A 67,632-nucleotide genomic window follows, 5' to 3' on the forward strand; every position below is an offset into this window, starting at 1 on the left:
ATGATTCAATAATAAGCCAACATTCAAAGCACTCTGGTACTTGAGAGATGCATGTTGAACGAGTCAGTATGGGATAGTGGAGGTATCTGGGGACCTGCTGTTGGATCCCATTGCTGGAAAACATCTGCCTTTGTTTTCTTTCCCTTTCCCTCTCTTTCAACACGAAGATTGAGGATGTCTGTTGTTGTTTTTTTTTTTTTTTTTTTTTTTTTTTTTTTTTTTTTCCTATCCCCAACTGGAGGAAGGGCAGCAGATGTGTAAAACAAAGTCATAAGTTTGGGAAGGCCCCATCCTATGGTTTGGCCCAGCACAGCTTAATCTCTTAACTGTTCAGCTTTTCCCACATTCCTCCATTCTAGCCGAGTTGGTTTCCTCACTACTGTTGGAATACCTGGAACACCTTCAGTTTGCAAATGCCTTTTTTTTTTTTTTTTGTCTCCCCTGTCTTTTTCTCAGGAGTTCTCTCAGATCTCCTGCTCACAGAGGAAATCTCTAAATATCCAGAGAGAGGCACACCCCCAAAGGCAGCTCTGTTTTCTAAGTGCCTATGGGAACATCATATGTGCCCCATTGTACTTCATCAAACTGTATGCCAGTCTTCTTCCCATGACCCTGGGTCCCCTAGGACAGTCACATGCTTTGGTAACTCTAGGCTACAGAAACTGTAGCTTTGCAATCCTGTAGCCCTGCAACTCTTAGGGGGAAGTGGGCCGAAGATTCAACTCATGGTGTCTCTGAACCTCAGCATGGCTAACATTTTACTGGGAGACTCTTTGTTGGCTCAACACAGGCCTTGCTGGCCCCAACTATCTCCACCCCATCATGTCCTTCATATATATATATTCATTTGTGGATATCTTTCCATGTAATCTTCCACCTTGAGGCTCTGAGGGATTGTGTGATAGAAAGCCAGGAGAAACTTCCAAAAACACAATGTTGTTAAAAGGTAAGAACTCTGAATTACATTTATGGTAAACAGCGACATTTATAAGTGACCTTATTTTAGAAAACTTATAAAAAAAAAAGTCTCATGGGATTTCGGCTATACCAGAGAAAACCTGGTGGCTGGTTACAGAGGAGCTGTACCAATAGTTCATTCACATAAAGTAAAAGATATTAATGTAGAAAGAAGGCTAGTTGTCATTGTCCTGGCTTGGCCATGTCACACACATGGATGTTTCCATATTCATTAGAGATATTACAAGCAGAATGGCATTTCTTCTCATTAGGCTGAGGCTAAATGAGGACTGTGGGAGTCAAAGCTGAGGCCAGATGGAGAAACAGCACACACTGCCACAGAGCGCTCCAAGATGCTTCCGATGTGGGACACAGTGGCTATGACTTCCCAGCAAAGTGGTAGAGACCATGGTTTTAATACCCAAAGAAGAGATATACTTCAAAAGAGAACGAGAAGGGCTTCTAAGCTGTTTTAGGTTAAAGTTGTTGCAAACTACCAAATGACTGCTCCACTTGCTCAACAGCTGTTCCCATCCAACCCGCTTCTTCTTTCAAACTGTGACATTCCCAGAGACAAACAATTACGTTTCCTCTTTTAAAATGTAACGAAGTTGCTTAAAATTGGGTGTCTTAAGAATTTACAGGGATTTAATCTACATACTTCAGGATTTTAAAAAATTAAAAATAAATTTGCCTTTGGTCTTTCAAAGTTTTATATATTATTCTATGTGTGTTGATTATAGTCATCCACATCTCTCTCCCTCTAGCTCCCCCTACTGCCTCCCTGTCTCCCTCCTAACTGTATGTCTTTTTATTGCTACTAATAACTCACTGTGTAAAATTAGCACAGGGCTGTGTGGCCACTTACTGGGCTATGAGCTACCTACCAGTAGTCAGTTCTCTAAAGGAGAGTGACTGTCTCTTCCTCAGCAGCCATTAACTGCCAATATTTCCTTCCAAAGGGGTGGGGCCTCAAGGGCTCCTTCCCATTCATGCTGGCATTTTGGCTGACTTCCTCTTGTGTGGTAACCATAGCAGTTGTGGGTTGATGTAAGCAGTAGCCATGTCACATCCAGACAGACAGACAGATTTCTTCTCTGCATTTCCATCGGCAACTGCTTTTCCTGTTCTTCATGCTAGGACTGAAGTTGCCTACTTTGCAATATGATTAACCAGTGTTGCAAGACAGCTGTGGTGTGGATAGGACCACAGCGCCTGAGACTTAGCTATTCTGCTGTGCTGAGATTTGATCTGAATGACGGCTCTCCAGAAGCTGGTGTAACCAGAAAAGGGCAGGTTCACTGTTATTATTCCTAATTCATTCATATTTATTCCTCATTATCACTCATTATCATTTGCTGAGTTGTAACAGATATTATTCTTTAAATAATCTATACATAAAAGTATACATATAAACTTCTTTAAATCTTTGATATTTTCCCCAACAAAATGGTTTAGTTTTTTAAGGGGGCAAAATGTGAATCTTAGAGGAGTGTTATCTATTTTCACAGTTACCATGGAATTCCACACCTCGGTTCCTTCCTTGTACATTATGGGGGCTGGGTTTCTGCGGGGGGAAGGCCACTTTCTGCTCTAACATTCTGCTACACGGTACACAGCAGCTTGGAGAGATGCTGAGAAGTCATCTGGCATATCTATAGGCTTCCAGGGAAATTACGGCTTAATCAAAACCAGCAAAAGAGTTTAATTTAGAAATCCTCATTTCTTATCCCCTGATTCCCATCACTTTCCCTGAAGAAATTACACAGCCTTGTTAGAGAACCAACTCGGCATGTCTCAGACTTTCCCCTCTGGACTCAAGCAGCTTACCTCCACTCTGAGGCCTCTTTTTGAGCAATGCAACATAAGAATGAGGCAACATGTTGAGGACTTTCGGGTTCCCAGCATAGGTGGCCATTGTGCCTTGCTTCCCAGGCAGGACAGGTAGGGGTGGTAAGCATGCATGTGTGCCTGTGTAGAGCAAAGTGCAGGAAGGAATGGCGGTTAATGTTTTCCTTAGCCACCCAAATTCATTGAGCTGTTACAACAGATGGGCTATCCAGTGATCTCTGAAAGGAGACCGTGCCTGTGTTATGTTGAAGGTCCTGTCATGCAGGGAAAGTAAAAGCCATATGTTCTGATGAAAATATTTTCTGATAATGTGGAACAAACATTCTGTTTCTCATCACCATCTCTCAGCACAGAGTGCACTTGAAATCAGGTTAACGAGAGCTAAATTTAATCATTGTGTGACCTGATTGGGTATCCACAGCCTGGGTTATCAAATATCCCACTTTCTGTTGCTCTCAGTTCCATCTCGCTGTTTCCTTAGGGAATGCAAAACAATGGCGGCAGAAAAATAATGAAATGTGGTAAATCTGGTCAGAGAGAAGTATGACTAAAATTCCTTCCTTTGTTTCATCCCTTCAGCCCCATGTGTAGTGTGGGTTACTTTGGTTTACAAAGTACTGAAGCCAGTTCTTAGAAGGAAAGACACAGATTATTGGCTCTACTTTATCACATATTCCTTTGTTTTTATAGATGCCTTATAAAAACAGGTCATAACAATTAATGGCCATTTGTACAGGTTTTCTGGGCTTTCCTGGAATTGCATGAGCAAGCATGTCATTGGTTCCCAGCATAAACAGAGGGCTCTTATGCATCTAACCTTTCATTCCTCACCACTGACCACACGCATGGATCTGGAGTTCAGAGAGTGGCAGAGAAATGTGTTGCTCTGGGAGACGCTGGACTCCCTGATGACGAGGCTGAGTGTCTGGCCATTCTGATGGTAACTGTGAGAAATTAACGGTTGTTTCTCATATAAGTCTCAGCATTGTAAGCTAGGAAGATTTTTTTTTTTTTTTTTTTTTTTTTTTTTAGGTATTGAACCCAAACCATCCAAGAATAATTCTCAAAAGAAAAGTGGTGAGAACCCCCTTCTACACGTCTAGATTTTAAAGAGCTTTGTCAGTCAAGTGTGTCAAGTATGTTCAATATACTGCTCTGAATCCCTCCCTTACCACTGAGTGAAACACATGTTCTTAAAAGAAGTAAGTTTATATAGCAATACTGGAAGAGAAAAAAAGACTGAAGGAAAAGGCGATTACTCTGAAGGGATGTCTCAGAAGCTGTGTGTTTGTAGACTACACACATCCTTTAAAATAACCATGTTAGTATGTCTTCTGTACACTCTTGTTATATCATGCTTTAAAGCCGAGTAGCAGGAAGAACACCAGGACAAACCTCCTTCATTCCTGTTCTAGCTTGCTTCCCTGCTGGGAGATATCATTGACCAAAACCAACTTGGAGGAGACAAGACTTATTTGGCTTACAGATTATATCATTGAGGGAAGCCAAGGCAGGAACTTTAAGGCAGGATTCTGGAGGCAAAATCTGAAGCACAGACCATGGGGAAATGCAGCTTACTAGCTCTCTCCCCTGGCCTGAGCAGTTGCCTTCCTTATACAATACTTCCAAGAGAGGGCATTGACTATGGTGGAACAGGGCCCTCAGAGAGGGGCTCCCATATCAATTACTAATCAAGGAAATGCCCACAGACTTGCTTACAGGTCAATCTAATTGAAGCAATTCCTCATAAGGTTCCTTCTTCAGGGGTGACTGTAGTTTGTGTCTAGGTGACAAAAACAGAAGTTAAAATCCAGAAGTTAAAGTAGACATATATGTAAAATTACTAGAAACACTTTCAACAAACAATGGACCCCTTTTACTCTCCTGTTAATATCATGACACAAAAAGCAGTACAATTCAGTCTTTTAAAAAATTGACACTTTAAAAGATCAAAGTCTCTTGAACTCTGCATCCTTATAAAATTAAAAACAAACATCTGGGACTCACTCAGAGTCTTCTGAGCCGCAGAGTGCTGCGTCATCCCACTTCTCTGCCTCTGCTGTTTGCAAAACCCACACAAACATCTCTGAATGCCTCAAATGTCATAAGCTATCCCCCGTTACTCTCACAGAATAACTCGCCAAGCTCTGAGCACTCAATGACTTTTCCAACCCAAAGCTCCAAAAGCCTTGCATAATCCTTCTTCAGAACAGCATAGTCAGGTGTGTCCCAGCAGTATCCCCACTCCCTGGTGCCAATGTCTGTCCTGGTTTGCTCTCTAGTGGCCTAAGCAAGCCACTTTCTTCTTACAGCCTCGGTTGTCTTCAAGGATGCATGGGCTAGTGCTACCTTACCTTTACCCACACAAGACGGGCTCTGAAGCCCAGCAGAGCTCAGAACAATTACAAAACTGAAGAGTCTTACAACAAGGTACACAAGATACAAGGTACAGGGCAGTAGGATCCCTAAAAGAACTAACAGTGGGTCTCTTGGGAAGAACACTCAACATGCACTCCCCTAATCATTAATTAATACTTAGATGGATACTCCACACAGTGTACAGATCTACTTGGGGTTTCCAGAGCTTTGTTCTCCTCTGTTGTAGAGCCCTATAATCCAAGCAAAGCAGACATCTTCATCATCAGAGGGGGTGAAAAGGTTCATTGTATCCTCACTTAATGACCCTTCAATTGCCCCTTCCTGAATCTCCCACATACAATTCTGACATAATCGCATGCAGTCTCATGGTCTTAAGAGGTAGTTGAGTATTCAATGTATGGAAAGCTAGATGAAGAGGGACTCCATCCAGCTATAAGGATGTCATCTTCCATGTCGGGATAAAATTTTCTGGTGGTGTGGCTGCTATGATCTTGTAAGTGAGCTCTTCAAAGCCCAATAACTCATTGGCTCACCAAGTAGACCATGATGGAATTCTACTTATGTCTGTTATTGATGCTCTGTGTCTTGGGGAAGCAGATGTCTCTGCAGGGAAAGGTTCACATACTGTGCTCTGCTTCGGAGGGGTGGGAAGAAGGGGGCTCAGTCAAACTGGCATACACACTTTTCTGTGTTTTATATTAATATTTTCCAGTGCTTACTGCATGGCTTTTCCCCCTACACCATGTTAGTTTTCTTGGGCTGTGACAGAATGCTTAGCATAAACAACTTAAAATGAGGAAAGTTTTGTCTAGCTCAGTTTCAGTTCATCACAGCATGGTGGGATGGCAGAACAGAACAATTCACAGAACAGGATATCCCGACCTTCCATAGCTCTTCCACCTCCTAAGTGTCTATTCAGATTTTGATCCCATTAATGGATTAAATAATTGTTTAGGTCAGATCCCTCAAGGGACTATGGAATCACATTAACAGTCACACTCCTAGACATGTTCCTTAATCTCCTAGATATTTCTCAAGCCTATCAAGTCAAGCTTAACCACCACATACAATGTGTTGCAGTATTTCTTATCCTTCAACCTCCAATACTGTGGCTGAAAACACATGTGAAAAAGATTTATCTCATATGGTTTCTGTGGGGTTGAGATTTGGAAGTGGTTTGGGTGTGAGATAGATGACCCAAACATGGCTCTTTGGGAGGCATTTAGAAGCTTCTGGTTGTGCCTATAAGGTACTGAGTGAACTGCACCTATTTCTTCTCATTTCAACACTGGCTATACACAGATGATGTTTCTCCATGAATTCTTAAATAATTTAGCCTTTAAATGCTGATCTCCTACTTCTCTGGGTAAGTTTGGGGCTTTGGGTATTTGATAAGTCAATAGATAAGCCAAGCTCTAGTTACTTCTTGAAAGCTCTTACTATAACACTTATGTTTGCATTTTAAGTTAATGGAAGAATAGTTTTTTTATTTTCTTATTCTTTATAGTTAATCATCAAAATGATATGTAGTTATTTCAGGTCAACACTGGTCATATGTATGCCTAATATGAAACTCCCTACCTCCACCTTTTATTCTTAGGCCTGTATCTTAGCATCTTCATTATGTATTAACTGAACTGGAAACAAGGGGTACAAGCTAATGCTTCATATAAGAATTCATATAAATTGACTTCTTAGGAACAAATCCCATAAAGTAAAAGTTATACAAGACAACTGTAGGCCAAGACTCCTATGGGCCAAGATTACAGTTCAATTCACTATTCATTACTTTTTCTAATGAAAATTCCTCAAATGGCCTAATGTAATTAGACCATGCTACAGTAGGTCATGTGTAAAATTTATACTCTAGTTATAGCTAGCTCAGCAATGACATTTCCTGAGAACTCTGATTATTCATAGATCTCGTGTAAAAGTGCAGTACCACCTAAGAGAAGCATTTCAAAGTCTTGCCAGTTACACAAACTGACTTTTTGTACAGGAGAAATGCCTTCTTGCCAATAGACAGAATTTCCCATAATAGTACCAGATCAGGAAGATAAATAATTTCTTCTTCTATTTCCTATATTCCAGAGAAGGAAACACATTTCATGGGATGACGCTAGATCTCTCCCCTGCAAACTGTCCTAACAAAGACCAGAGCTTAACTACAATAAGACTATCTTTCCTGGAGGAGAAGGGCTCAGCTCACCACATAGCACCTAGCCTTTCCCAGCAATCAGGAGCATGCATACTTTGTGCGCTGTACAGGGCTTGCCTGTCTTAAGAGACGAAGCACCAGAAGCAAGTTAAAATTGGATTATAAGAACTCTGAATGATGGGCTGAGGAGATAGCTCATCGGGTAAAAGTGTGTAGAATCCTTGCAGAGGACTGGAGTTTGGTGAACCAATGTGGCTCACGGCTCCAGCTCTAGAAAATCCTAGGGCCCTGCAGACACTTAGATTCACATGCTCATATACTAAAATGTACACACAATTAACTTGTAAAAAGTCTTTTCAAAAAACCCTCTTAGATTTTCCTCTTCCCGTGAGAGGAGGACAAAGAAAGCACAGGGGAAGCCACCACTGTGCAGGTGACTGGAATTAGTGTGTAGAGTCACCTGTATTTGTCACACACCAGACCAACTTCTAGGTTTTCTCAGCTCAGGGGAGGTGAATTTGCTTTCCCATAGGCATTATCCTGCATTTTAGCCTGACCCTGCCACTCAGTTTGATGTATTTGGATTGAGCAGATTTTGGAAATTCATCAGTTTTTTTTAACCTCAAACTTATCATAATTTTCACATATGAAATTTAAGTGGAAAGTGGTGACAAAGTACCTTTAATTACAAAATGTATTTAACAAACTATTACCATATGAATTTTTTCAGGGTTTGGTACAAATAACAATAATCACCAGAAAGCCTTTTAGAACTTGGAAATTAACTGTAAACACTCAAAAATTGTCTTGAATAATGATAATACAAAAATATTAGGGCCTAGAGTAGTGCCTGTAAATTGTATAAGCTATGTTTTAACTGCCTTTCTACTGCCATGATGAGATACCATGATCAAGGCAACTTATAAGAAGAACCTTTGAGACTCATGGTTCTAGAAGGTTAGAGTTCATAACCATCATGGAGAGGGGCATGGCAGCAGTCATGGTAGCTGAAAGCTTACATCTTGGGACACAACCATAATGAAGAGAGCTAACTGGGAATGTTATGGACTTTTGAAACCGCCAAGCCCACCCCCAGTGACACACTTCCTCCAACAAGGCCACGCCCCCTAATCCTTCCTAAACAGTTCTATGATGAAATATTCAAACATATGGGCCTATGGGGGTATTCTCATCCAAACCACTGTAAACTATTTCTAAACTACAACATTTTACTTAAAAAAGTCACAAACATCTGCATTTCCCTCTCTTTTTGTTAGTGTTAAAAGCAGAAGGAATTCTAGTGCATCTTAGGTGCTATACGCCTGTTAATTTGTCACTAAACTCCTTCCAGAGGTCATGAGATCCAAATTGTCAGCTCCACTCTCTGGCTGGCTCTTTGTACTCCAGCACTCTAAGCTTCTTGATGATCTTGAACCACAGGCTGTTCTTTGTGCTCACAAATTTCATCTTCCCCTGCTCTAGGACAATAGCACCACTTCCTTATAAACTTCAATAATGCTTGGCACATAGCAAATACTTTAATGAATAACTCTTCTGATTGTTTTGGGACAGGGTTTCTCCATGTAGTCCTAGCTGTTCTAGAACTTGCTCTGTACACCAGCCTGGCCTCAGAGATCTTCCTGCTTCTGCCTCCCAATTGCTGGGATTAAAGGTGTATGCCCCTACCACCCCGCTAATGAATGACTCTCAAATAAAGAAATAAAGGGGGGCTGGTGAGATGGCTCAGTGGGTAAGAGCACCCGACTGCTCTTCCGAAGGTCTGAAGTTCAAATCCCAGCAACCACATGGTGGCTCACAACCACCCGTAATGAGATCTGATGCCCTCTTCTGGTGTATCTGAAGACAACTACAGTGTACTTACATATAATAAATAAATAAATCTTTAAAAAAAAAAAAGAAATAAAGGTCTTTTGAGAGTAAAGGTCTATGATGTACTAAGGAGCTAATCTGCCTGAGGAAATGAACTACAGTGGGAAAGGAATTTGGAGGGCACCTAAGCCCTTCTATTTCTCTGTATAATTACTCTGACATCTGAAAGCTGCGTGCATTTGAAATCATATACAACATGAACATTCTAAGCATTAATACATAAGGGTCATGCATCTTTAAGTCCTCGTGTTGATTATTCATAACTACCAACAGATACTTATATATTAGCATGTCCAGCATTAAAACAAATCATACGTCATGTGAAAACAGAGAGTGAACATTGGTTAGGAAATTAGTCAAATAAAATCCAACCAGTGAGGAGCTTGAAATTTATTTGCTACATTTAGTAATAAACACAATAAAGTAAAAATAATTACAACATATAATAAAATATAAAACCAAGCACAAATATAGAAAGCAGCTAAAATACATTGAGGAATATTTTTACATAACTATAAATATGATTCTTGGCATTAATTTTGGTCTATTTCCATAAGTTTGCTTTGGTGTGGTGGTTGGTTTCTAAGCCTCTGGATATAGGCAAATATAAAATTGTTTATGGTTTAAAACTGTAATGGCCCTATAATGCAGAACTGAGAAATAAGGAATGAGTTTTTGGAAAGGGTCCATACTACAAACAAAGCATCCAAACCTAAAAAGGAAAATTTGCTTTTTTCCAATTGGCAGTGCATTTATTTTGGCTTTCAGAAATTGAAGTCTTTTAAAAATATGTATTTTATGTTTATGTGTTTTACCTGCATATATGCATGTGTATCCTGTGTGTCCCTGGTGCCTGAGAGGCCTGAAGGATGGCATTAGATCCCAGATGCACTTGGAATCCATATGACAGATGGCTTTGAGCAGCTACATGGTGCAGGGATGCAGGGAAATAAACTTGCATCCTTGACAAGAGGAGCAAGTGCTCCTGATGGCTGAGTTATCTCGACCCCAGAAATTGAAACTGTTAACATGAGCCAAGATCTTCATCGACTTCTCTGATGAATTTGAGTACAGAATTTTTCTCTCTCTGTGTGTGTATCTGTATGGAAACAGACTCCTATAGATGCGTTTTAGCATGGCAAGTCTTGCATATATGTGAACACTTATTTGTTTGCTTGTTTGTTTTTGTTAGTTTTGTTTTCAAGACAGGGTTTCTCTGTGTAGCCCTGGCTGTCCTGGAACTCACTCTGTAGACCAGGCTGGCCTCAAATTCAGAAATCTGCCTGCCTCTGCCTCCTAAGTGCTGGGATTAAAGGTGTGCGCCACCACAGTCCGGCATGAACACTTATCTTAAATGAAATGCTAGTGCTTGGAACACAGCTCTGTTGGTGGTGTGCTTGCCTCTAGGCCTCTCGGGCCTAGATTCACATACATTCATGCAGGCAAAAAAACTCAAAAACATGAAATAAAATAAATATTTTTAAAAGACTTCAATTTCTGAAAGTCAAAGTGAACAAAGCTCTGGATTCCGTTCCCGGCATGACAAACATGAGCACACTATAATCTAGCCCTCTGGAAGAAGAGGTTCAAAGTCCTTTCAGGCTACATAGTAAGTTCAAAGCCAACAGGGGATACATGATGCCCTGTCTATAAAGAAAAAGAAAGAAATAGCTGTCAGTTCTAAGTAGTTCAGATTAATAGAGGAGGAGGGATTACTAAGATTCTTTTAAGAATTGGGAAACACACTGCTTCGGCCATAGACTAGTATGATTAATTGAGCTATATGACGTGTTCACAGCCTAAGGTGTAATGATGGAACAGCCTCAGGAAGCAGCCAGGGAAGGGTTGTCCAAGAATGACCATGTGTGCCTGACTCTGCTGGTCACACATGCATATTTAAATACATCACTCTCAAAACCAAACATGTTTCTACACAAGCCAAACAATGTCCTAGTCTTTACTGTGGCCTGTTGGCTATCTGGAACATGGACATCATGAGAAAGGAGAGCTTAAAACGGTCTTTGAATTAAATGTATGTTCATCTTATGCAGATAAGTTGGGAACTAGAGGGTTCTAGAAAGCAGAGCTCATGGTAAAGGTATAAAGCAAATTATTGGTAGGCATAACTTCAGGAGTGAGAGTTACACTCTCTTCTGTTTAACTGCAGTGTTTTGATGGATTAGTAGCAACAGCAAACCATATTTAAACAATCACAGTTCAATTAAAACTTGCTTTTTGGCTTTGTGTGTGCAAATACACACACACATATATATATACATATATATATACACACATGCATATATATATGTATATATATATGTATATATATATATATATATATGGATTTTTGTAGTAGGATTTTCAATAAAGAGTTTTTACTTTTAAAATATATGCTGATCATATGTTATCAAATCTAATTAAAGCCTAAAATGTTTGGAAGTGAGGAAAACTCTCATCTGAAGAGCACTCTTTGTGCCTTCTTTTTCGTTCCTTTATATGTTGGACAACTGTTTGTGGGGGACACACAGGTGATTCTGGACACTTACTCCATCACATATATAACCCTTAGCCTGAAGTTGCTGGAGACTTGGCTCACCTTCAGGGCAAGTCCATCCATTTCAGGAGAGGACACAGAGAATGGCCCACTAGCAGGACTAATGAGACCTGTTGGGCATAGGACTCTCCACTGCAGTTAGGGCTCTAATTCTGTAGTGAAATTTATCTCATGCCTCTGGGGGCTTTCTGATAGTCATATATAAAGACAAAAGTGAAATTTGGTGACAATATCCCCTTAAATAAACAGTAAAACAATTTGCCCAAGATTGTGAAGAAACACAGTGACCATAAAGCAGAATCTCCTTTCTTGTATAACTACAAGCGATATGCTTGCTTTGGAGACAAACATAGAGGGCAATCTCAGAATGCATAGCGTAAGTATATGCTCACAGTGTAAGTATATGCTCACACATATTCTTTTCTTTAAAACATCCATTATACCTTATGTTAGAGCTACATTATGAAGCGTCCATTTACGAGATCATACAATTCCTTGAATTTGCTTTAAAATGTGTCAGTAGAAGCACCTGGCAGAACAGAGGTGACAGTGCCCAGATGTTAATCCCCAGGCGACCTGTGACAGGCACCCAGCTTCTTCACACTACTGTCTATTGTGTTTATAGTACTGTATCTGGGAAGCCCCAAACTCTGGCAAAAAACCAGAATCACTTTGAACAAACTGCAGTAATAAAATAGTAAGGGCAAAATAAAGATAGTTTCAACCATCAAAAGTGCTACATTGAGTAAGGTGGCTCATGCCTTTGGTGCCAGAACTTGGGAAGTAGAGGCAGGTGGATCTCTATGAGTTTGAGGCCAACCTGGTCTACATAGCAAGTTTCAGGTTAGCTGGGGCTACAGAATTAAAGTCTTTCTTTAAAAACAAAGTATCACATAGCACAAATTCGGTAACTTACAACATTCTGTAGAGAACAATTCACATGACTTATAATACTGAAAGGTTGTAAATGACTTATCTCATCAACCAATAGGGAGCGAGTTAAACATGGTATATCCACATCCAATGAAATACTATGCAAAAATTAAAAGGAGAATTGTTCAGTAAAACAAGAGGCCCCAGAACAGTACACACGGTTGTCTTCTTGGCCACAGACAATGTCTGGAGAAACTTCATCAGTGTTCCTAGTTATCCCTACAAAGAGCAGTTGGAGATGAGTTTTACTCTTTTAGAAACTTATTATTTTATTTTATATGTATGGCTGGTTTGCCTGCATGTATGACTGTGTACCATGTGTAAGCATGATGTCTACAGAGTCCAGAAGATGGCATTAGATCCCCTGGAACTGGAGTCATATACACTTGTGAACCACAATATTGGCCCTGAGAACTGAACCTGTGTCTGCTGGAAGAGTAGCCAGTGCTCTTACTTGCTGAGCCACCTCTCCAGTCCCCAAGTTTTAATATTTGTTTACTTAACTACTCCACATTACTCAAAAGCTTTTACAGAGGTATCTAGCTGATAACTGGGTGATAGTACTGCCCACAGATCACTATAGAAACTACGATTTTCTCATTATGTTACTCTTCCTAATAGAATGGTTTGTTAATTTTGTGTCAGACATTAAGTAATCCAAAATAAGAAAGTAATGTACTTCTAAGACAACATGGAACCTAGAGTAGATTATTTCTAAAAATACAAATTGCCATTTCTAAGGCACATACACTATTTTTCTTCACCACACGAGAACATTAGAATGAAGATGTTTAAAACTACATAAAATACCACACCATAACATAAGTAGGAATAGAATTATGTACCTTTTAGCTAATTCAAAGCATGTTGAAAATTCTACTATCTATAGGAAGAAATAGCATTTGAAAAAGAAAAAAAAATGTTTTTCTAGTTGGCTCTTAAAGAATCTGAATGTATGCCAATAGTTTTATGTGAAGAATACTTGTGGATGTTTTAGCAATGTGTTTGTTCTTAGAATAGAACAGATGGCAACAAGGAATAAAATGTTATTTCCAGATGTATAATTTTGTGAACTCAGTGCCAGGGACCCAACGTGAGAATTAAGTCTGAAGCGTAAGTGTAGCTGGCACTGTGGCATTTTGAGAGTAGACTTTAACTCGATCATCTCTGGGCTCCACTTAAGGTCTTTATTCAGGTCATGCTCAAGCATAGAGACATGTTAGTGGGATCATGTTCCTTCCATAGTCACACTGCTGCTGTGGCTGCAGTACTGGTGCTAGATTCCGAGTCTGTGAGACCCCAGAACTAAAGAGAAGAGAGCCTCTATGTGTGTGTGTGTGTGTGTGTCCTTTCTCAATGCCATTCCTCTTTGGGAATACATAATGTAAAATAGTTGCTTGTACACAGGACGTGCTGTTCCTATTTCCTTGCTAATTTCAGCTTAGCTTAAATCTCTACATAAGTAATTTAAGGAAAATAAATGCACTCACGTCACTGCAGTCGCCTGGTGGACAGTCTCCGTTCACACTGCTTCAGGAATGTTGAGGGAAGTCCTGGGTTTTGTTGTCTTGGAAACCTGTATTGAATCGAAGAACACCATTTTGTTACAAACCAACTATATTAGTAACAGTTTTGCTTCTTGAGAGAGTTGGTCTCTCTCCTTAAAATTCTTTGACAATTTCTTACACGTGTGTAATAAATTTTGGTTATTTTCATCCCGGTACTTTTTCAAATCTTCCCTCTTCCACCAAAGCCCTTTAAAACAAGTCCTGCTCCTACCTTGATAGCTTTATTTTGGTGACCAACTGAGTTTAATTTTGGTGACTTCCATGAGCATGGTGGAGAGTTATTGGCAAGTAATTACGGATGGAAAGTTTATCTGTGACTACACCACCAAAGAAAATGGCACCTTTCCTCCTAGCAACCATGACTATCTCAAATCCTCTCACACTGGGTGGGCACTCACGAGTGCTTCCTTGTCTATGCTGAAATGTCGGTGAGCTCAGACTTCTGCATGGAACCATGGCTACAGTGAGTTTGTGGGCGCAGTGGCCATGCCATGTCCAGACACACTGCTTCACAGCACTCGCACCACCCAGCTCTCACATCCTTTCTGCTCTTTTCCTGCAATGTTTGGTAAACCATGGAGGTTTAGGATGGAGCAGAGAGGGCTTTCTTAATTACCATGTCTCTATATCCACTTGGGTAAGTTATTTACATTCGTTTTTTAAAAAAATACATTTATTTGGTTTTTAAATTTTATTTTTATCTTATTTACATTTACTTTTTTTTTTTTTTTTTTTTTTTTTTTTGCCTGCATGTGTGAGGGAGTAGGATCCTCTGGAAAAGAACTTATAGATGGTTGTGAGCTGCCATGTGGGTGCTGGGAATTGAACCTGGGACCTCTGAAAGAACAGTCAGTACCCTTAACTGCTGAGCCATCTTTCCAGCCGCAGCCCCTTATTTAAGGTTGTAAAAGTCCAGCCTAGCGTGGATTTCCCCAGCTTCTTTACCTGCTTCTTAGAACTAGATTGCCTCTGGTGTGCCGCACTGGAACGACGCTTCGTAGAAGCCCTTGAAGCCTGCAGACACAATTCCTGTCTGAGGCTGTGGGCTGCTTTGCTTTCTATTGGGCTGTGCTCAGCGGCATCGGCTTCTGGAACCTGATTCGCTAATTGTTGCTGTTGGAGTTGGGAGTCTTCAGTTTCTAATTCTGATTCAAAAATGTGTGGCTGGCTTTTGAGTTTTAGAGACTCGTGGCTTTTCCCCAAAATTTGTGTGATGAATCTGCTTGTGAGATTGTCTTTTCCACCAGTGTGGATGTCAACATCGTTTTTCATCACTGCTGAACTGTTACTTGACGCCTGTGTCACGGCGCGAGTAGACAATGGTCTAGCTTCTCTAAGGTACACAGTCTGTCTCGAATCAGAAGAGGGCTGTTCCTTCTTCCGATCATAGAACTCGGTGCCTTTTTCTTGCAGAGGTTTGGAGCCCTTCTGATTTAAGTTCCCAGCAAGTACTCGAATGTTGCTATTTGGTCTTTTCCGAGAGGCTGTGGGTTTGCCCCCCTGAGTAACACTGGTTTCCTGTGCTAATACTGTAGGTTCTGTAACCCCGCTCTGTTTTCTTTTCAAGGTGCTAAGTGCCGAGATGTTTTTGTTCACTTGCTCAGATTTCCTTTTGAAAACTGGTATGAATGCAGGGGCTCTGTTACTTTGTATGCAAAGAGTTTTGCTCCCAACTTGTGTATTTTCTCTGCTGAGTTGGGACTCTTCCAAATGAAGCTGTGATGCCTCGAGAGGCCAGGAAGGCTTTCGGTCGTGGAAAGACCCAGACTGGTGGCAAGCAGCTGAGAACAAGCCCGACCTCTGCTGGCTGACAGCAGGCTCCACCTTGTGCTCCGTGGCTGTTGACTGTGGCGTGACATTTAGAGCTCTGGTGGGTTTCACCAATGTGGCTTGAGTTAGAGAAGCTCGGAAGAGTTTTTTAGTGGTCAGATTGGATGGTTTGACTTTGTTTTCCTGAAAGGACAGAGATTAGGGAAATTTAAAGATGTAATAATAATATAAGTGAAAAGAGAAAAGAAATATAAAGTATTGGAATAAGAATACAAAGTAACACTAAAACACATGGAACAGCTGAGAAAGAAAATATAACTGAGCCGTCTGGTGTAAGGTGTATATTTATCTTGGCACATCATAACCTGAAGTCAACCAACTGTAAAACTTACACACAGCTACCATCTGTGTCTACACTGTTTTCCAGATGTGCTTGGGCAAGCTCCTGGCTCCCAGTGCTCCCCTTCTTATCACTGCTCTAAGCTGTAGCCTCTCCTCTCTTTAAGTCTCATCTCCCATGAACAGGGTGAACAGGGTGCTCTGATACTTTAGTGTCCGTGTCCTCCCTTCCTGAACAGATATTGGCATCTTGGAGTGAAAGAACTATGGCTTTTTACTCTGACCTTTTCTAAAGTTACTAAGAAATACTTGCTGAAAAACCTCTAATGAAAGTGTGGATTCATTTGCATGAGATCTTTAAGTGATATTTTTGACTTCAGGCAGAGCTGTGTGTCTTAGGCCTGATTGTTTTCACTGTCTGCTACAGTCTCTGGTGCCTAGCAGTAACTCAGCAAGTTGTCTAACTGACTAGTAGGATACATCTTGCGACTGAGTATTCCATTGGCGGTCTATGACAGTATTCTTCTCTGTCCAATTATTCAAAATACATAATTTTAGTATTTTGAAATAAATCTACACTGGACTTTAGCTTTTTGGAAAGAACAGTTGTGCTAGTTAATTCGTGTCAACTTGCCACAAGTTAGAGTCATTTGGGAATAGAGGATCTTAATTGAGGAACCCCCTCCATCAGACCGGCCCATGAACCTGTGGTGGAGGTATTTTCTTGATTAATCAGTTGTGTGAGGGTCCAGGCCCTTGTGGGTGGTGCCACTGCTGGGCAGGTAGTCCCAGGCTATATAAGAGAGCAAGCTTAGCAAGCCTGGAGAACAAGCCAGTGTGTACGATTTCCACCGTCCCTGCCTCTGCTCTGACTTGAATTCCTGTTCTGAGTTTCCTCAGTGGTTGCCTATTACTCAGTGGGTCAAACATTCCTCTGCTGCCATGATGCTTTTGTTCATGGCATTTATCAACAGAAGGTAAAACGTAGACCATATATGTACCTTCTTACCCTTACAGATTAAAAATATGTCACAAGCAAAAATGTAAAAGTTATAGAAATAATATGCAAACCAGAATAGTTAATTTGTCCTTCTTCAACCGAGTTTCAGTTTTTGAAAGAGGCTGAGATAAGACCAGGAGTTTGGGGATCAAAATTATAATCAGGACCAGGAGTTTTGGGATCAGAATTATAATCAGGCACAGAATTATAAGATTGACCCAATTATCTACTCGGCATAACAAGGCACATAAAGATGAAATGGCTTAAAATTAAGAGAAAAATGGGACTTCAATATATACACTTTAGGGGAGCACAATTCTTACGCTTCTGAAGAATAAAAACGGGAGTACAGGTGTTCTTCAGAATAGACTCTGTACAAGGGAACTAACATAAAACTAAAAGTTGTCTAATAAAACCTTGCGTAGCATTTTTTGTCAAGACATCAGATGAGCAAGGACTACCACCATCATCTCAGGTCAAGAAGGAAGGGCATGGTGGACTGGTGCTAACCCTCTGTTCTACTCTACTCTTCACGTTGGTCTTCTGGAACAAGCTCTTATAAAGCCTGAAATGTCATTTTCTTATTTGCACTTAGAGTGTTGACTTTGTGATTGCCTGCCACACATAATCAACTATTTGGAGACAACACCTGTGTCTGCTTTGCTAAAAAGTTCAACTATAAACATGTTGACTGAGCTCAGCCACTACCAGGCAGAAACTGCATTATCCACTCACTAGATTTCTGGGTGTCCAGTGTAGACAGACACTATCTGCTCATCTGCTATTGGAGACTAGCAGATAACCAACCAACATACTTCCCCACAGACTGCTGTCCTTGTATTATACATGCTACGTAAGCACACAGATGCCATCATAAGAAAGATCACTCAATTTGGTTGAAATTCTACCAAATACCAAGAGATATTTGTCAAAGCTGATGGAGTTACTCTGGAGTGCAAATGTTTTTTCCTTTGCCTTGAAAGAAACATAAGAAAGAACTAAGTTGAAATTAATTATTAACAATCAAAGAACGCTTCCTTTTTAAAGATCATACAGTTTCTGAAACTGTATGATTTTTTAAAAATGCACCTTATTCATTGAGATACCCAAAGAAAACCTCTAGACAGACTTGGATAAGGACAAATTGCTTGCATTCTGAGAGAATGAGTGTCTGGCCTGCGATCTGTTACATTCATGGCAGCTCTTCCTCGCCTGTCTGAGAAGTGCGTGTCTGGTGAGAAGAGTTCCCAGGACACTGTTCTGCTCTCTAGGTTGGCAATGTATTATTTATTCATTGTTTTAATTTTTAAAATACTGTACATAGCCAAAAGGGAGGAAACTTTTAGGTTTATATTCAAAATGTATAGAAAAACAAAAGGGACATATGTGAACAACAGATGAGATCCTAAATAATTCACAGAAATCTTTTTTTTTTTTCTGGTGATAAAAGAAACTTTTTTTTAACACGTAAAATAAAGATATCAATTTAAAATCTTGGTACATTTTATAAAAACAAGAGGCAATGTTGTAATAAAACAGCAGTTAGCCTCAGCTAGCAACATACTATTTGTTAACCCTGTGCAACAAAAGACTTTTCATACTACGCTTACTCAAACATGACTAACAATTCCTACAGACATTTCAGGAGTCTTCACTGGGCTCCTACAGACTTGCTGCTAAAACCGAGACGTTTACAGTCATAATGTGCCACAATCACTTGAAAACGTCACTTCTAATAGGAAATAATGTAGTTGTCACTGGAATTTGTTTTAGGTATTCAACAGCTGAGTTACAAGGACTGAAAAGCACTCTAAAAGCCCATGTACACTGTTGTCCACACCCTTCTTCAGTACACACTGAACTGGTTTGACACACTTCTCTTCATACATGGCAAGCAACAGCACCCAATAAACGCCTGAGAAGAAATGCTGCTGAATTCACAGAACTCTTAAGTGCTCCCCACATTGCAGCTTCGTGAAGCCATGAGCTGAGTAGTAAGCATATGCTTTGCTGTACATATCATGTGTCTGGGCCATTGGAAGATGAAGCTTGGTTGACCTCTACTTTCTAGCACTGACATACAATATATAAACTGAACGTTTTACAGATATAAATGGTGGCCCACTATTAAGGAATCTGAGAAGTCTACCATTTACCTGGGCAAGGTGCTTAGATTTTTACTGAGGGAGAAAGTCCTTCTGTTGCATCCAGACATGTGATGTAGGGAAATAAGGACAGACTCTTCTTCCTTCCTGTTAACTGTTAAAATATCCATATCTATCAGCATGCCTCTCTAGATAGATTGTGGCAAAAAGAGATATGCTAAGGCTTAGCAACTCACCACACACACACACACACACACACACACACACACACCACATACACACAACACCCCACTACACACACATATACATACTCCATGTGATTGCTATACCTGGAGATAAACTAATCCAAGGTGTCACAATCTTCTTATGCTAGCAGTAACAGGCAGTGCTGCAAAACGTCTGGGGAAGACTGAAAAGCAACCAGAATGACTAACCAAAATTTCACAATTTATTTGAGTCAGGTGTATTCGTGGCACCACACTTGTCTATCTTGCTTAAGGCAGAGCCCCTGGCTTATAAGACATATGGAAACTGAAAGACTATATTAGCTTTAAATGACATAACACGCAAGGAAGCAAATGCTCAAATCCAAAATGTAGACTATGCTCCTGGGTAAGTGCCCTGTTTCTAGCAGACGGCCATAAATAATGCTGTATAATAAAACAGATTACATATATAATGACCAAATGATTTGAAATGGTCCTGTTTACATTTTAACTTAACAAAACTCTTAAAAAATAAATCTTTGTGATAAATGAGAGCCAGAGCATGACCTGTGCTTGGTGATACTAAAGAATTATCATTCATTCTGGTGGGTATAGCAATGACATTGGGACATGTAAAAACGCTTTAAAAATGATACATGTGACTGAAGTACATTCTACAAGCTCTACATAAGATGAGACTATGAAGTATGCAATAAGTAGTCCATACAAAGGCATGATGTAAGTATCTATTTAGCAACAATTCCTTAGATTGGATTTGGCAAGCAATCGAACTTTAAACAATATTATGCCAGCTGGATATGGTGGCACATGCCTTTAAGCAATCCCTGTGCTCAGGAGATAGGTAAATCTCCATGAGCTCAAGGCCAGCCTAGTCTACATCGTGAGTTCCAGGACAGCCAAATCTGCATAGTGAGACCGTGCTCAGAAGAAAAGCAACGCAACAGTTATGTAAAACCAGAGACTATAATACAGATACCAACTAAGGCATCTGTCCTCTACACTCCCTTTTCAGGAAGTGCCCTTGTCTGTAGCCACAAATGCTCAACTTGAAAACTTTTGCATTTCAGTGGGGTGGTCCTTGACCAAAAATACAGTCCACAGGCTGGCTAGTGACAGGTGATGTGAATGTGTGTGAATGTGACTAGACCTGAAAAGCCGGCCTCAGCTGGGGCTCTCTAGAGAGGTCAGTGGTTAAGAGCACCTGTTGTTCTTGCAGAAGACCCAGCTTCTGGTCCCAGCACTCACAAGCCAGCTCACATCCAACAGCAACAAGCATGTACACACACAGGTGCACAGACAGTTACGTAGGCAAAACACACGTGCACACAAAATAAAAAGAAAGCTAAAGGAAATGGCATGGGGTGTGGTGCTTGGCCACAGAGCTCAGCACAGGAAGGTCTAATCAGCAGGGCAGAGGGAGCCACAGTCAATAGAAACCAGCTCAAAGGAAAACAGCTGACCCATAGCATAGTCACAGAAAGAGAGGGTGACCCATAGCACAGTCACAGAGAGATTGTAGCCATGTGAGCTCTTGGCTCCTGGTAGGTTTCCAAATAGAGTTTCCAGTGTTGGTGTGTCCTATAGAGCACAGCAGAGTCCTCCTGGCTCTGAGCCCAGTAACAGAGAGGCGCTCTGCACAAGTACAGCATTAGATGTCAGCTATGCTCCAGTACAGAAGGCACTCAGTAGAACTCCAGGAAACTTGATGCCATACAGGAGCTTTCCCACAATATGCTCACGGACTCATGGGGTTTGAAGGGAAGACAATGCTATCCTGGTGCCAGGCTACAGCGCTCTCAGTAGAGAGCGTTGAATAAAATCCGGCAGCCCCACAGTGATTCTTATCATCTAAGCTAACAAGCTGAGCCACATATAATGTACATTGTCAACTTCAAGTCACCAGGAATATAAGCAATTCCAAATTCTCTATTTTTCTGTTGGTGGTGGTGGTGGTGGTGATGGTGGTAGTTAGTGTGTGTGTGTGTGTGTGTGTGTGTGTGTGTGTGCGCGCGTGCGCGCGTGCGCGTAGGTTCTTATAGCACCGTGAGGCATTGGGTCCCTAAAAATGTGCCCTTTTAACTACTGAGGCATCTCTTCATCCCTAAGAAAGATACTCTTAAGAAGTGAAGGGTTCAAGAGAGAAATCAATGGAAATCTGGAAATATTTTGAAATAAAAGATAAATAAAAGTTTAAGAAACCATTCATGACATTAAAACTATCAAATGCAAGATATAAATATAACATAAGTACAGAACTTTATAATATTATTAAATTTTTTTTTTTTTTTGGTTTTTTTGAGACAGGGTTTCTCTGTATAGCCCTGGCTGTCCTGGAACTCACTTTGTAGACCAGGTTGGCCTCAAACTCAGAAATCCGCCTGCCTCTGCCTCCCGAGTGCTGGGATTAAAGGTGTGCGCCACCATGCCCAGCTATTAAAATGTTTTTAAAAGTATATTTGAATGCAGAAGAGATAGTAAAGTTCATAGATAAATAAATCTCAATAATATCTGTGGTTACACCTATATACATGTATCCAAAAGTAGGCATAAGTCGACAAACTGAAATGAGATGTCTACAGAGATTTGTGGATCAGGGAGGTATTACTGTAGGATACTGGGGGAAAGAACTGTCCTTTCAGTGTCATTGGTTGGACAAACAGATATATATGTAACAAAGAAATCTAATTACCACATTACACTATATACAATATAAATTCCAACTGGGTGTTTGTGTGACATCATGGAAAAAACACAAGATTTTGGAATGCACATGCATTTTTTAAAGTGAGACAAAAGTATGGCTATCATAAAGAAATACCCTAGTAACTTAGACTATAAATTAAAACTGCTATTACAAAACACCATTAAGAGGAAGAAAGCAGGCTGGAGAGATGGTTCAGCATTTAAGAGCTCCGACTGCTCTTCTGAAGGCCGTGAGTTCAAATCCTAGCAACCACATGATGGCTCACAACCATCCATAATGCTATCTGATGCCATCTTCTGGTGTTTCTGAAGACAGCTACAGTGTACTTACATATAATTAATAAATAAATAAATAAATAAATAAATAAATAATAGAGAAAGAAAGCATTTTGCAGAATGGAGGGAGACAAAGTGTTCTACATAGTTGATAAAGAACACTATGTCAGAATACCTATAAATGAAAAATGGTAGACAAACCTTCAAAGCAGATATCCAAATAACCAATATACATAATTAACCAAATACATGAAGGTTAAAAGCACATGATAATGAGCATGTCTGCTAGAATTGCTGAGGTAGAGATTGACAATACTACATATGAACAGGGGCAAGGAGCAACAGCAAGAGGTTCACAAGACACTGCAACCACTTTGGCAGGTGCCTGTCATGTGTCCTAAACTTGGCATACAATACTGATTCTCCATCTATGGGATTCATGTCCACAGGCCTAGACGATGTGCACTGGGATGCTGACCACCACATTATTGCAGTTAGCACTCAAACAATCAAACTGTCAGAAACAACATTCTGGTGAATAAACCAACTATGGCATCATTATGCAACTACATGGGAATGAAACTGTATGACCACAGCTTAGAGGAACAGCATGGATTAGTGTCACAAACTCTATTCTAAAGCAAAGAGTCACAGAAACACAAACACAATTCTTTTATTTGCATAAAGTTCAAAACTGGGCATAACTAAAACCTAGGTTTTTTCTTTTTTTATTAGATATTTTCTTCATTTACATTTCAAATGCTATCCCCTTTCCTAGTTTCCTCTCTGAAAGTCCCCTATACCTTCCCATGCCCCACCCCTGGTCCCCAACCTACCCACTCCTGCTTCCTGACCCTGGCATTCCCTATACTGGGGCATATAATCTTTGCAAGACCTAGGGTCTCTCCTCCCATTGATGGCTGACTAGGCCATCCTCTGCTACATATGCAGCTAGAGACACGAGCTCTGGGGGTACTGGTTAGTTCATGTTGTTCCTCCTATAGGGTTGCAGACCCCTTCAGATCCTTGGATACTTTCTCTAGCTCCTTCATTGGGGGCCCAATGTTCCATCCAAAAGATGATGTGAGCATCCACTTCTGTATTTGCCAGGCACTGGCATAGCCTCACAAGAGACAGCTATATCAGGGTCGTGTCAGCAAAATCTTGTTGGCATATGCAATAGTGTCTGGGTTTGGTGGTTGTTTATGGGATGGATCAGTCTCTGGATTAAAACCTAGTTTTTAACGCTGTATGCTTAGTAAAGACCAAGAACACTTCCCAGGACATGCCATGCTAGCTTCTGAACACATTTGGGGGTTATAATAGGGAGAGTGAGAGCAGGATGCTGCATTGGATTGCATGAATAATTACGCAACATGCGGTATGTGTAGACACAAGGGGTTGTGTCTAGGCTCACTGCTTTGTTATGCCATGTTTGGTTGATAACGCTAGGAAGCCTGCTCTTCTCTGAAGGAAAACAGAAGGAGTGTGCCTGGGGATGCTTGGGCTGTATTATACAAGATCACCCCACCCCACCCCCAAAGCCAGATTCTAAAGCTCTCTTCCCCTAAGAATTTCCAGCCCTAGCAAACAAAAACTCAGAATCTGATCTCGAGTTGTGTCTTCTTCCCCATTTCCACTAAATCTAGGGTGCAGGAAAAAACAAACAAACCCAAACCCAAACAGCCATTTCTTCTTTCACTTCTCTATCTGCAGGGAGCCAGATATGCTGGTTTACTGAAGCCAGGCCAGAGGCAACCACTGTTGACTGCTTTTCCTGCTGTGGGTTTCAGAGAAGTCCTCTCCTGACTCCACCTAGTGGGTAGCAGGCGCCCAACAGCTACTGCTAAGGCCTGTACCCATAGTTCATCTGTCCAGCCGAACACTTAACAAAACTCTTTTTAACCTCCAATAGCCCCGCTCATGAGTATCTAGATATGTATGGAACATATCTGAAACTACTGTGCACTGTATGAGACACAATAATATCACATGGCAGGGCAAACAGGTAAGTAGCAGTAACAACAGACAACACCTGTGAGATGCTAGACTGAGGAGGGCTCATGAGAATTCGAGAGACCCAAAAAGGGGTGATTAGTGTGCCCCACTGGGTGAGATGAAGCTCTCCTTACCTGCAGAAGTGGTCTGGTTAGCTCCTGGGTGTAATAGCATGGCTTATTTGTCATCTTTATGGGAAATCCACATAAATGTGGCAGTTTTGATTTTAAATCTGAAAGGAAGCTTTTCAAAACACCATCCAAATCCACTCTTGGGAAGAACTGAATGGGCTGACTTCTGATGCAGCTGAGAGGGTACCTGAGCACAGTTAAAGAACAACGTGAAGTTTTCTGTCCGCAAGACACAGCAGTTCTCACTTTTAGAAAGGCAGTAATGTTGACAGGACGGATAAACACTTTCTGTTTTTATATTATAGTCTACAGATGCCAAAGCCAAAAGGCTTTCATTCTATTTTAAGTTTACTTTTATTAACAAATTCAGTGTGTGTGTGTGTGAATCATTGTGTCCTCATTACGTAAATAGAAATGTAAGTAGAGTAGATTACAATGCTCCACAAGAGATTCCTAACGAATGTGCCATCACCTGTACAGAGTATAAAGACAAAATAGCGGACAACAATCTGCTCCTGGCTTCAAAAACAAGGAAAAACTTGGCACCGTGAAGAAACATCACCAATTATTTTCAAACTTCAAAAGCAGTCCTTCAAGGACAGTGTCTTTTCCACTGAGAAATCTAACCACTTGGAATAGTGTTGGCGCCTAATGAAAGGCAATTGCTGGCTGGTGCCGACTGTAGGCTTAGTGTGGATTGTCTGGGTTAGGAAAGAGCACAGGGAGAACACGCTGGCTCTTCTGTTTCTAAATCCCAGAGTGGTGACCGCCGTGCTAAGTGGCTTAACATTTAAGGCAATGTTAAGAAAGCCATTTTCCTCAGTTAATGAAGTCTGTTTTAAGTGCAAGTCAAATCTACTGAAAGGGAAGGGTAACTTTTAATTTAACCCTTCAATAACATCCAAAGAACACTGGGGGGAGCTCTTGGCTAAGGAGAAACCCATGACTGGTTTCTTACAGCCCATTAAGAAGTAAACATGCACTTTTTTTTTTTTTAAATTATTATTCTGAATTTTCTTTCCTGGTCTAAGTTTTTTGCAATCGTCTTTATGGAAAATTCCTTATAGCCTTGAATGGTCGTAATTCCAGCACTGAGGAAGCTGAGGCAGGAGGATGGCCAGTTCAAGGATAGCATGCGTTACCTTCTCAACCCCATTCCTGACACCAGCATGGTTTCATATTAGAAACAATTAAGCTATGCTGTGTCTTTTATTGAAAGATGAGAGGGCCAGAATGCAGCTCAGCCATAGAGTGAACGCCTATCTTGCAGCAAGTCCTCGATTCAATCTTATCCTTGGCATAAACTGGACATGTGGTGTATGTCTATAATAACAGCACTTGAAAAGTACAGACAAGAACATCCAAAATTCAAGAATAGTCTGAGATATCTAACAAGTTCCCGGCCAGGCTATATGAGATCCAGGTCCAAAACAAAACAAAAACGCCCAAAAGAAACAGCACAAAAGTTCTTATTAATCATACCCTCTAAGCTAAACTAAGCACACCTGTGCAGAAAAAGTGGCTCCATTAAAGAGTGAGAGCATGATAATGACAGCATGAGCCATGGCCAAGGTCTGGCTCATCAGGCAGACAGAAAGTATCTGCTATCACTAGTGCACAAAGGATACGTGAAGGTCCTTTTGTTAATCATTTTGAAGTAGATGCTGCAGTATATTTTCATATCTCTACGGTCTTCTGGAAGTTTATAGCCATACTATAAATTAAGCACACAATGTAAATCATTTTGGAGGAGGCTATTCTTAGGTTACATGGCAAGAAAAGAGATGAAATGAAAGTTAGTGTGACACATAGTTGCTTCCTACCAGGTCATCCCAGTGCCTCTGGAAATCTTCGAAGGAATGAAGGGGACAGTCAGGGGGTGCAGTATGAAGAATATTTATTATCTGCCCCATTTTCATACTATGAAAAATGAAATTTGATATATTACATCAATGCTTAAATACAATTCAATGTTATTTGATAAGTTGTGATTTATAAAGTATTCCAAAAGACCTAGCAAATATATTACTATCCAAATATAAACAACAAACTAATCACTTTTACCTTGTTCAAAATACAATTGCATTAAACCTTTTATCTTACAATGTATATTTTAAGATATAGTTAGCATGCTTTGAAATACAAATAAGCTGTGGAATCCCATAATCAAATTAACATATACACTAGTTCACATATGTACATGTTTTGTAGTTAAAATACTTAAAATCTATTTGTAGAGATTTCCAAGAATAGTCTTTGATACTAAGTGTAAAGTGTTGTATAATGGATGTTTTTAACTTATTCCTCATGTCTGAGATTATCATTAATAAGCACTTCTTGAATCTAGTCCAAAGCTCCAGCCTACCCTTTGTAACTGTAATTATACTGTTTTTATGAGTTCAATTTGACAGATACTACATATAAGATTACATGAATTTAGTCGGGCATGGTAGCGCATGCCTTGAATCCCAGCACTTGGGAGGCAGAGGCAGGTGGATTACTGAATTCAAGGCCAGCCTGGTCTACAAAAGTGAGTTCCAGGACAGCCAGGTCTACACAGAGAAACCCTGTTTCAAAAAACCAAAAAAAAAAAAAAAAAAAAAAATGACATGAATTTGTCTGTCTAACTTAACTTATTTTACTTAATATAACTTGTTCCAGGTTTATTACCCATACTGTCACATAGGACAGGATGGCCTTCTTTGTTAAGGCTGAATCTTGCTACATTGTTATACAAACCACATCTTCTTCTGTTTCACCTATAGGGACACTTAGGTTGTATTCACATTTCAGCAACTGTGAATGGAGCCGCAAGGAATGTGAGAATGCAGAAATATCTGACATACTGATTTTATTTCCTTGGATATACATCATATATCTATTATTAGGATTAAAGATCATATGGTAATTACATTTTAAAAATTCCTTTTACCTTTGTAAGAAATTCCATAATGTTTTATCCACTATTTGTACTAATTTACATTCTCATGAACAGCATGCTGGCATCCCCTATACATATGATATCTATATCACTTACATTATTTTTTAACTTTAAGGATTTCCTAACCACATTGCATTTCTGTCCTTTCTACCCTATCTCTGCCCCTCCCTCAACTCCCTTATCCTCTCAACCCTCCCTGATCTCTTCTCTATTTGTTATATGTGTGTGTGTGTGTGTGTGTGTGTGTATTTAAAGACTATATCACCTACTGAATCCAATTAATACTGTACTTATTTGCATATGCTTACTGCTGATGCTTTAGAACTAAAAAACAAAACAAAATAAAAACCTCCAAAACTGGTTCTCCCTCCCTCCGTAGGCCTTTACCACCTACAGCCTTGCATATAGAGGTGGGACCTCGGGAAGTTTTCTTCCAGTCCACCCTGGTGTGTTGACTGGTGTGGTCCTTGCAGGCTTTGTACAGGCAACCGCAGTGTTGAGAGTTCATGGGTGCAGCGCTGATGTGCAGAAGAACTCCCAGTCCTCTGTTTCTAACAATCTTTCCACCCAAATTTCCATGACGTTCCCTGAGCCAGGAACGTGTTGTGTTACAGGTTTCCCTTTGGCGGCTGGGGATGCAAGTCCCTTATTCTCTGTGTTTTGATTGGATTATGGATCTACTGGTCTCTGATGCAGAAAGCAGCTGCAGTTATTATCTCTGGGCATCAGGATGAGTATGCAGAAGACAATTAGAAGCTTTATTACTTTAACAATGTGGGTCCCTTCCAGCTATAGGTTCTTGGGTAAATTTACAGAACCAGGCAGGAGTTTTCTGATAGCTGCAGTTCTGATTAGAGGTTGCTTGGTTGCCTTCTGGATACAAGTGCCACTATGGCATTGATGTCTTGCAAGCCCTGTGAGTACCGAGATTCTGAGGCTTTATAGTTGGGTAGGACTCTTGATAACTTTTCTCCTTAGGCATCTGGCATAGCACCTTCTAACACATGGCAACTGCTTCAGGGAGTCCTTCTGCAGCCAGGAGCAATGGACTCCCGGATCACTCAAGAGAAGTAGCTCCTGCCTGACACTGAGGTTTTTGTTAGTCTAAATCTCCTGGGGGGGGGCATTACACTGCTCTGAGGGGTAACTGCATTAGGACATATTCTCTCTATCTCTATATATCATATGTAGAACACACACACACACATATATTATTATATATATATAATAGGAGTGGCACTATTAGGAGCTGTGTGTTAGTTGGAGGAAGTGTGTCACTGTAGGGGTGGGCTTTGAGACAGTTCTTTCCTGGAAGCCATTAGATCAACATATAGAACTCTCAGCTCCTCCTGCACCATTCCTGCCTGAACACTGCCATGCTTCCTGCCTTGATGATAATGGACTGAACCTCTGGACCTGTTGGCCAGCCCAAATTAAATGTTGTCCTATATAAGAGTTGCCTTGGTCTTGGAGTCTTTTCACAGCAATGGAAACCCTAAGACAGACAGACAGACAACGTAAGCTTTTAGTTTTATAAATTCCCATTTGTCAATTGTTAGAACTAATTCCTGGGCCAATGGAGCCCTAGTAAAAACGTCATTCCCTGCACCTGCACTTTGTAGGGCACAGCCTGTTTTCTACTAGCAATTGCAAACTTTCAAGTTTCTCATTGAAGTCTTTGATTTGTGTAGAGCTAATTTTGTGCATGATCATAGAAGCGAATCTAGCATCCTTCTTCTACCTGTGTACACCCAGTTTCCTCAGCACCATTTGTGGAGAATGCTGTCTTTCCTTCAATGTGTATTTTTGGCATCTTGATCGAATATCAGGTAGCTCCCACTATGCACATTTGAGCCTGGGTCTTCTGTTCCATTCCATTGATCTTCATTTCTATTTTTGTGCCAGTACCATACTGTTTATATTACTATTGGTGTATACTATAACTTTAAATCTTGTATGGTAAGCCCTCCATTATTTTTTAAATACAGGATTGCTGTCATCATCCACAGTTTTTTGTACTTTCATATGAAATTCAGAGTTTTTGTGTCTGTATGCCATATAAAGTTTAATTGAGATTGTATGGAATCTGTAAACTGCACGTGGGATAATTATTTTAACAGAATTAATCCTACTAATCCATGAATATGGGAGGTCTTTCCATTTTCTAGTGATTTCCTCCATTTATTTATTGAGAAATTTAAAGTTTTCATTGTAGAGATCTTTCACTTTCTTGGTTAGGTTTATTCTATTCTTTCCCCATTTTGTTTGTTTGATTTGAATATACTGTCAATGGGCATGTTTCTGTTGTTATCTTTCTCAGCACATTTGCTATCGGTGTGTAGAAAGATGTTAATTTTTGCAAGTTAATTTTATATCCTGCCACTTGCTGAAAGTGTTGATCATTTTTAATTTTCTGGTGCAGTATTTAAGATCTCTTATGTATAATATTATACCATCTATAAATAGGGATACTTAACTTCTTATTTGTATCCCTTTAGTTTCCTTCTCTTGTTTTAATACTCTAGCTAGGGCTTCAAGTACTACATTAAAAAGAAACAGCAATAGAGCACATCACTCTCAATTTTCTATTTTAATGTGGCTGCTTTCAATTTTTTTCAATTTAGGATGTTGGCTAGTGGGTGTGTCATTATATAGCTGTTATTATGTTGAAGTGTGCTTTCCAAGTTCTACTCTCTTTAGGACTTTTCTCATGAAGGCATGTTGGATTTTGCCAACATCCCTTTCTATATCTGTGGATATTTTTCTTTTTAATAATACCATTTATAACAGATATGAGGTGATGTCTCGTGACTTTACTTTGGATTTCTCTGTTATTATTGCCGAAGTTTATTTTCATGCATTTATTGGCCACCTGGATTTCTTTTTTTTTTTTTTCTATTTAAGTTGGGTGTAGTGGCTCCTGCTTTTAGTTCCAGCACTCAAGAGACAAAGGGAAGGTGAAATTCAGGTCTAATAGCAAGTTCTAGAACAGCCAGGCCTGTGCAGTGAGATCCTGTCTTAAAAGAGAAGAAGAAATGTCGATTTCTTTGTTCATTTGAAAACCAAGTTGTTTCGCGTTACTGAATTGAGTTTTTCTATGTGTGCCTTGATGTAGATGGAGTGTTTGCTCAGTCTTAAATTTAATTAACACTGTAACCATTTTAAGATGTAATTAGGTTGAAAAGGTTCTGCTCACAATGAGTGTATTGATGTAATTATCTCAGGCTTGGGTTCCTTATAAAATAGTAATTTTTGCTGTTTTGTGTGTCTTTCTGATCCTCTCTTTGCCTGTTCACTGGGGAATGACGATGATGAAGAAACTCTTATACTTAATGTGCTGGCAATTGGATCTCAGACTTTCCCTCAGACTTATATGGGAAATGTTTGCATTGCTTACATTGCAGTACCTGGCATTCTATTCTAGAAGCATAAAATATTCTAAAGGAAACATGGTTTAGAACTATTTTTGCCTCCTTCATGGGTGATTCTCATTCTTTTGACTTTTCTTTGGTTTGCAAAAGCTTTTTAGCTTGATGCAGTTCTACTAATCCATTTCTACATTTGTAGTACAATGTTTTGAACAATATAAAAAAAAACTCACCCTCATATCAAAGTCACAAAGTTTTTCTGTATAGCAATATATTATTATAGTTTTGTACGAGTGAGAAATAAGGATCTAATTTAATTATTCTACTTGTAGATATACAGTTTTCCCAGCACCACTTTTGGAAAAGACAACCTTCTTTTTTTGTCTTCATGGAAGTGTTAATGAAAATTCATTGATCATAACTACATACCTACAAACATGCTGTTTTGTTCTTTAAGTCTATATGCATGTGTATATGCCAGCATCATATGGTTTTAATTACTGCAAGTTTGTAGGATAGTTCAAAATCAGAGTGTGCTGCTTCTGAGATTGCTTTAACTCCTTGGAGCCTTTTATTTCTATGTGAAATTATTTTTTCCCTAGTTTTTGAAGAATTATATGTTTTGGTTGTGATTTTTGGTGGCAAATACATAACATCTATAGATTACTTCTGGTATTGTGGACATTTTTACAATTCTAATTCTTCTAATCCACAACTGAGTTCTCATTCCAATTATTTGTATCTTTGTCAATTCCTTTTAGAAATGTTCTGCAATTTTAACTTTCACCTCTTTGGTGAGAGTCATTCTACAGTTTCCTTTGGGTAGATATGGTGAATGAGATTGTTTCCATGTTAAAGTATAGGAATGCTGCTGGGTTTTCCTACTGTTGCTGGTGTTTAGAGACACAATCTTGCTATGTAATCCAGGTTTGTCTTAAATTCACTCTCCTCCTAGCTCAACTTCCCACATCCTGGAGTTACGAGTGTGCACCACAGATACTATGGGTATTTACAAGCTGATCCTGTAGCACACATCTTTTAAAATCCACTTCCTAGTTCTAGGTTTTGATGGGGTACTTATGGTTTTCTATTTGTAGCATCAAGTTGTCGGTCAACAGAAATGGTCACCTTCTTCCTCTCCAATTGCAATGCCTTTAATCTTCTTCTCTTTCTTCCTGCACAGGCTAGGGCTTCCGATACTATGTTGAATAGAAGCTTTAAAAGTGGAATGCTTGTCTTGTTTATGATCTTAACTTCCGTTAACCTTTTACCATCAAAAATGACCTTACTGTGAGCTTGCTATGTATGATCTTTACTTGTTTTAAATCTTAATAACTGAAATGGTGAGGAAACACTGAGTTGAACTGCTGCAAACAATGTGCCAATTACAAATACACAAAAAGCCGAATTACAAAATGCTTCCACCAGTGAGAGTCTGTGAAGAAGTAAATGAGTCAGAATCATGCCCTTCCCCCTCAATAGTTTACCATGTGAAAGCTCTTAATTTTCCTGAGCAAGTTTAAATTTCTTAATGGTTTTTGTCTCAATAACAATTCACTTTTTTTCTAATGATAATACAAAAATATCTGTTTACATTTAATTATAATAAATCATTATTAGGTAGAAAATCATAAATTTTGATATTAAGACTATTATGATATTGAGAAATTTGGTAATTTTAGTATTATTAAAAGATCTAACAAAAATGTAAATGCAAAACAAATTATTTTTGTAATTCAAAGGGGGAAGAGTTATGGCTGCTGTTTCCATAACGAACCTGCTCAAGTACTTTTTACTTTTGCTCTTTATGTATATAAATGTTTTGCCTACACGCGTGTATGTGTGCCCATGTGTGGCTGCTCAGGAGGCCAGAAGACACCAGGTCCTCTGGAAGCACGTGGGTGATGAGAACTGACCTAGGGTCTCTGTAAGAGCAGCAAGTGTCCTTCATTAGTGACCTATCTCTCCAGCCTTGCTCCAGTATTTTATAGTGTTATAATTATGTTTTTAAGGTTCAAAGTAGTTTATAGTTTTGCATAAAGTGTTAAGGAAGCAAATGTAGAACATTATTAAAATTTGAATCCACTCTTGATGGTTAATCTTCATTTTTCACTCCACTGAGTTGAGAATTTCCTGGGAGATTGCTGAGGAACACTTCCTGGTATCTCTGTGAGGAAACTCTAGAAAGGATTACCTGAAGATTCGCCCTTAGTGTGGGAATCACATTCCCGTGGCCTGGAGACCCAGACAGAATAAAGGGGAAATATGAAGCCTGTCAAGCCTTGGCCTTCTCTTCGCCTTTGATGACATAAACTACGCTGTCTCATCATGACTTCCCCAACATGATACTTTGAACCAACTAAAGCCCAAAGAAACCTTCCCTCCCTTAAGTGTGTCCCTAAGATATCATGGTTACAGTGGTGAAAGGTGGCCATCATACCAGCGCCACATCACTACCTCAGATCTTACCTGGGCAAAATGTAGCACCAGTTGCTTAAAATGGAATGTCTCTCAATGACAGCATTCTGGTTGGTATGAAAATCCTCTATAATACGCTGAGAAATATCAAACTCCTGTAGCTTTTAATTGAAAAAGAAACATTAAAACAATACAAACTAACAGTGGTTTAGAAATGTTTTAGAGATTTCCTTCTTTCCTGAACCATGTATGTATCCACTTTTCATGAGGTAATCAGGGTTCCAACATATCCCACCTCTCCCCAGCACAGTACGCCAACTAGGTTAGATTATGCTTTCCTGTTCATCTTCCAAACCCTAACCTGTATCTTATGCTAGATCCAATCAATTCTGTTATGTTAACTTATAGAAGTCAAACCCATCTAAAAGATTTGTATTTCTGTGAATATGTTTATATATGTGGAGATGTGTGCATGTGTGAGAGAAGGCCAGAGGACAACTTTAGGAATGTACTTCTTTTTCTTTTTCTTTCTCTTTTTCACCAGCCAGAAAGGCCAAGAGATCTACTACTTGTCCCTGTTACTTCAGTGCTAGCACTACAAATATGCACCACAATGCCAACTTTTTAAAAAATGTGTATGTATGTAGAGAAGTTGATTGCCTAGGAAGGTCAGAAGAGGGTGTAAATGTTCTACAGCTGGAATTGTAGGTGATTGTGAACAGCCTGATATGAATCCTGAGAACCAAATTCAGTTTTCCAGAAAAGCAATAAGTTCACTTAGCTTCTGAGCCATCACATTTAGCCTGGAGAGGTGGGTACTTTGATGTGATACACTGTGCTTGAGAAGTCTGTTCCTAAGCTAAGCTATGAGAAAATAAAAGGAAGAAGGACAGTAGGAAGAAAGAAGTAGTAAATAAAGATGGCCAGGGCAGGAGTGTGCCCATACACTGTACCAGGTAGAATGGCTGGCTTGAGAGAAAACAGAATCTGAAATGCAATTCTAAAGTCAGGCAATAAAGTGAAAGGCTTAGAATGTGTGGATTCTCACATATATCTACTTACATAGCTTAAGTACATACCAACACTATTCAGAGGCTCAAGCCACACTAGTCCTTATCAACGTAGATCACTCTGAACACTAAGAAGTTCCAACGATTAACATACATCTCAGGAGAATACTAACCCTTGTATTTATCACTTCAGAAAAAGTATCCCTATGCAACTAGAGCCAAACCCCTGAGAAGATACCCATAAGTGAATGTTTCTTCTACCTTACAACAACAGCCTAAAGAATCTGGGTTTACTTTTCTAAGCAATGTTGAGATTTTACAGATAATTTGGGTTGGGGAAGCTTTGGTTTAGAAATAGGAATCTATCGATACTGTGAAGAAGCAAGACTGGGAACTAGGCCCATGTGGAGATTAGTTAAAAGGCTGAGGCAAAAGGATAGGTCCAAATCAGAAGACTGGTCACTGCAGAAACCAAGGCAGGTAACAGATTAGAGTGGAAGTGAAAAAGAGAAGTACCACAGTAACCACGAAGTCTATTGGAGGAAACCCACTGTCTTTACTTACTACTGTCCTCTGATGGCAAAACAGCAAATACAGAGGAAGAAGAGATCTGCTGAGGTTAGTGGCACACACCCCCTTTTAGGTGTCATCAAATCTGGTGTGTGGTGGTTTAAATGATAATGTCCCATAAGCTCAGATGTTTGACTACTTGGTCACCAGTTGGTGATGCTACCTGGGTAGGTTTAGGGGATGTGGCTTTGCTGGAGAAGGTAGGTCACTCAGGGTCATCTTTGAGGTTTCAAGGAGTCTTACCATTTCCAGTTTGCTCTCTTTGCTGTACTTGTGGTTCAATATGTGAACTCTAAGTTTTCTGCCTGCCACTGGCTAGCTCAACTGCAGAAAGCAGATAAAGACTTGAGTGAATGTGTGTTGATAACCCAAGCACTGTCATGTCAAGGACTCTAAGGACTCAGACATAGGGACCTTCATCTGGTCCAAGTACAAGTATTTACGAACAATTGACCAGTGTATGAAGAAACTATCAAACACAGCTTTCTCCTTCAGGATGAGAGTAGCCTGAAACTGCTCTTACGGAGACCTCCTACTGAGATTAACTAAAACTGGCCCCTTGTACAGCTGCATGCCAGAGACCCACCATGTACTGGCTAGTTTTGTGTCAACTTGACACAGGCTGGAGTTATCACAGAGAAAGGAGCTTCAGTTGAGGAAATGCCTCCATGAGATCCAGCTGTAAGGCATTTTATCAATTAGTGATCAAGGGTGGGAGGGCCCCTTGTGGGTGGTGCCATCCCTGGGCTGGTAGTCTTGGGTTCTATAAGAGAGCAAGCTGAGCAAGCCAGGGGAGGCAAGCCAGTAAGGAACATCCCTCCATGGCCTCTGCATCAGCTCCTGCTTCCTGACCTGCTTGAGTTCCAGTGTAAGATGAACAAACCCTTTTCTCCCCAACTGCTTCTTGGTCATGATGCATGTGCAGGAATAGAAACCCTGACTAAGACACACCACCTTGACACAGATGTATAGAGTAAATGCTCTTTGTTTCCAGGTTCCTGCTACAGTTGGTGCCCTCCATTAGACTGAGTACAGCCCATCAGACTCCACCTGTCTTTTCTGTGCATGTGTCTGTGTTTGCTCTTTCTTCTTTCGTCACCTCAGTTAGGTCAGTTCCTGAAGCTGTGCAGTGTGCTGTGCTTTGCTCTCCGATCGTGGACTCTAACCCTTTGGAACCATAAGCCCAAATACACTCTTTTGAAAGATGCCTTGGTCAAGGTGTTGTATCACAGCAATAGAAAAGTTAGTGATGCAGTGTGTCATCAGTACAGTCACGAGAAAGGGTCGAAAAGGACACAGTCACAACTACGCAAGAACATGTAAAAGATACCTAGTGTTTAGGCTGAAATGAAACCTAGAAAACAGTGAAATACAAGTGGCAAAAGATAGAGAAAAGCCATGTATCAATAGGACTGGACTTTGGAGAAAGCAGTTTCAGGAACCAAGGAAAGAGATGAGGCTTTAAGAACTAAATGGTACAAAATAGTGTACACGTTTCAATGACATCGAAGTCAAATTTGCTCAGACATCTTTCATCTGAGTCTTAAAGTAATACAGCTCATATCTAACTCTACCACTAGCCAATCAACAATCTTTAACTATTGTTTTTATTCAATATATATCACAGATAATAGGTATCTGTAGTGGTATGAATAAGAATGGCTCCCACAGGCTCATATATCTGAAAGTTACCAGACAGTGAAACTTTTTGACAGTATTAGAAGGATTAGGTGTGGCCTTGTTAGAGGAACTGTGTCACTGTGAGTGGGCTCTAAGGTTTCAAAAGCCCATCATAGGCCAACTCTCTCTATCTCTGTCTGTCTGTCTCTCTCTGTGTCTCTCTGCTTGTGTATCAGGGTGTAGCTCTCAGCTACATTTTTAGCACTGCACCTGCTTGCTACCATGCTCCCTGATGCTGCTACCATGCTTCCTGCTAATGGACTAAGCCTGTGAAACTGTAAGCAAGCCCTCAATTCAATGCTTTCTTTTATAAGAGTTGCCATGGTCAAGGTGTCTCACCAGAGCAGCAGAACCGTGGCTAAGACAGTATCTAATTCTACCAAAGGGCACCCAAATGTGACCAAGGAAACTGGCTAAGTAGAGAAAGCATGATACTGAGCAGTGTTGAAAGGAAAACCCTGAATCTTGATTCTCTCACTATCTTTGTGACCTACAACAGCTACTTAACCCATGTCTCAGTTTGCTCAGCTATAACAATTTTGATCTTCTGTTCTGTATCTACGCCATAGGAAGCATTTGATGTACTTTACCTCCTTAACCCGCTCAAATCTGTACAAGCTATATACCATTCTCTCCAATTTACAAAATCTGAGATTAAGCGATATTAAGTAGAATACTCAAAGTGGCTCTGTTATTAAGTGAATATTTGAGAATGTTAATGTGATTTGAAGCCAACTCTAAATGTTTTAGTTACACAAATATTAAGGAGGATTTTGTATCTCATCTTTGTGCTGGCTTTTCTTCTGACCTTAAAAAAAAAATCTTTGGGAGGAAACACTTTGTACACATACTTAATAATACTCAATAAATAACTGACTATAGAATAAACACAAATTTGTTTCCAGGTGCTTATTTTCCATATAATTAAAACTTTAAGACAACAGTTAATATTATGTCATGCCTTTCTGAAACATGCCCCTCATGTAGTTACAGATTAAACTATAATCTGAATGTATCAATTTGTGGCAGTTTATACACACACATTTCTATCTAGACACTTATCTGAGTTTTATAAAAATAGTATAGTTTAACACAGTCTGAAAATGGAGAAATTACTATTACTAGGGTAAATGTGTGGATTTTAATTACAAAAATAAGGTCTGAAATAGCACTTCTTATAATGAATCATGATAAAGTATCTTTAAAGGTTCTCTAAATAAGATCAAAGATCAGTGTTTTTTAAAAGAAACTACTGGAATAATTTAAATTAGAAGGTGGTTTTTCAGGCCATCCGAGCTTCAGTTCCTAAAAATTTCGCAGCAGTGACTGACAAGTGTTGTGTAGCTTCTATGAAAGGAAGGTGAGAAAGACACAGAGCCTTTCCTCTAAAACTTCCCAGCATAATGATGCACTCGAATAAACAACAGTGTGAACAAAGAGAGATGAACCGTGCGAGCTGCGAGGTCTTCACAGGTGGTGATGATGAATTACGTCATGAAAGATGAGCTGGAGAGCACATACCGAGAGCTCAAAGAACAGTTGGAACTGAAACTTGGAAGAATGGAGGACTGTCTGCCTTGGAGACGCAGTTAACAGCGACTATCGGGAAGAAGTGCTGCTAGATGAGACTACATACAGATAAGGAAAGCTTGGATCCATCTGATGAGGACCTCATCCAGCATAGGAAGCGGTTGGGATTTCATTACATAGTCACTGGAGAACACAGCACACTTTTAACACTGGGAAGAGATGTGTACAAGACAAGCTGGAGTGGGGAGTGGCACCTAGCAACAACATCTGTCACCCCATAATCACCAGGACTGACTAGGCTGACTGATTGATTGATTGATTGGCTAGGCAGGTGTCTCCTTCCTCCCTCACCATTTAATGTGTGTCCTACCGAAAGCTTCACGCTGGGCTGAGCAGCCTTTACTGACAGAGAGAAGCTCTCTTTGGCCAAGGGTATGAGTGGCTGTGCTCTCTAATAGAACTTCCAGAGAAGTGTTTAGCTCAGCACCATTAGCACTTTGTGTCAAGTAATTCTTTGCTGGGGTAGGAGTGGGTTTGTTCTGTATATAGCACATTCAAAAGCTCGCCTTGCTTCTGCCTGCTGATGCCAGCTCCAAATCACACCCTCCTTCTCTACACCTTGGTAACCAAAGACAGCTTCCAAAGACAACTTCTAGGCATTGTCAAATGCATCATGGACAGCAGAAACATTGTTTCCTCCTCCATCCTCCTCCTCACCGAGGAACCAGTGGCGCCCAGTAAACATGTACAGAGTGACCACTAATGCAAAAGGCTCTATGTGAGAGGCTCTGCGAATTAGTAATATAGAAGACAAAGACAGAAAGCATTCACATAGAAAAAGAGATGCAAAAATGCTACTAGAATGTCAAGGACACAAAATGAGCATATTTACCATGACATGGAAACTTTTTAAATCTCTGGAAGTGAAAAAGCAGCAAAAATTGGTGCTGAGGCAAGATAAGGTAGTGACATTTTTGACAGGAAGAATATGATAAAACCTTTGTTAATTGAGAAAAATGATATTGGAGGAAATTAGAACAACATAGACATGTCAAATAATTATCACCATACATTTTGTTTATTAATAGTCTAAAAATCTGGGCACGGTATCTCTTGACTACAATCCTAGTACTCGGGAGGCTGAGGTAAGAGAAACTTACAAGTTTAAGGCCAGCCAGCCAGATACCAACTGCTCGCCAGCTTGAGCTAGAAAGTGAGACTGTTTCAAACTACCAAAACCAAACAAACAACAAAAAAAGTCGGAAAAACAAACAACCACTAAGCCCCTTTAAGTTAGCACAAAATGACAGGCTTCACTAAGACATTTAGTGTAAGTGTCTACTTGGACTTTGTTCACAGTTGCCCCACAAATCTCTCTTGTCTACCCTGTTCTCCTGCTGGTCCTCTCCTCTTGCTTCTCCCTCCATATAGTCCCCCTCTGTGTCCACATGCGTGTGTGTGTGTGTGTGTGTGTGTGTGTGCGTGCATGTCTATCCTACCCATGAGAGAGAATACTGCACATGTTTTGGTAGCAAAATCTTTTCTATCTGCTTCCATGTTAACAATGAACATCAAATAGCATATTTATAATAATAAGATATATTAATCATATAGTAAATATAGGAACTTATACAAATCAAATATTTTGTACCTCAGTTGGTGGCAATCTGATTGTATACACTTCTATACTCAGACAAACTTGTGTTTCTGTTACGTTGATGTCTAATACTGAAAAAGAATTAACCTTAAGTTTTCTGGAGTTAGTATTCCATCCTACACTTTATATATCAGTGTATACATTAGGAACAGTTTTTTATACATAGAGTAAAATTCAGATAATGAACCATAGGTTTATAAATTACACTTCTATGACAAAGATTTGAAACAATTTGATATGTGTGGGAGGGAGGTCCTATAACAGGATAACAGTAAGAAAAATAATACCTCCTACAGTTTAAAGGACACTCACTAACTGGTTACTGCAAATGTGACATCTATTACTAAATTCCAGTGAGGTCTCACACCAAGCTTCAGAAACAAAGCTGTGCTGGCATGTCAGAGGAATGGCATCTGAAGAGAGCTTTGAGAGCCTCAGGGATAGTGACCACATTACTTCTCGAGCTGTGGAACAGTGAGGAGGCTGCATTTACTCTGTGAAACTTTAGTGAGTACACACTCAAAATTTCTGAGTTTGATCTAAGTATATTACATTTAAACAAATGAAAACAATCTAACAGAAGCCCAAGAAATTTGCTCTTCTAAATTATTGTCTTGCTAACAAGATCTCATGCTAGTGTAATGAAGCTAAATTTAGGTAGCAAACTGATTCACCTGGAGTGAGATCAGAGTGACTGCTACTGTCTAACTGAAACACATGACCAGTGCCAGACAGGAGACTCAGTTCAGCAGGACAGGCTACTCTGCTGCACTAGTTGTGGATTACAGATGAGGATTTGAAAACTATATTCAATGATGGGGCACCTGACACGTCTGATTTCATGCCTGCTGAGGGCTTATGATCCCGCTCCTCTGCTACCTCAGCACTACTCTACAGGGACCAACCTCTCCTCAGTGCAACTATGCAACAATCAGTTAGATTGGATGTTACAATACAGTCTATCTTTAAGATTAGTCACGTTCCTTTAGAAAGTATTTCCAGGGTAAAAATAAAATTCTAATAAAAATAAGCTTCAATGTAAGAAATACAATTTTGATAATATAATTTAGGAAAATATATTCAAATACTTGCAGAATTAAAGATCTTCAGCATCATTTTCTTAAGTAGAGAAATTAAAATACAGCATTTCTTCCAATTAAGTGAAGTTTTTCCTCTAGTATGTAAATATAAATATATATATATTTGAATGAGAAGTAACTTCCTGGGTGAAATTCTGATTGTAAGTATGTGTTAGTATTTTCTGACACACAGTAGTTGTCAAGACTGTAACAACCTAACATGGGTTTTTAAACAACTGTTAATCATATTAATGTTTTGTCTATTGTTTTTACATTATTGTTATACATTTTTACTTAAATAACTGTTAACCATATTAGTGTTTTGTCTATTGTTTTATACATTTTTACTTACCAACTGCACTTTGTTTTCCCGCATTAGAAAGAAAATCTGTTCCTTAAAAAATTCATAGGATATACCACATTATTATAATACTGAAATAATCATTATTGATAAATATAACCATTTAAAGAAAAAGTATCAAAGCTATGAAGATTATAAAACAAATATGTAATGACAGTGCATAGAAAATAAAATCATTCAAAAAGTATCTCTCCACTGAAAAGGACCAAGATAACCAATAATTCATCCAAAAATTTATGTCTTTCTATAAAATATTTAGAAAACCATCAGACTTCAGTAAAAATTCAGGATAGCTCCTTAGGTCCAACAATACTGACATTCTGTGTGTATTTTATCAAATCCTTCATAACTTATTTATTCTTAAGTATCAAGTATTAAATAATAAAAGCATTTTAAAGCAACAGCAATAGGACTCTGTATATTATCCCCATGAAAATAAGATTATTGTGGGCTTGTGTGACAATGTTTAGAGTTGGAGCTAAAACTCTTCTCTAAAAGTAAGAATCCTTGAAATAAAAGCCAGAGGTACACTAAAAGTAACCTAGCTCAAAAAGTATCAATGGCCGGGCGTGGTGGCACACGCCTTTAATCCCAGCACTCGGGAGGCAGAGGCAGGCGGATTTCTGAGTTCAAGGCCAGCCTGCTCTACAAAGTGAGTTCCAGGACAGCCAGGACTATATAGAGAAACCCTGTCTTAAAAAACCAAAAACCAAAACAAAACAAACAAAAAAAAAAAGTCTCAATGATTGGCAAACACAAAGTCACCTTGTACCAAGAGATGACCTGTCCTATTCCAGGCGGGAGCGAGTCTAGCCATGAGTGAGTACGAAAGGCAGTTTTGAAGAATTGCAGGAGTTACTCTTTGTGGAGCCTCCATCTAAAACATCAAAGAAAAGTTGCGCAAATTGAGAAAACTGCTATGTATCTGTAAACTCAGGTAATGTCTACAGGTTCAGATTAACATCCAATAAACTAAGCAATTCTAGATTAAAATTATAGTTGTTCCTACTGCTAGTACTGTTTAGTTATGTGGCTAAAGAATTTAAAGAGATACTCACTTTGAAGCTACCACTGTGGCAAAACTATCTGCCCAATTTCCTGCTTATGCTTAGGCCTAAACTCAAGAGCTGTGCTGAGCATCCATGTATCCTGCTCCACACAGAGGAACTCAAGCCAGAATGATATTGTGGTTTATTTTCCCTATTATTTAACATTAGAAATGGCTCAGTACAAAAGCACATGTGTAATCAAATACATATCTATTTATTCAAAATTAATCTTTAATATTAAGGCTTTCGTTGCTAACTCCCAAGCAATACGAATCAGATTTATCCTCCCACTTGAAGTCTCAAAAAAAAAAAAAAAAAAAAAAAAAAAAACTAGGCAAGTTTTTGAAACAATGGTTCATCAAATACTGGACATTATGGAACAAAGAACTATTCTCCATGTGGGGAGGGACCAACAAAATGAGTCCTATCTTGTGGGCTTTTCCTCTATAGAGGGTAACATTCCCCATCACTCTCACTGGCTTATTGTACAAAGTGTGTTTCCAGGCTGTAGTCATGGAAGAAGCAGTCGAGTGAGTCTGTTAGTCTCTGAGAATTGAAGAGATAGAGCTGAGGGTTCACAGGGAGCCAAAGTAGTTAGGAAGTGCTGGAGAGGCCAGCTATGCAGAGAAGAGACAGAAGGCTCTGCTGGTCAGCACAGTGCTCCCTGAGTTTCCTGCTGAGTAAGGATTAACACACATGTGAGGGAATTGCTGAAGGTTAGAATGGAATCCAAAGCTGTGGAGCCTCCATCTAAAACACATATAAGTGTGGAGTAAAAATCTAGAAAACTTCTATTGGAATCTGTAATAAAGACAAGCAGGAAAGCGAGAGCGCCAAGAACTGTCCTCCAGTATTAATCCCTGGGAAATCCACAGTTACACAGATTTCAATATCCCGATCCTAGTAAGTTACACAAACAGAGAACAACAGGAATTTAGTAGATTTATCATTATCAAGCAACGAGACCCATTTCACATTTAGAGATTACTTAATACAATAAAACCAGAATACATATTCTTGTCAAGATGACAAAGGATGTTTACTAAATCCATGATAAATTATACTCTTATCTCAGAATTTTTTTAAAAATTGAAGCTTTATGAAATATCTTCCTAAACAATAACAGGATGAGAAATCATCAGCAGAAAGATCTCTGGGAAAGCCCCATTTGGAGACTCCACAACGTGTTTGTAACACGCTAGGAAGTCAAAGGGACGACTATTCCGAGAACAGGCACAACTCTAACTATGTCTATGTCAGAAAAGAATGACTTCTCAACTCGGTGGTATCAGTGATCACTTTAAGCAGAAGAAAGGAAATACTATAAACTGAAAGCAAAAGAAATGTCAATGAAATACAAAGTGGTAAAACAATAGAGAAAAATCTATGAAACCAAGTCCCCTCCTTAATCCCCGTTGAGGCTTGGCCTTTGTTAGCTACTGTAATGTGAAGTGTGGGTCCCAAGACCTGGAGTCTGCACTTAGACCCTGTGACCCTGCCCTAAGTTATTTCTGATTGGTAAATAAAGATGCCAACAGCCAATAGCTGGACAGAAGAGACATAGGTGGGGTTTAGGTTTCCCAGGCTTGGGGCTGAGAGGAATGACAAAGGAGAAGAAGGTGAATGGAGGAAAGAAGCTACCATGGGTTAGGAGGAGGAGGAAGCAGCTGCCCAGTTAAGAGAAGTTATTGGAGTTAAAAGAAGCTGAGATAATACATAGTAAATAGTAAGTAATAACTTGGGGTTATCGATAGGAAAGTAGATTTTATGCATGGAGAGTAGGCAGCTGCCCAGTCCTTGTTTTATTTATTCACAGCCTTTATTAAAGGCTGTGAGTATGTCTTTCATCCAAGAACTAAAAAGTCTACGGTGGGGTAGAAAACCCGGGCCAGATTAAAGTCATTTCTCATCAATGACTATTAACTCTCAAGGTAGACTGATCAGAACCTAAGAAAAAGAAAAGAAAAAAGATCAAAAGATCACACATATAACCAATGCTAAGAGTCATAAAGAATACATCATGTCAGATTCTATAACAAAAGAAACTAGGAGACTACCAAAGCAATTTTGAAAGTTTAGATGAAAACTAAATTCTTGAAATAAATAATATCCCTATTTCCTGTTAAAATAAAATTTCAGTTAAACTTTCAGAATCTAAATTTCAGATAGCCCTATGGATGAGTTTCATAAAACACTGAGGGAAGAAATAATAAAATTAGACATGACTTCTTCTAAAAAATTTTTCTCGTTTATTTTGTTCACTTTTTTAAAAAATTCTTTTTTTTTTTTTTTTTTTTTTTTTTTGAGAGAAGATTTCTCTGGGCCTTGGCTGTCCTGGAACTCACTCTGTAGATCAGGCTAGCCTCTGCTACTCAAGTGCTGGGATTAAAAGCATGGAACACCAGGCCTGGCCAGAAATAGGATTATTTTTAAAGAGGGGGGATATTTGTTTTTCACTAGATGATCCCTGATGGCAGGTATCTTAACTGATCCACAGCTGTGATGGATAATGTTAACTGTCAGATTAACTGACTTGACAGGTACTGAAAGGAAGCAGGCTTCTGGGTGTGTCTGCAAGGATTTCAGAGAGAACAACTGAGGGGTGGGACCTACTGAGGGGCAGTGCAGTGCCATCCGCACAGGCTGCAGATGAGGCCAGGCTGAAACACAGGAGGAAAGAGTAGAAATGGGACCTCATGAAACTGCAAAGCTTCTGTAAGGCAAAAGACACTATCAATAAGATTAAAAGGCCACCAACAGATTGGGAAAGGATTTTTACCTATCCTAAATTAGATAGGGGACTAATATCCAATATATATAAAGAACTCAAGAAGGTGGACTCCAGAAAATCAAATAACCCCATTAAAAATGGGGCTCAGAGCTAAACAAAGAATTTTCAACTGAGGAATACCGAATGGCTGAGAAACACCTGAAAAATGTTCAGCATCCTTAATCATCAGGGAAATGTAAATCAAAACAACCCTGAGATTCCATCTCACACCAGTCAGAATGGCTAAGATCAAAAATTCAGGTGACAGCAGATGCTGGCGAGGATGTGGAGAAAGAGGAACACTCCTCCATTGTTGGTGGGATTGCAAGCTTGTACAACCACTCTGGAATCAGTCTGGCACTTTCTCAGAAAACATGGTACTACCGGAGGATCCCGTATTACATCTCCTGGGCATATATCCAGAAGATGTTCCAACTAGTAAGAAACATGCTCCACTATGTTCATAGCAGCCTTATTTATAATAGCCAGAAGCTGGAAAGAACCCAGATGCCCCTCAACAGAGGAATGGATATAAAAAATGTGGTACATTTACACAATGGAGTACTACTCAGCTATTAAAAAGAATGAATTTATGAAATTCCTAGGCAAATGGATGGACCTGGAGGGCATTATCCTGAGTGAGGTAACCCAATCACAAAAGAATTCAAATAATATGTACTCACTGATAAGTGGATATTAGCCCAGAAACTTAGAATACCCAAGATATAAGTTACAACTTGCAAAACACATGAATCTCAAGAAGAACAAAGACCAAAGTGTGGACACTTTGCCCCTTCTTAGAATTGGGAACAAAACATCCATGGAAGGAGTTACAGAGACAAAGTTTGGAGCTGAGACAAAAGGATGGACCATCTAGAGACTGCCATATCCAGGGATCCATCCCATAATCAGCCTCCAAACGCTGACACCATTGCATACACTAGCAAGATTGTGCTGATAGGACCCAGATCTAGCTGTCTCTAGTGAGACTATGCCAGGGCCTAGCAAACACATAAGTAGATGCTCACAGTCAGCTATTGGATGGATCACAGGGCCCCCAATGGAGGAGCTAGAGAAAATACCCAAGGAGCTAAAGGGATCTGCAACCCTATAGGTGGAACAACATTATGAACTAACCAGTACCCCAGAGCTCTTGACTCTAGCTGCATATGTATCAAAAGATGGTCTAGTCGGCCATCACTGGAAAGAGAGGCCCATTGGACATGCAAACTTTATATGCCCCAGTACAGGGGAACGCCAGGGCCAAAAAGTGTGAGTGGGTAGGTAGGGGAGTGGGGGGAGGGTATGGGGGACTTTTGGGATAGCATTGGAAATGTAAATGAGGAAAATACCTAATTAAAAAAAATTTAAAAAACAAAAACAGGAGAGCGCAGGCCTTCCCTCTCTCCTCCCACCTGGGGGGGAACATAAGAAGAGCAGCTCTTCTCAGCTTCTTCACCTTCCCACCAATGTGCTCAGCCCTCTGAAGCTGTGATGTATGGCCCCAACCCCCACACCAACTTTCTATCTTTAAAGAAGCTCACCATTAGTAGAACATAATTTATAATTTTATTTCTCTCTATATCAGTTATGTCATTGTGGCAATGATGCCATCTTTCAGAATTTCACCTTTTTTCCTGTCTAAAACTTCAGAAAATCCATTAATTTCTCTCTGTGTCTCCTTAAATGTGCACAAAATAATTGTTTAGAAAAATCTTGGTCTTTTCCCATGCATAACAAGAACTTGTGAAAAAGATGGTACAAATTTTGTTTGTTGACTGAGCTGGTTAGACTTTCACTATTTATTTATTTATTTAGTTAGTTAGTTAGTTATGGCTACTTAACATATACTAGGGTCATCTGGAAAGAGGGCACCTCAACTGAGAAAATGTCTTCATCAGATCGGTTGCTAGGCAAGTCTGTGGATCATTTATTATTATTATTTTTATTATTATTATCAATGATTGGAGTGGAAAGGCCAGCCCACTGGGTGCTGCTACCCCTGGGCAGGTGGTCCTGCGTTATGTAAGAAAGCAAGCTGAGTGAGCCACGCTGCAGGCCTGAAGCAGAGCTCCTTTGTGGTCTGTGCTTCAATCCCTGCCTTGATTGCCTGCCTTGATTGCCTGCCTTGATTACCTGCCTTGATTGCCTGCCTTGCTTCCTGCCTTGACTGCCTGCCTTGATTGCCTGCCTTGATTGCCTGCCTTGATTGCCTGCCTTGATTGCCTGCCTTGCTTGCCTGCCTTGATTGCCTGCCTTGATTGCCTGCCTTGCTTGCCTGCCTTGATTGCCTGCCTTGCTTCCTGCCTTGACTGCCTGCCTTGCTTGCCTGCCTTGATTGCCTGCCTTGCTTCCTGCCTTGATTGCCTGCCTTGATTGCCTGCCTTGCTTCCTGCCTTGATTGCCTGCCTTGATTGCCTGCCTTGATTGCCTGCCTTGCTTCCTGCCTTGATTGCCTGCCTTGATTGCCTGCCTTGATTGCCTGCCTTGATTGCCTGCCTTGCTTCCTGCCTTGATTGCCTGCCTTGATTGCCTGCCTTGATTGCCTGCCTTGATTGCCTGCCTTGCTTCCTGCCTTGATTGCCTGCCTTGATTGCCTGCCTTGATTGCCTGCCTTGATTGCCTGCCTTGCTTCCTGCCTTGACTGCCTGCCTTGATTGCCTGCCTTGATTGCCTGCCTTGCTTGCCTGCCTTGCTTGCCTGCCTTGATTGCCTGCCTTGCTTCCTGCCTTGATTGCCTGCCTTGATTGCCTGCCTTGATTGCCTGCCTTGCTTCCTGCCTTGATTGCCTGCCTTGATTGCCTGCCTTGATTGCCTGCCTTGCTTCCTGCCTTGATTGCCTGCCTTGATTGCCTGCCTTGATTGCCTGCCTTGCTTCCTGCCTTGATTGCCTGCCTTGATTGCCTGCCTTGATTGCCTGCCTTGCTTCCTGCCTTGACTGCCTGCCTTGATTGCCTGCCTTGATTGCCTGCCTTGCTTGCCTGCCTTGCTTGCCTGCCTTGCTTCCTGCCTTGATTGCCTGCCTTGATTGCCTGCCTTGATTGCCTGCCTTGCTTCCTGCCTTGATTGCCTGCCTTGATTGCCTGCCTTGATTGCCTGCCTTGATTGCCTTGCTTCCTGCCTTGATTGCCTGCCTTGATTGCCTGCCTTGATTGCCTGCCTTGCTTCCTGCCTTGATTGCCTGCCTTGATTGCCTGCCTTGATTGCCTGCCTTGATTGCCTGCCTTGCTTCCTGCCTTGATTGCCTGCCTTGATTGCCGGCCTTGATTGCCTGCCTTGCTTCCTGCCTTGATTGCCTGCCTTGATTGCCTGCCTTGATTGCCTGCCTTGCTTCCTGCCTTGATTGCCTGCCTTGATTGCCTGCCTTGATTGCCTGCCTTGATTGCCTGCCTTGCTTCCTGCCTTGATTGCCTGCCTTGATTGCCTGCCTTGATTGCCTGCCTTGATTGCCTGCCTTGCTTCCTGCCTTGATTGCCTGCCTTGATTGCCTGCCTTGATTGCCTGCCTTGCTTCCTGCCTTGATTGCCTGCCTTGATTGCCCGCCTTGCTTCCTGCCTTGATTGCCTGCCTTGATTGCCTGCCTTGATTGCCTGCCTTGATTGCCTGCCTTGCTTCCTGCCTTGATTGCCTGCCTTGATTGCCTGCCTTGATTGCCTGCCTTGCTTCCTGCCTTGATTGCCTGCCTTGATTGCCCGCCTTGCTTCCTGCCTTGATTGCCTGCCTTGATTGCCGGCCTTGATTGCCTGCCTTGCTTCCTGCCTTGATTGCCTGCCTTGATTGCCTGCCTTGATTGCCTGCCTTGCTTCCTGCCTTGATTGCCTGCCTTGATTGCCTGCCTTGCTTGCCTGCCTTGATTGCCTGCCTTGCTTCCTGCCTTGATTGCCTGCCTTGATTGCCTGCCTTGATTGCCTGCCTTGATTGCCCGCCTTGCTTCCTGCCTTGATTGCCTGCCTTGATTGCCTGCCTTGATTGCCTGCCTTGCTTCCTGCCTTGCTTGCCTGCCTTGATTGCCTGCCTTGCTTCCTGCCTTGATTGCCTGCCTTGATTGCCTGCCTTGATTGCCTGCCTTGATTGCCTGCCTTGCTTCCTGCCTTGACTGCCTGCCTTGATTGCCTGCCTTGATTGCCTGCCTTGATTGCCTGCCTTGATTGCCTGCCTTGCTTCCTGCCTTGATTGCCTGCCTTGATTGCCTGCCTTGATTGCCTGCCTTGCTTCCTGCCTTGATTGCCTGCCTTGATTGCCTGCCTTGATTGCCTGCCTTGATTGCCTGCCTTGATTGCCTGCCTTGATTGCCTGCCTTGATTGCCTGCCTTGATTGCCTGCCTTGATTGCCTGCCTTGCTTCCTGCCTTGATTGCCTGCCTTGATTGCCCGCCTTGCTTTCCTGCCTTGATTGCCTGCCTTGATTGCCTGCCTTGATTGCCTGCCTTGGTTGCCTGCCTTGCTTGCCTGCCTTGATTGCCTGCCTTGCTTCCTGCCTTGATTGCCTGCCTTGATTGCCTGCCTTGATTGCCTGCCTTGATTGCCTGCCTTGCTTCCTGCCTTGACTGCCTGCCTTGATTGCCTGCCTTGATTGCCTGCCTTGATTGCCTGCCTTGATTGCCTGCCTTGCTTCCTGCCTTGATTGCCTGCCTTGATTGCCTGCCTTGATTGCCTGCCTTGCTTCCTGCCTTGATTGCCTGCCTTGATTGCCTGCCTTGATTGCCTGCCTTGATTGCCTGCCTTGATTGCCTGCCTTGATTGCCTGCCTTGATTGCCTGCCTTGATTGCCTGCCTTGATTGCCTGCCTTGCTTCCTGCCTTGATTGCCTGCCTTGATTGCCTGCCTTGATTGCCTGCCTTGATTGCCTGCCTTGCTTCCATTGATGACGTACTGTGGTATCGAAGTATAAGACAAATAAACCCTTTTCTCCCCTAAGTTGCTTTTTGGTCATGGTGTTTTATCATAGTAACAGAAAGCAAACTGGGACCCTGAAGTAGAATATACAACTAATATAGCACCTATATTATTATTCTAAATACATACCTTAGCTCCGTATTTTTCAATATAGGCACTAAGTCTCCCAGATTTAAAAAATGGTATCTATAACAGAAAGTCCACATTTGTAAAAAGAACTTAACATAGACATAAAACAAAATATTGTTACATATAAAGGTTTTTTTTAAAGATTTATTTATTATATTTATATGAGTACACTGTAGCTAATTTTTTTAAAGACATACCAGAAGAGGGCATCAGATCCTATTATAGATGGTTGTGAGCCACCATGTGGTTGCTGGGAATTGAATTCAGGACCTTTGGAAGAGCAGTAATTGCTCTTAAATGCTGAGACATCTCTCTAGCCCCACATATAAAGATCTTAAGCAAATACAACAGAGGGCATAGATTCTGACTACCATTTTACATATCTATTCTCTATCCATTTGAAGAAAGAAACTGTGTGGTAACCACTTTTTCCCTGAAGTAGGATCTGTGACAGGTACATGGTCAAGGTGAAGTTGCCTGATATTGACATGATCTCCAAGTCATATAAAGGACAAAAAGCAAATAAATTTCATATATGTGAAACTTGACCCCTTATAAATATACAAGACATGCTTAGCCATGAGTAACACATTCTGTCTAGACATGGACCTAAATGGAAGTTTAAATTTAAATGTTTAAAGAGAATTATTTACCTTAGTAGATACGGTTTTGCTAACAGACAGGGTCTCAGCCTGTCTTCTATGCATGTTTGCACCTATAGATTAGGACAGCTCTCAGTCCTCGCCACAGACCCTTCTTCATGTGGTAGATGGTGACTACCAGAGACGCACAGCAGGTCAGTGTGCAGAGAGTAAGTGACTATAAACTGCTCATCCCTAAATGGGATAACTATATCATACTCCCTACATGAAGGCTCATGGGACATCACAGGGGGTGGACAGACAGATGGTAAGAGACAGAGATCAGGGAGGACTGCTGTGGAATAGCTTCTGGGTATTATAGGGTGACTAGACTCACAAAGTCACAGCAGTTGTGTAGGCCTGCACAAAATCAAGACAACCAGCATGCCAGCATGGATATAGGGGACACATGAGGTCCCACATCTAGCTGAGAAGCTACTGAGTGATGGTTTCTAGGGAAGGGAGAATCTGTTTCCTTTAGGGGTGTGGTACCTGTTAGGTGACCATGTAGTAGACAAGCCAACCCCACAAATGTATGGGCAGCACTAATTAGAGTCAGTGGATTGGTTTTTTTAAAAAAGGGGATATGAAGTTGGGAGGAGGAAGTGTTTATATCTGGAAGGATTTGAAGGGGAAAACTGGAGGGTGGAGGGAGAATGTGACAGAAAAAATTATATGCATATATGATATTCTCCGAGAATAACAAAAAGTTGATTTACTGAGATGAGATACTTAATTATAATTAAAATATTGATAAAACGCATTATAGCAAATTCTGTCTTAGATATTGTGTATAACACATTCTGTTTATTAGTAGTCTCTACCTCAGCACTTATGCCAGATAAAGTTAAATATTAATTTAGAATCATAAAATAGATCTAAACATCAGACACATCCATTAGTGGGGTATTCACTCAAACTAAAATATGGGGTAGTTAATCCTTGTAAACCATCTTTAATTTCTGATGTCATACTTGAATTACTGCTTACCAATACTGTTTCAAATAATCAGTAATACTAACCGACATTACTACTGAAATTTGGTTTAATATTCCAGACACAGGTGCTGTGAGAATATCTTCATGCAAAAGTAGCAACTGCCTGTGGAGAAGAAATACTTTATTTTCTAACTGAACTTGTCTACTTCTATAGTTGTATGTTACTGGAATACTTAGAAATAGTCTAAAAATCTCACTTCCTACCTAGTTGGTTAATTTCAAAGGTCTCAGAGGTAATTTGCAGTAAGCATAACTAAATTACACCCAAATAGGGAGGCTGCCGACTTCCTGATGCACTTGGGGGGAGGTACCACACAGGGTGCACTCCCAGACTGCTTTCCTCATTCTGCCCTGAGCAGTCTGTTCTGTTCAGGCATCTGACTGTCGAGTTTAGAACGCCTTTAACTTGAGATCCTCAATTCTTAGCCTCTAGACTGATAGGATTATAGGTATGCTCTGTTACACCCAGCTCACTCCTAGAAAATTTAAAGGTTTTATTCTTTAAATTTATATTTAAAGATGTTTATCTAAATATATAATCTTTTATTGAGTACCTCAATTAAAGGAACTAATAAATGTGAATCCTTAATAACAGGCTTCAGCTGAGCTGCTCCTTAAAGATTATCTTGGGTCAGGCATTACAAGATAATTCTTAGAGAAATACTACCCATTGTCCTGTTTTGGTATGAAAATTATATTAGTCTTTTAGTATTTTTAAGTGTCTTATAAAGAGCAGATAGTAAAGTTTCATTACTGAGTATCTCTACGTTTTGGGGAGCCTGACTTAATTTATGAATTTAAGTCTTATAGAGAATTAAAATTTATTTTTGTTTTATGTGCATTAGTGTTTTGCCTGCATGTATGTCTCTGTGAGAGTGTTGGATCCCATAGAAGTGGAGTCACAGACAGTCGTGAGCTTACATGTGGGTACTGGGAATTGAACTCAGGTCCTCTGATGGAGCTGCTAGTGCTCCAAATGCTGAGCCAAATCTCTAGCCCCAAGAATTAAAAAAAAAAAAAAAAATTAAAGCACAGAAGATGTCAGAATTAGAAAAGCTCAACAGAGAGATATCCACTTCAGGTATTTTAAGTCCTTCTTTAAATCCAACTTATCCGGGTCCTTTGCTTTCAAAGTGTATATACAGATTTAATAAATGTTTTGAGGAAACACCTACTATAATAGCAACCATGTTTTTTTTTAAACTTTAAAAGCTTAGATAGAAAGCCTATGTTTTCACCTGCACATCTTTAGCTGAGCACTCCTAATGTCTATTTCTGCCACCCTGCTACTCAGTATTATCTGGACAGAGCAGAGTTTGTGTAAATCTGGAAGAATGATGAAGAACAGGGACTGCAGTCTGGACTCATTCATATTTTCTTCTTGACTGTGTTTCAGGAACCAGGCCTTCAAAAACAAATGACAGTAAAGAATGCATAGACAGGTTTAGCCGCCAGGCTTCAACACCAACTCAGCAGATAATATTTGATGTCATGTTAGAATAAGAAAATTAAAAAGTAAATTAGTAAACTTTAGCCGCAAAAACATCACCGTTTCACCTCCACGGTTTCTCACCATCTCTAATCACTTGTGTTTAGCATAGTTTTATTGAGATAATATTCACCTGCAATTATCCAGTTACTATAAAGTTCAATGCTTTTTCTTTACTATATTCATGGAGTTATACACTATGCAATAAATTAGAACACTTTCATCACTCTTCCAAGATTCTAAATCTTCAGTTCTACAACACAAGTTGAATGGTTAATTTAAATACAAATAATAATAATTTTAAAATCCCTAATTTGTTAAATGCCTTAGTCTTTTTTAGGTACTTGCCATATTGTGTTTAATAATTTTATTTGACTGATGCTGGCTATCCTTGAAGTTTTGATTTCAGAAAAACATAATCTTTTCTCTCACATAATTTAACATAAAACATGTAACCAAGACCTCTGCTGTTTTAGATTCTCTCTATAAACTACTTCAAGGTTAAAGAATATATTACTCTTTTATTTGACATGAAGGAAAATGTTAGCTGGAATCTCTAACTGTTTAGTAGGTTTCATTTCCAACAGTTTACTTGGCTTTAAACCTCTACATGGGGCACCTTTCAAAGCTGCTAATTCACATTCTGCCTTCGGCGTGTGTATCATGCATCTCACAAAACTGGGAAGTAAATGCAGAGCTGGCTAGGGAAGAGCAACTACCCTGAGGTGCACATATACACCAGAGGGAGGTAACCTGGATGACTGAATGCTAAGCTTAACACAAACGTATCCCCTCTCTTTAAAAGGAAACGACTAGCCCTGGAATCTGATGTGTGGTGGACTTTAGTCTGATCTCTTTAACCAAAAGCCTTTGTTTTCATTGGAGGGATGCTAACCATGGCCTTTGGCTTGAACACATTTGGCTCACTTAAACCCCAGAAGGAAGCATGTGAAATTTTCCTCAGTAGTATTTTAGTGCTGGATTCACTTATACTTCTCATGGGCCACTTTCTCAGTGACAGCAATATCTCCAACGTCTTTTAAAAAACAAATTTTAAAAGGTGATTCTAGAAGTGTCTAATGCTTTTTAAAAATCAAAACATATGAGTTTTAACAGAGTAATAATCTCCTGGCCCTAAAGCTAGCGCTAATCAAAAAGAGCTCTCTGTTCAATACGAGGGAGGGTGTGTGTGTGTGTGTGTGTGTGTGTGGTCCTCAGGATGCTGCACCCCGACTTTCCCTGGGCCTTCAGGAGAAGGAGGGTCTTATGATTCTGATGTCTCCCTTTCCTAAGCACCATGCTTCCTAATGCCTGGTGCCTCTCACATAATTTAAATATAAAAATGTATAACCAAGAGCTCTGCTAATTTAGATTCTCTCTATAAACCTCTCCTAGGTTAAAGAATATATATATATATATATATATATATATACATACATATACTTAACATATAAAAATATATTAAATAAATATTAAATAAATTAAATTAAATAATATTAAATAAATATTAATATATAAAATAAAAAGATATATAAATTTAGTCCTTATATATAAATATATTTTTTTACGGCCTCTCTTCGGGAGGAGAGGGAGGCCAGGCCGGCATCAAAGCCTGCTCATTCTGGCCGCTGCCGCCAGCGGCCCTCTCTGTACCTCAGTCTCTCTACTTCTGTCCTCGCCTCAGGACTGTCCTGCTGCCCGCGCACTCGGGGATGCTCTGTGCGTGAAGCAAGCCTCGTGCTCCAGTCAGAACCCGCTCTCCTCAGACAGCTCCCGCCAAGTCCCACACGCTGGAAATCCCGTCGGGCCTTGCGCTCAGCTCTGGCCTCTCCCATCAGGCCCTGCGCTCTCCGCTCCTGGGAAGGCCTCTGCTCCCTCCCCGCTCTCTGGTCACATCTGCGTTCCTGACCTTCCTGCTCTCCTGTCAAACTTCCAGCTCCTGTCAGGACAGTGGCACTCCAGGCGGTTCCCTGCTCCTCGCAGGGTCTGCATTGGGGTCAGGCTAGGACTTCACTCAGCCCAGGCAGCACCCACCCAGTTACTTCCCGGCCTAGCAGAGGGCTCTTGTCAGAACCGAGCGGTTAGCAACCCTGCTCCCGTTGGGCCTTGTGCTCCCACCAGGTCTAGAGCTCCCGGAGCACCTGTGCTTCTCCATCCATGCCTTATTATGGCCCTTGGCAGCTGCTCCAGCGCATTTCTTGTTCTCAGCATGCCTTGTTTTCTTACTTGGTACTTTGGTGCCTTTTTAGCATAGGGAGCCATTTTCAGCACGACCTGCTGTGTCAACATGTCCCAAGCCCTACTATCTAATACATGCAGAGCTTACCACTCAGTTCTACCCCTGTGCTTTCCCCCACCAAATCCAGAGTGCAATTAGCACTTTGCAGGTGACCGAGATGCCTAAGAGTGGTAAAAGGACGGCCACGAAGCAGCAGCCAACACAGTTATCTGAGGTGAGTAGAGGGCATAATGTTCGGTTACAGACAGACAACTTTCTGCTCAGATTCTCTTTTCTCTGTTCAACTTCCAGAGCTCCTTTTGTGGGGATAAAGCTCCGCCACTGTAAGGTCTTTAAAAGCTTGAAATGCCCTCCTGTGACTCATTTGACAGATAGTTATTAAGCGCACACCATACACGGTTGCTCGTGTTTGATGATTAAGCAAACAGTATTTTCTGTCCCAGAAGAATTTACTCGGAGTAGGAAGACATAGTATTACTGGAGCGAGCTCATTCTTGTTAGACCCACAGAAAATGAGAGTTGGGAAATAATGAGAGAATTGTCTGCTCTTTTTTGATTAAGTTCTTTTGCAAGACTCCAAAGAGCTTTCTCCTTGCAGACATTCGAATTACTGACACACAGTTTACCTGCAACATTCTTCAAGACTGCAACAACTCAGATAAGATGTGCTTATCAGAATTCATGCCCAGAAAAAAAAAAAAATTCCTCCACCAGTGAGCTCACCCTAACTGCTGATTAGGGCCTCTAACACTAATGGATTTTGTATATAAGCAACTCACACGAAGATCTGCTTCTTAAATATGCTAATAGTTCATCATGGTACTACAATTCTGAATGGAAAAAAAAATTTCAGATAGGACACACTTTAGTGTGACCTTGTTTAAAAATAAGTGATAGTTTTCTAATCAAAGCCAAACAATTCATTGGTGATGGATTTGATGTTGAGGACCGTTGAGATGATCCCCTAGTTTTTGGCCTGAGTGACATCATTGTCTCTAGTCCTGTGACTGTCAAGGATCCTAAACATTCTGCATAATTACATATGGTATGTGGAATTCTATTTATATTATTTTAATATTGTTCTTGCTTGTTGCAGGGGTTTCTGTGACTACCCTGGCCAGCAGAGTGACAAGCCAGAATAGGTAAGAAGGCAGTTTGGTTCATCACAACTCAGTAGCCAGTGTTAATTCAAACTTCTGAAGTTTGACCCCGAGTAATTTATTTATTTTAGGACTATTTAAGCACAGCACAATTTGGTGAAAACTTATTCTGATGATACTCAGCTCAATTCCACCATCATAACAGAGTATACATAAATCTTCATTCTTTGGAAAGTACATAAATATAGGTCCTACAGATTGACTGAGAAAAACAAGCTTATGATAAAGGTGTAGGGGAGTACCCAATACCAGAAACATCTCTAGCCACATAGATGGAACAACGGTTAGCAGGCAGGGCTAGTAAACACATTTGCTCCCCGCTTTCTGTGTGGGTAATGGGTATAGCATTCCTTCCTTGAAGAAACAACTCCATGAACTTAACATGTGGACAGACACAAAGACCTCCGTGCTTCCTACATTTACCATTTAAACCAATACCTACAATTATTAATTACTTACACTGCCCTGCTCCTGTCCCCAGAGGGACACACAGGCAAATGTGCCCAAGAGTGTTCTCAGGATTTGAAAGTGAAATGATCACCTTTGACTCACGTGTGGACTGGACCTCAGCTATCATGTAAACTTTAGTATTGTAAGCCCATCTGGAGGAAATGGAACATGTAGAGACATATTTTAGAAGTTAGACCTGGTCCCCAGTCCTTTCCTCTATGTTTGCTGCCTCTCATGAGCTAAGTATCCTCTGCTATGTGCTCCCATCCCTTGTTGTTTGGTCCAAGTTGATGAGACCAGGTGATCATGCACTGACCTCTCTGTAACCGTGAGCTAAAATCAGTAATTCCTCTTCTTTCCTCTTCTTCAAACATTTGGTTATTTGTTTATAACTATGCAAAATTAAGTAATATAAATTAATTTATGGCACAGTATCCTATATGTAATTACTTATCATTGTCTGACGTTACTGTGATAAGTGGCTCTAGATCACAAATGAACGCTAGATGCTTTTAAAAAATGTTGTCTGCTTTTTAGATTATAATTTTATTACAGTGTTTCTCCCTTCCCTTTCTCTGAATCCTTCCATATATCCATCTCCACTCTCCTTCATATTTATGGTTTCTCTTTTCATTAATTGTTATTAGGAACACACACACACACACCCTGTTCAGTCCACATACTTGTATGCATGTTTTCAGGGATGACCTTTTGGAATTGGATAATCAATCAGCATGCTCTTCCCTATGACGAACCATGTGTCTAGATACTTTTACTAGCTCTATGGTCAGATATGATAGTTTATTGTACTTTAATTCCTCATTCTGATGCTGAAAGAAACTCAGTAGCTTTGTTGGTGTTTATGAACAGTCATGGGATAAAACAACTTCAACCCATAGAAAGATGTTTTACTTTCAAATGAATACATATTTTAGAAAAGTTGGGAATTACTTCTGTTAGGTGGACAATTACTTAGATGTAACTAAATATGCACAAGAGACAGATATTTCTGGAAAGGAAAAGATATCCTACATTAACATGATATTCAAAAGTTTTGTGGGTGGGTTGGTGTCCTTTTCACTCCATTGGGGTTCCTGCCTGGCTGTAAGAGTGGCCTCATCAGGTTCCATATCTCCAATGCTGTGTGCCTCACGGCTAAGGTCACCCCTATTGATTCTTGGGCACCCCCGTTATCAAGGTCTCTGTTTCTTCCTGGAGATGCTCCCTACCTTTCCACTCCAATCAGTTTCAGGTTTCCATTCATTCTCGAGGGCATTTGGCCATGTCTCCTGTCCCTCCCCACACCTGATCCCTAACCTCCACCCTCCATTCCCCTCTCCATCCCCTCTCTCATCCAGTTCCCTCCCTTCATCTGCCTCTTATGACTATTTTATTCCTCCTTCTAAGAGAGAGTCAAGCTTCTTTGCTTGTGCCTTCCTTCTTGTTTAGGTTCTTTGAGTCTATGTAATGTAGCATGCGCACCCTGTATTCTATGTCTAATATCCACTTATAAGTGAGTACATACCGTGCATGTCCATCTTGGGACTGGGTTACCTCACTCAGGATGATATTTTCAAGATCCATTCTTCAGTTTGAGGACACCTAGGTTGTTTCCAGTTTCTGACTATTACAAATAAAGCTGCTATGAACCAAGCTGAGCTATGAACAAGGCTGAGAAGTATCTTTGTGAACGGGGGAGCATCTTTTTGGTGTATGCCCAAGAGTGGTATAGCTGGATCTTGAGGTAAAACTATTCCCAGTTTTCTGAGAAACTGCCAAATTGATTCAAGAGGTTGTACAAGTTTGCACTCCCACCAGCAATGGAGGAGTGTTCTCCTTGCTCCACATCCTTGCCAGCATGGTCTATCACTTGAGTTTTTGATCTTAGCCATTCTGACTGGTATACAATGGAATCTCTCAAGTCCAAGGGGATCAATGAGCTCAACATAAAACCAGATACGCTAAATCTCATAGAAGAGAAAGTAAGAAATACCCTTGAACACATTGGTACAGGAGACAGTTTCCTGAACAGAACACCAGTGACTCAAGCTCTAAGATCATCAATTGACAAATGGGACCTTAGGAAACTGCAAAGCTTCTGTAAGACAAAGGACATTCTTAATAGGTCAAAACAGCAGCCTACAGATTGGGAAAGAATCTTCACCAACCCCACATCTGACAGAGGGCTAATATTCAAAATTCATAAAGAACTCAAGAAGTTAAGCACCAACAACCCAAATAACCCCCAAAATGAGGCACAGAGTTAGAGAGAATTCTCAAAAGAGGAGTCTCAAATGTCTGAGAAGCACTTAAAGAAATGTTCAATGTCTTTAGTTCAAAACATGATATTAAAAAGGCATACTTATATGCAGATTTTCTGTGTTCACATCTAAATTGGAGATCCATTTTAGTAGAAAAGTTTATTTGATAAGGAAAGCAGGGAAAGAAGTGGTGGGGCAAATATTTCTTAGAGTATATTTTTTATTTGCAGAAAGTTAAGAGCGGGGTTGATTTTCTTTTTTTTTTCTTTTTTTAAGATTTATTTATTTATTTATATGGAAGTATACTGTAGCTGTCTTCAGACACTCTAGAAGAGGGTGTCAGATCTTGTTACAGATGGTTGTGAGCCACCATGTGGTTGCTGGGATTTGAACTCTGGACCTTCAGAAGAGCAGTCGGGTGCTCTTACCCACTGAGCCATCTCACCAGCCCAGGGTTGATTTTCTAAATGTTAATTACAATATTCTTGCTGTAGTAGTCAGATGGCATTTGTAAATATTTGGGAACTTTTAATTCCTTAGGTTTCTGTGTGTAAATTTGCCTGTTTACAGTACCTTGCCACATAGACCACTTCCTCATACCTGTGTTTTGGAGTAAGGAAGGCTTATTGAGTAAGAATAACAATTGCACTGGGTAATGTTTACTGATGCCAATGTGCTATACTCACTGTGAAACATGAACGAATGGCTTGCAACAGTTGCTGACTAGGCCATCATAATACCTTTATCATACATCTGATAAAAGTAAAGATAGGATTCAGGTCACCAACCCCAAAATGGTTTTGTTTTTGTGTGTATATGTGTACTGGTTTTGATTTGTGTGTATACACACACTGGTGGGTGTGAAGGTATGTGCACATGCGTGTCAAGACCTGAGGTTGGTGTTACATGTCTTACTGAATTGTTCTCTACCTTCCTTATTGAGCCAAGCTCTCCCATTGAACCTGAACTTGCCATGTTGGCTAGTCTAGCTAGCTAGCACGCCCAAGGCATTTTGTGTCTCAGCCTCCCTAGAGCTCAGGTGGCAGAAGGATGCCATACCCACCCAGCTTTTAAGCAGCTTTCAGGCATTCATACCCCTGTCCGATCCTTTGCCCAGCAAGCATATCACCCACTGATACCTCTCCCCAGGTTCAAAGTTTTGTTTTGAAATACATAAGGAATTACTTGAAACCAAAGCTTGAAGCACTGAATTATAGAGGCTGTCATAACCTCAAGAGAAGGCAGTGCATGAGGTCATAGGGAGATTCTGTCCTATGATGGTCCTATGGCTTCAAGGGAACATTATATGCCTATTTATGAAAAAATGGTGTGGGGAGTGGGTGTGGCGGTAGTCCCAAGATGGCGCCCGGGACTGCAGCCAAGTCTTATAACTTGCACCTGACTTCCTCATACACCTGAAAATAAGCCACTTCCATCGTGAGAGCTGCGCAGGCGCACCACGACGCAAGAGCAGGCCATTTGACGAAGGCCAATGAACTGAGATTACGCGGACTGGGCTGATGGGGCGTAGTTGAGGGGTTATATAAGGGATTGCGATTGGGGGCTGGAGAGAGATTCCTGCTTGCATGTTGAAAGGTTCCTGAATAAACTGCTTTGAGAAGAATGCTGTGTCATCGCTCTTTTCTGCTGGTTGGAGACAGAGCGACAAAAAGAAAAAGTCAGAGATCAATAATCAAAGGGTGGGTAAAATAAGAAAATTATAATAAAATGTCTTTTAAGCAAAAATCAATGAAATTAAAAAAGAGAGAGGAGGGGAAAAGAAATCCAGGCAAACTAGAAGCTGATCTTTTGTCCTTTTGACAAAATGAGCAAAACTGGCAAACTTCTAGCAAAACTGGCAAAGAAGAAAAAAAAAACATACTACCTATTACTAATGTTGGGAATTCAACAGAGGATGTAGCTACAGATCCTACATTATTAAGAAGGATTATTAAGAGACTAACATGATCGGGTTCACACACATAGATTGAGCACACAATTGAAAAGTTCCAAATGGGGCTTGGATGATGGCTGTGGTGGATTGAATATATTTGGCCCAGGGAGTAGCACTATTTGGAGGTGTGGCCTTGTTGGAGGAAATATGTCACTGTGGGTGTGGGCTTTAAGACCCTTAACCTAGCTTCCTGGAAGCCAGTCTTCTCCTAGTGGCCTTCAGATAAAGATGTAGAACTCTCAGCCCCTCCTGCACAATTATCTGCCTGGAATGAACCTCTGAATGTGTAAGCTAGCGCCAAGTAAATGTTGTCCTTATAAGAGTTGCCTTGGTCATGGTCTCTGTTCATAGCAGTAAAAACCTAACTCAGACAATGGCCAAGTGGGCAAAGCACTTGCAGCACAACCCTGAGGACCCCAGAATTCAGAGCCCCAGAACCCATGTAAAGCCACATCATTTGTAAATGATGTATGCCTATAATCCCTGTGCTACTATAAGGAGGTGTGCCATGGAGACAGCCAGCCTGGAGTTCTCAGGCCCAAGAAAGGTAGCCTGGATAACAAAGAGGTAAATGTTGGGGCCCTGCCTGAAATAAAGTGAAGTGGGGATGGGAACCCAACATTGTCTTCTAGTTGCACATGGTATGTCTGAATTCACACACACATGACTATTGACACATCATACTTATATATAACACACACATACACACACACATACAAATGATCATAACTCACCCAGTATAAAACAGATATATTAAGCAGTCCTTTAACTAGTCAAAAAAAAAAAAAAGTCTGCTGACCCATAGTAGACCCATATAATTACTTAACTAGGGATTCCAAGAAATCATTACACAAAAGTAGTCACCAAATCCCTTAAAAGAAGGCAACAGGTCCTTGTTATATAAAGCTAGATCCCTTTATTATTCAATCCTTCAAACTACAGCAGCTAATATGGAACTGAGAGAGCATCTTCTATCATAAACACAGACACACAATTGTAAAAGACATAAATAGAACTCAGCAGTATACACAAAAATTGCATACCACACACAAATGATGTTTATTCTAGAAACACAATGCTAGTTTGATATTTAAAACACAATGCATCTCCTTGTAGGAAAGGGCTAAAGAAGGGAAGTCATATGACCATTTCTACTGATGGAAAGCAAGATTAAAGCTCTCTCCGTCCTTGTGCTAGAACTTCTCAGAAAGCTGGTGGTCATGAAGAAGCTTTTCAATTTAGCAAAGAACACCCATGCCTCTAATCCCAGCACTTGGAAGGCAGGGCCTGGGGGGTGGGGTGGGGCAGGAGGAGACAACTCTCTCTGCTTCTTTGACAAAGAAAGAGCTTCGTGTATTTTATGTCTGAGTGTCCTGCCTGCATGTGTGTCTGGTGCCTGTGGGTAGCAGAAGAGGGTTTTGGATTTTCTGGAAGTAATGTTGTCGACAGTTGCTGGGAATTAAACCCTGGTCCTCTGCAAGAACAGACTCTGCTCTTAGTTGCTGACCGATCTCTCCAGCCACTCTTCCTGGTTCTTGACTGCAGATACAATATGGATGTCGGCTTCCCAGACATGCCTTCCCCACAAGGTTGGACCCTCAAACTGTGAGGCAGAGAAACTGTCCTTCTTTAAAGTAGTTTTTCCCAGTTATTTTACTGCAGCAGCAGGCAAGCATATTATTATAGTCACCTTTCAAGATGGTTCTACTCAATGAGATAAAGGATTGAAAAAAAAAAAGGAAGAAAGAGAGTGAAAGGCATAAGTCATTGTCAGATGATGTAGTGGCCTACCAGGAAATCTCAATGCACATGCAAAGAAGCAGAGTTCCTCAAAGTGCAGACTTGAGGAAAGTATCATAACTAGTTATGTAATTATATATTGAAAATGAATATAGGGTGTATATAAGAAAATACAGCACCATTTATAATTGATAAAAAATGAACACCTAGGACTGGCAAGGTGGCTCAGTGGTAAAAGGCACTTGTCCAGCAAGCCTGGTGACACGAAGTCAATCCTTAGAACCTACACCAAGGTGGGAATAGGGAAGTAAAATTGTCCTCTGACCTTCACACACATGTCGTTGGCATGTGTACCCCCTCCACATCACAGTAATAATAAGGAATACCTAAAAGCTTATGCAACAACTGTAATTTAGATCTATACCCAGTGGAGCATATAGAACTTGTGTGATGAAATTAAAAGAGCCAGTGAAAAATATCTAAGAACCTGTGCACCAGCACTCTGTGCTCATAGATTAGAAGGGACCACAGTAAACAATTCCAACTTCACATATAGTGTTAATGAAAAACATTCTTTAAAAAAATGTGTATGCATGTGCACGTTGTTTGTATGTGTGCCATATACATGAAGGTGACATTGGAGGTTAGAGAGGGCTCTGGGGCAACTGGAACCAGACTCCAGGCAGTTGTGAACAGCTTTATGTGAGTTCTGGAAAATGAACCCAGGTCCTCTGCAAGAGCATTACATATGTTAAACGACTCAGCCTTCTCTCCTCTTTCTGAAGGATATTTTCATTAAAATTTCAGCAATCCATTTGTAGACATCGCCTTCCACTGCCCATCTCATCTATCTCCGAATGACTTCCCTTGAATTGACTACCAGAGTTCAGAGGTCCATTTGCCTGTCATCGCCACAAATGTTTATTGTTCTTTATCTAAATCATATAAAAGGGCCATGACTTGCTTGCTTTTTTTCCCCACTTTAGTGTCTTGTGAAGATCTCCATGAGCACATAAAATGAACACCACTCATGTGCTTTCTCTTGCAAATCGGCTCCTGTGTTTGTTTGATTGCTAGGTACAGCCAAGCAACCCACATTTTAATTACTGTTGGGCATGTGCAGGGCATTTCTTACTCCTTTCATGCCTTCTCAACAAATAATGCTTGAGCAATTTGATAGAAGAAAAAAGAACCCCAGTGTAAGTCATTTATTTTATTTTATTTTATTTAATATTCTTTTTTAAAAAGATTTTTACTTATTATTATATCTAAGTACACTGTAGCTGTCTTCAAATACACCAGAAGAGGGCATCAGATCTCATTACGGATGGTTGTGAGCCACCATGTGGTTGCTGGGAATTGAACTCAGGTATGCCTGTAGTCCAAGCTACTCAAGAGTCAGAGACAGAAAGAACTCTTTAACCAGGAGTTAGAAGCTAGGGGCCGGGCAGTGGTGGTGCACGCCTTTAATCCCAGCACTTGGGAGGCAGAGGCAGGTGGATTTCTGAGTTCGAGGCCAGCCTGGTCTACAGAGTGAGTTCCAGGACAGCCAGAGCTACACAGAGAAACCCTGTCTCAAAAAAGAAAAAAAAAAAAAAACAACCAAACAAAAAGAAACAGGCTACACAGTACATTTCCAGCCAGACTGGACCACATAGAGAACGCCAAAACAGACACAAAGAACTAAATAAAAATTGACCATCTTCAAAATTAACACTGTTTGCTTTGACAAGGACTGAGATGATGAGAGGAAAAGCCAGAAATGGGTTAAAAAATTTTCCCAGTTCTGACAACGAACTAGTACATCCATAAAATTCTTTTTTATTAAACATAATACTCTCAAAACTCAAAATTACAAAAGCAAAGAAAAATAAAATCCAGATGGCAAATAAGCATGTGGAAAGCTGGTTCCGATTAAGGCTTCTGCTTTGAACACCTATTAAATGGAAGTCAGGACAATACAAAATAATGACAAGGCTGGCGAGCATTTTGAGAAGCTGGGTCTCTCAGGCATTGCTGTAGTCATGTGGCATGGAAGATGACTTAGCAGTTTCTAACAAACTGATTATTCAGATACTTGTATTTCCCAACAGCCACTGTCCCTGGCATGGAAAGGTAAAATGTTACATTCACACAAAACTCGTATACATTTGCTCATAACAACTTTTCCATAGTTAATCAAAAGCTGGAAATCTCCAAAAACGTTCCTCAAGCAGTGGGTTTGAACATAAGCTGCTGTGACATGTCACAACCACACAGTGAAAGATGATTGGAGCTGCTGTGGTCAAAGCCTGGGCCCTGGCAGCCCAAACAAGCCAGGCTCAGTCAATATTCCCCAACAGACCAACAACAAACAGTACTACTGAATGGCAAAGAACATTAGGAAGGGCAAATAAAGAGTGCTAGCCACCTCCTCCCCCCTGCCGCAGCTCATTTTTTTTTTTTCCGTCTGACAGGAGGTAAAAGTTAAGCATGACTAAGCAGTTCTGGCTAAGCCTAGTCACTGGCCCATCTCAGCTCCTGTCTCCCTTCAATGGGCTTTGACAACTTGTCACAACTGTGTGAAGTCCTCTTCCTGGGAGACAAGTTCCTTTTCTGGCTGACACCAGACTTGAGCCCTTTCCTTCTCCCAGCATGAGAGTCTATGGAAATTCCAATCTGGGGGGACAACGCCTCAGCAATCTCTTGGCTCCCACCAGGACGGTTATGCCGCTCCTCAGTGAAGACAGCGAAATCACTATTGATACAGTTCACATCCGGGATGGATTTCAAGGACAATAGAACAAGTGAGAAAGCTGACCTCAATTGTGTTATTGTATGATTCCATTTATATAATATGGTGACAAAATAGTACAGGGATGAGACAGATTACTTATCACCAGGTGTTAAGGATAATACAGGAGGGAGTGAGTGTAGTTCAGGAAGACAGTGCCAGCTAGAGCTCGTGACAGAGCAGTTATGCTGGGGTATACGGAGGCACCCCATACACCACATACACCAGTCTTAAAACTCGAGGGAACCTTGCTGTATTGGTGTGGATTTCTTTTGTTCCCTCTCTTCATAACAAGGTCTTGCTATATAACTAAGGTAGACATGGAGCTTACTAGGTAGACCCAGGCTGGCTTCTAACTTGCCATCTGCCTGTCTTTGTCTCTAGGGTGCTGTTTTTGCAGGTATGAGCTGCCTTGTTTTGGTACTTCGTAGTTACATTAATATGTGGTCATTGGGGGAACTGGGTGAGGGATGCAGAGAAAGATGACACATCTGTTCCACATTTGTAACTTTCCATGAAACTATGCTTTAAAATTAAAGGGAAGCAGATCTCTGGAGTTCAAGGCCAGCCTGGTCTACACAGTGAGTTCTAGGGCAGCCTGGCTACACAGAGAAACTCTGTCTCCATCCAACCCCCACAAAGCCCCATTGAACTTCTTGGATATTGTTCCTACATTATATTTTAGTTGGTTGATGTAAAATAAAATATTCATATGTTGTATGTGAACCAAACTGATTAGTATCTTAATACAAAGAATTTACCTTAGAAATATTTCTGAGTAACAATTACAACCAGAAATGGTTCCTTGTGGTTAAAAAGAAAAAAAAGAAAAAAAACAGTAAAAATAGTTTGGATGCTTTGAGCAATGCTTACTTGCCAATGAGCAGCTAAGGGAAAGGGAACTTAGGCATTTCCAAGCACCTGCAGAGTTTAGGACCTTCCTGATTTCCTGGGAGAATCACTGATGTGCCCATCACTAATGCTATGTTTTTGGAGTTAATTGCCGTTGTTGAAAAGACCAAAAAACAAAACAAACAAACAAACAAACTACGAAGGGCTTTTAAAATAAGTAAATAAGTTGTCTTCTGTTTTCCCCCACCCCTGCTTTAGATATCTGTAATTTATATATAGTATTGACTTCCAGACAAAAGGGTAGGGGAGTGCCAGCCTGGGGAGGGACTCAGTGCTGCGCTGCGCCCAGTGTTGGTCCTTATTTAGGATTTAAATTTACACTACAGTGGAGGATAAGAGAAAGTCTTTGCCATGTCAGGGCCTTGTGGCACGGAAGTTATTTCAGGTTAAAGAAATTATTAGATGCTTCTAATTTTAATGTAACAATTTCCTTTGTTTGCCTGTTGGATGAGCCACTCCCAATCCCCTGCAGATTCCAGTGAAGCAAACGGCATGGCGCATTATTTGGGGCCACACATTTATTTCCAGATCTTAAGCCGTGACACTTGCATAAGAGGTTCTTTCAAATGGTCCGTTCTGAAGGGAAACCACGCAGAGGGTCACTTTGGCTCACTGCAATTTATTCCAAGCGATTATCAGGATGTAGGGCCGCTTGGTTTAGGAAATACGCAAGAGTTAATGTGAAGTAGGGTGTAAGGGAAGGAAACTAAGGTTGAGAT

At 40.5% G+C, this 67,632-nt stretch overlaps 1 protein-coding gene across 1 annotated transcript; it reads right to left on the reverse strand.

The window, feature by feature from the left end:
* Window positions 1-11,569: 11,569 nt before the first annotated feature.
* Window positions 11,570-55,232, reverse strand: Gm17266 (predicted gene, 17266). Its single transcript, NM_001370919.1, has 13 exons — window positions 55,078-55,232; window positions 53,174-53,340; window positions 51,960-52,038; window positions 50,297-50,353; window positions 42,219-42,330; window positions 41,445-41,486; window positions 40,008-40,084; window positions 33,618-33,727; window positions 26,663-26,759; window positions 26,468-26,553; window positions 24,843-25,026; window positions 15,236-16,243; window positions 11,570-14,298 (listed from the first exon to the last, which is right to left on the reverse strand). Exons 2-13 carry the CDS (start codon window positions 53,305-53,307, stop codon window positions 14,245-14,247), a joined length of 2,040 nt encoding a protein of 679 aa, NP_001357848.1. The 5' UTR covers window positions 53,308-53,340; window positions 55,078-55,232; the 3' UTR covers window positions 11,570-14,244.
* Window positions 55,233-67,632: the final 12,400 nt, after the last annotated feature.

This window comes from Mus musculus, chromosome 18 (genome assembly GCF_000001635.26).
Source record: "Mus musculus strain C57BL/6J chromosome 18, GRCm38.p6 C57BL/6J".
Lineage (NCBI taxonomy): Eukaryota > Metazoa > Chordata > Mammalia > Rodentia > Muridae > Mus > Mus musculus.

Bases quoted from the DNA above. Each gene is read 5' to 3' on its own strand.
- Gm17266 (NM_001370919.1), bottom strand. From the start codon at position 53,307: ATGAATGAGTCCAGACTGCAGTCCCTGTTCTTCATCATTCTTCCAGAT. The intron at 26,760-33,617 runs GTAAGATCTGAG...CATTTTTCATAG, and splicing joins TGGTGCTACATTTTGCCCAG to TATGAAAATGGGGCAGATAA. The intron at 25,027-26,467 runs GTATCCTTTGTG...AACTGTGCTCAG, and splicing joins ATTAACAAAAGGACCTTCAC to GTACCCTCTCAGCTGCATCA.